Source organism: Coenobita brevimanus, chromosome 21, assembly GCF_032717465.1.
Source record: "Coenobita brevimanus isolate Jiangsu-jjx chromosome 21, ASM3271746v2, whole genome shotgun sequence".
In the NCBI taxonomy this organism is placed as follows: Eukaryota; Metazoa; Arthropoda; class Malacostraca; order Decapoda; family Coenobitidae; genus Coenobita; species Coenobita brevimanus.
In genome coordinates this window covers 24,427,882-24,499,970 of record NC_136974.1, presented here as the reverse complement: position 1 = coordinate 24,499,970, position 72,089 = coordinate 24,427,882, and positions in this window count along the sequence as shown.

Genomic DNA, 72,089 nt, shown 5'->3' with positions numbered 1-72,089 from the left:
CCATGTTAAAAGTACCCTGATATACAATACCCCGCCTAATGATGGGGTTTTACCTAATCAATAACATCGTTAACTTGCTCCGTCCTGACCGATTTTCCACCACTGACCCCCCTCCCCCCAATCCTGACCAGTTTTGTAGAGGAAGGTGTTCCGTGTATACCTACCAAAAATCACACTCGAAATATGAATATTGTGCTATTAGGAACCTTGCAATTGCTACACATTTATATACATCAACGGGAGTCACAGTGACAAAACGTGCGGACATGTATACAGTATATGTCAACAGGAGTTGGCGGGTTAACCCGGGGTATGCCTGTGTATATATATAGTGAATTACAGAATAAAGTTATTATTTAGGGTAATCTAGGTTAATTCACAGAATTGTCTGGGGTAAAGAAAAAATTTTGCTGTGGAAGCACTGCCTACACCACTATTCTCCTTTGTGTTCTACATTTACCGTTATGCATTATTTTCAGGATGTGTAACAGATGGGCCAATCAAGAAAAGTGTGTGCTGTTTATGGATGTACTTCAAACAAAAATGACAGCAGAAAGTATCACAACTTCCCCAAGCAAAAACAATACAGTGATATTTGGGTTAATAAATGTTGCAGGAAAGACTTTATTAAAGTTAAAACTGCTGTTATATGCGAAAAACATTTCAGCAGTAAACAGAGAACCAGGAGTCTTAAATATGAATTGCTGGGTTGTGAATTACCCAAAAATTATCGTGGCCTTAAACCTGATGCCATTCCTGACCTGAAGCTTCCCTCAACACAGCCGAGTAAGGATGACAAGATTCATCCACATGGTACAGGTGAGTACAGTACAGTATGATTTGTAGTATGAAATGAGACATGATATTTTCTGTGATTCCAGCTTCCTTAATCTTCAAGTAATGCATACACTTTTGTGTATGGGATGTCGTATGCAATATGTAATTGCAGTGAATTTTCTCATTATTGAAGGAAATTCAATACATTCAATACATTTTAGACTTCTGTGATATGATCCTGTGCACTGGTAAATTTCCCTTCCCCCTCTTCCCCAAATGTACAGTACCTATTTGATTTATACCTAGTATTTTCATACATCTGTGGTCATACACATCTATGACATTGACATTCTTTACCTCGCTGTCTTGTCCTAAATCAGTTATGACAGTTTTTCTGACCTTACTACACAAGGATATAAGTAGCCCACATAATTTAAAAATGCACCACAACATACTTTCAAATAATCCCTGCATTTAGGTACTGATATATATATTTTTTTTAAAGTTAACTGACACTCCTAACTTACCCCAGAGTTTCATTTTGAAAGCTGAATGGATTAAAACTGGGTACCTTTGCTCAGATTATAAATAACTACTGTATTACCAAAGTTAATAAATGTAAAAATCTTGGGTGCACCAGCAAAAGAGTTAATGAATGCGCCTCTCTTATAGGTATTATTACTAACAGAGAGCAGCGGATGGAAAAGAGGCAGCTGAAGAGACTCGCTTCTGAAATACTCACACAAGGTAAGAGTACCTTACTCACATTATAAAGTAACAAGAACTCTGTGGTTATCTGATAATATCATAATATCCATTTTTTTCCCTTGAACCCTCAAAGTTCTTTCTAGTTTATTACTTTCATGATCAGGAAGTGTTTTTGTATACAGTATTGGTACCTGTTCACGGTAGACAGTATTCATGTCTGAACAGAGGGGATGTGCCTTTAATGACTTGGGCCATGAGGTCTGAGGTGGCTGGAGTCAACTGGGAGATCATGGCTTTATTCTGGATGACCCTTTGCACCCTGCCACACCCATTCGCATACACAGTATGTATTTTGACAAGCTAATATAGCACAGTGGTTAGATGCTCACAAAATACTTGTCACATTAATATATGGTACATTTCAGAGATGACAGTGGCACCAGCCAAGCAGCCAAGAATGGACCAGTCCATCTCTGTCTGCAGAGAGGAGACAGCTGACTCTTCAAAAATACCCACATCCAGAGCTTCATGTTTCTACAGTGAACTAGACTACCTCCTGCAGAGTACTCCAGAAGTAATGGACAACACCACTAATCAAAAAGGTAGATACCTGGGTTTGGAAAGTGATGATACTGTCAGTATAACATCTTCCAGTGCCTTAATACCCTGTGCAAGTTCCAAATCATCGGTAAGGGACAATGTTGAAACTAGAGATAAGGGTATCCACTGTAAGACTGACACTGCTGTATCTGATTCTAACAACAACATGAAAAACAAAGACACTGCTGCATCTGATTCTAACAACATGAAAAACAAAGTAAAAGTCCTTCAGGAAAAAGTTCAGATGCTAAAATGTGAAGTTAATATTTGTAATAATAAATTGGATATTACAAATGACAGGATAAAGAGTTGTAAAAATGTACTGGCAAAAAGTTTCAGTAGGTCCCAGATTGAACATTTAACTTCTGGTCAGCCAGTCAAACAGTGGACAGAAGACGACATCATAAGTGCTCTTAGTATACGCAGCCTTGGTTTAAAATCCTACCGGTACATTAGAGAGCACCTTAACTTCCCACTACCAGGCGTTTCAACTCTAAATCGATGGATTAGTAACATTAATGTAGAACCAGGTATCCTAAATTAAGGATTAAGTAATGATCTCAATATTATTTTATTACAGTACAAACCTCTACTTACTGTCCACTGCTAATACCTTTTATTTTAAGAAATTACGGTATACTGTATGAAGTTGTCACATAGTCTGATGTCATTATATATTTTTGTGATATGACCAATAGCAGCTACGAGTACGGTATATTATATGGATGACCAAGTATTAGGTAATGGTCTGGATATTATTGTATTACAGTACAAGCCTGTATTTACTGTGCAGTACTTATACCCTTTATTAGTTTTAAGACATTATACTGTATGAAATATACTGAAATGTCACATAGTCTGATGTGATTGTATATTTTGTGATATTTATGCCAAATAGTGGCTACAAGTACAGTATATTATGTGAATGTCCCAGTATTTAGTAATGATTACACTCCTAACACATGTCACATACAAAGATCCCTTAGCATGGAGGAAGAACCCTCTCAATGTCAGGAGAGGCAACAGCTCCCTGAACTTCTTCCAACCACTCCTCACTCTAGCCACAGAGGTAGCTCCTACCCCAACTCCAACACATAACATGTCTCCCAAATAAAAAAGACTCTTCCACACACTCAAGAGACTCAACAGCAAGTTCAATCCTTTCACGCATGGAAATATCCACATGCTCTCCATGACACACCGCACACATGAAATCAGCATATCTCTCAGTCTGTGTTTAATGCCATTACATCTCTTATGCACCCACTTGTCACAAACACTGCACAAGATGGAATTACTTCCCACACCCGTGTGACAAATCACACATGGCCACTCTCCCTCATCTTTGACAGTACCACCCCCAGTCCTAGATACCATCACTTTTATCTGCATTTACTCTTAAGCCCTTGTGCCCCATGCCATCTCTCCACTTCCTAAGTCGTTTCTTTGCCTCCCTTTCATTTTCTGCAATCAGCACCAACACTGCATATAACATCTCCCACCACATGTGTTTAACTGTTACCAGTGTTGCATATTCCAGGCTTTGACGAAGAAGTTTATGGCCTGTCGAATGTTATACAGTATTTCATCCAGAATGCAGCAACAGTCAAAACTGCAGGAAAATAGCAGTATTGGGCCACTCCTTGCCTCTGCCCCACTTATTATGGACTAAATCTTCCCATTCATCATGATTTTTGGTCACTCGTGTACTATGTGATTCGTGCACTGTGATCACGTGTACTGTGCGAGCCCACTGTACTGTACAGTTCCCTGATTTGCTTCCTTAAATATCACATTCTTCCCTTCCACACAATTTAGGTTATCATGTAAACGTCTCTGTGATGCAGACATCGTCTTGTAAACCTCTTTTCTAGCCCTGCGCTTGGCAGCAAAATATTTCTCTTTGTTACCACTCATCTTCATCCACATACTGTACTGAATCAGTAACTCTCAAGAGGTTGGTCTTGAGGGCTCTGCACTGTTCATTAACACTTCCGTCCATGCCTCCTTGTTCAGCCACCACTCCTCATCTCGCTATTGAAGGCATCCCTTACTGCTTGGTTTTTCAACTTCCATATTTTTCGCCTAGGTGCATAGGTCCACTTTTTCATCACCCCCTCCTTAAGCACCATGTCACTTATCAATAACTTGTGTTGCTGCACGCACTCTGGATATTATTGTATTACAGTACAAACCTATACTTGCTGTACAGTACTTATATCTTTTATTAGTTTTAAGACATTATACTGCATGAAATATAATGTCACAGTCTGATGTGATCATATATATTGTGATATTTATGCCAAATAGCGGCTACAAATACAGTACAGTGTATATTGTATGGATGTCTTGGTATTTAGTAATGATCTGATATTATTCTATTACAGTACAAACCTCTACTTACTTGTAGAGCCATAATTATTATACTGAATATGCAAAGTTAGCCCGTCACGTCCCGAGGGTTTCCGCACCTATGACATCCCCCAGTCCCGAGCCTTTTTGGAAATTTTTTTTTTTTTGCTAAAACTTCCGCTTAGGTCGAGAAACGAAGGAAAATCATAAAGAAAGTGGTTCCTGCGGTCTATAAGTGGTCTGTACAGGTGTGGTTCCCCCCCGCAGGTATCGTATTCTGTAATGGGCTGGATATGCGTTTACGTTTTCTATGGTAAGGAATAATGGGAGAAACAACACACAACACCTCTACATTTATTGAATTTGAACTAATAAACAATAACAGTAACAATATAATGGATTTCAGACACATATATATGAAAAATAAGCATTGTACCATCGCGCGAGCATAGCGAGTTTGGTCCGAGTCGTAACATGCTATATGCTAAGTTTCTGGTATGAGTCAACCTATCATTTTTTCTACTTGTATACTTCTGTTTCAATGACAATTTACCAATTACAACTGTTTGTAAGTGTTTTCAGATTTTTTCATTCATTATGATAACATGCAGCATAAGTTTAGCGCACATCAGCTTAGTAAGCACACTCGCTATGACTCGTATTTCAACATACCAAATTGTTTTATCACTTTCCAATTATTTTCCCCTTTACATAGAACCTTTCCTCCACCACTGTAAAGGTTTTCAATTATTTTCATTCATTACGAGGGCATTTAGCGATATGCTAGCGCATATTCACGTAGCAACCACGATCTCAAACACTCGTGTTTCATCATCTACTTTATTTATTCACTCCAGTTATATTTTCCCACTTACATTACACACGTTTACACCCCTAGAATGCACTGTACATACTTACTGCCATTATTTATTCAAGTGAGCGTGAGAATATCGCCTGAAAATACCCTCGCAAGGAATGTTTCGTCATACATAATACTCACACACTTATATACTAATTCACTCACACACTTATATACTAATTATTCACTTTATCACTAGCTGACTTTTATTTTGACTAATACGTGCCTTATTCATTCGACTGAGCGTCAGGAAATCTTATCTTTATACACACGCTATGAATATTTGACTTAGAATATACATCATCATATACAATAATTTGAACTTATATTATACCCGTAAGAATATCACATAATAATATTAATATAATTACGGGCCGTATTTATTGCACTGAGCGACAATATCGCATCATACAACCCTCTCTATGTAAGTTTCAACTTAGGGCAGATTTATATACTTACACCCAATGTTTTCACTTATGTTCTACCCGTAGGCACTTTATACTAATATTTGGAGATCCACATGACTGATAATTTCACTGAGCGTCTGTCTGTCGCATTTACCTCATAATTTCAGCGTCCTTTCGCATTCACACCATGCTAAAATTGCATCAACGTGTGATATTCACTAAAACATGGGTGAATACAGAGACCCACGTCACACTGCACGCACTCATAGTGGGTGTCCTTCCTCTGTGTCGTGAGTCTCACCTGGGAATTACTGCACACGTGACACCTGCGCTGGGGCCTAGGTCTGTTGGGCTGGGGAGGGATAGGAGTGGGGAATGGCGGCCGGATATTCTCTGGGGAGTTTGGGTAATAGGGGCAGTGCGGGTGCGCTGTTGGGGCCTTTCAACAGCATACTTTGCAAAGATTTCTCTTGTGAGCTCCCTCACAAACCCTTCAAATGTTTCCTGAACTCCTGTGGTCATGGTGTGAAGGTGGTGGCAATTCAGAGCAGTGATATCTAGTAAGTGAAAGAACAGTTTTTTATACCACTTCATCGTTGTCCTGGCACACTCTACCGTCGATATCATGGAGTCTGACTGGTCCACGAGGCGCATGTTTATATTGTAATCCATAACACACTCAGGTTTCCAAACACGACGCCTGCTCTCGCTATGGTAATCTACAGAATCAGTATGGTGCATCAAGGGGCGGTGAACCGTGGACAAGAGGCTTACTTCTCTGTTGTGGTTCCACATTGTTGCAAGGATGTTGTTGGCTTTGAAGAAGACAACCTCACTCCTTGCAAGTTTCCGCCCTACCTTGGCCATGTGACGCCGGTTCACCTTTACGGTTCCACAGACTCCCGTTTCATGTGTGTGAAGATAACGAGCGAGAAGAGGGCTAGTGTACCAGTTGTCGAGGTAGAGAACGTGACCGCGATGAAGGTAGTCTTGTATCATCATCTTTACCACTGCTCCCGACAGTCCAATACTTCGATCTTCTATTATGTCTGTCTGTGCACCGGTGTACAAGACTATGTCTTGCACGTATCCAGTCCTACAGTCACACATAACAAAGATCTTTAACCCAAAACGGTGCCTTTTGCTGGGTATATACTGTCTGAATGAAATATTGCCTCTCCACAACACGAGACTCTCGTCTATGATGAGATCTCTATAGGGATAGAATGAGGATCGAAAGGTTTGCCTGAGGTGATCAAAGACCAACCGAATTCACCTCATTTTGTCAGTGTTGTTTGCATTTGCAGGGTCATGAGCATCATAAAAATGGAGGCGACTTAGAATTTGTTGAAACCGATTACGGCTCATCACTTGACCAAATATGGGGGTAAACATAACAGGGTCCCTAGTCCAGTAAGCAGGAATTCTATTCTTTCTTATAATACCCATCAAAAGGACAAGGGCAAAAAATTAAAACATTTCTGGAAGGGAGACAGGGTAATCATAGATCATTGAATGCCTACTCCTTGTTCCCAATCTTTCACTTTCTAGGCGCTGGGTGCTTGCAAACAGGTTTGTTTGATAAACGATCTGATCCACGAATGCCTCACTGAAAAACAGGTGGTAAAAATCCAACCTGGTGGAATTACTGTGAATACCTGGTGCAATGCAGCCAGATCGCCCTTGCTCAGTGAAGGGGTGAATGAGGGGAGAAAAATCACTCCCATCCTCCCAATCCCACGACACAAATCCCTCGTCCCCATCACCGCCTTCGTCTGGGTGGGGAGGAGATCCTGGTTGGGGAGGTGGGGGAGAAGGAGTACGGAGGGCTTCCCCACTGTCACTCCTCTTCCCTCTGCCTTTACCCTTTCCCTTTCCCTTACCCTTACGGCCTTGAGGAACATTAGGGGGCTGTGGGGATGAAATAGTAGAATATTGGGGAGCAGAAGACGTGCTGGGGAGTGGTTCCTCCCCACCTTCCCCCTCCATTACCACACCACGTGCTCTCTCACGCAACCTAGCTCGACCACGTGTTAGGGGATATTGGGGAGCATAAGACGTGCTTTGGAGTGGTTCCTCCCCACCTTCCCCCTCCCTCACAACCCCACGTGATAAGGAACGCACCCGCACTGGCCCACGTGATCCACTCTGCCACCTCACACTACGTAGGGAGAGCAATGACTCACTCACGTCACTCTCACTTTCCCTAATCCCAGGACTTTCCATTTCACTCCCCACTCCCTCCACTTGACTTCCTAGCTCCCCAAACAGAATGCTAGGCCCATACCTGCTCATACGACGTGGTGTGCACTCTGGGCCACGATGTGTTATGACCTCCCGTCCATACCACGTGGCAGCATGTCCCACGGCTCCGTCCTCGTCCTCGTCCTCATCCTCGACCTCGAATTCTTCTTCCAAATCACGCTGGGGATAGGGATAGGATATACCACGTGCCTTCTTTGCCTCCTGCCCCTCTCTAGCAGCACGGTAAGTCATGTACTGCCGCTTCCTGGGTGACGGAACTTCCTCGTCACTGCTGGTGGTTTCTTCCTCCTCTGGCTGCACATAATCTTTGTCCATCTCCTCGTCATCCAGTGGGGAATCACTGTCGCTGGTAAAGGTGTCCAGGGCGACTTGAATCTCGCTGTCTGAGAGACTTCTCTTAGCCATGTCTGAGCAGGACCGTGGCTACCAGGTGAGTGGACGAGTGGCGGGCTAGCGTGGGTCGCGCGGGGTCGCCAAGTGTCCCCGCCTGGTGGCAGGTAGAGGAAGGTCAGGCGAGGGTACGTACCGCAAATCAAGCGCGAAATTTGAAAATTGTCGAAATTATGCACATTGCAATTGCACGACGTACTGGTACGTCGCCGGGACTGGCAAATGCAAATCGTTGCAACGTACCCATACGTCGTCGGGACGGGGCGGGTTAATGGCATTTTTCATGTTTATGCCAGTACAAATATTAGTATACTTTGCAACAATCAGATATTTTGTATGGATGTCATTATCAACTATGGATGTGAATATTTTTCTATTAGCTTCAAATGTATGATTTTTTTTATTGGATGTGCAATTATTAAACAAAGTCTGACATGAATATTTTTATATTTTTATGCACAAAGCTCTTCTTGCTTCACTTTCTGTAATGTGATAGTTCAATATACTGTAAATTTATCCACTAGCATAAGAAAATATGTATTATTTTATGCTAAAAATAACGATATTAAAATATGCTTAACATGTGTTTCATTGAAGCTGCAGATGTGTAAGGTGACTTAGGATGTTTGGAGCGACTTAGGTATTTGTAGGAAATCTGGGCAATGCAGGGTAAGCTGGGGATGTGTGAGGTGACCTGGGGATGTGTGGGGTAACCTGGGGATGTGTGAGGTGACCTGCAAATATGGGGGGGGTAACCTGGGGATGTGTGGGGTGATCTGGGAATGTGTGGCATGATGGGGGTTTGCCACCTTATTTGCACTTTCCTTGTGCTGATGGTAAGTTGTATCTCTGTGGATCCCTGGGGATGCGTGGGGTGATCTGGGGATGTGTGTCATGGCCTGGGAATGTGGGGTGATGGGAGTTTGCTGCCCTATTTGCACTTTCCTTGTGCTACTGGAAAGCAATTATGATGAAAACACTAACCCTCTTACGTTTGATACAATGTCACTCTCTATTCTCTATGATGCACTGTCAATCTTCCTACTCTCCGTGATATATATATATATATTTTTTTAAGGGATTAATCCCCGAGCTAGACCTCATCAGATCATATAGCCCTGCTAGAGTTACAGGAGCGCGCTACCCCTCCCAGCACGGCAGCCACCGGGTGGGGGGCGAACTCACAACCTCACGATTACGAGCCCGTCACCCTAACACCGAGATACCGCGCTCCCTATCTCCCTGATAATGTAATACTGTATATGCATTTTCAGAATTTTACGTTGTTGCATTAAAAAAAAAAAAAATGCCCTAGCAAAACACCTCCTCAGAACGAGTGAGTTATGCCAAAATTTCATTACACCCGACTATCCTAAAGATTTTTAAGAACTGCTCACTGGTTTCTGCACAGTTGAAGCAATCAGTAACTTACACTTTGTAGCAATAAAACTTGTTTATGGTAGGGAATGGAGCTTGCTGGCTTTCCTCCGAGTGCACTTTACACTCGTTTTCATTAGAAAATAGGAATAACAGCTTTTTTTTTGCAAGTGCCCATTATGTTTAGGAATGACTTATTTATTTAGTTTATTGGTATACAACAAGCACAACTGCTCCACATTGATGTAACTGTGAGCAAACATGGAATGTCCAATTTCTTCCCTCGGTATTATCGTCTGCGTTACCCCGTGCGTGACGTCATAGCTTTTAGAAGACTCGCCGCCTCAGCCGTGCTCCTTTGAATTCAAGGATTGGTTGCTGCTACCGTGGATGACCAGGTTTACAGCAGATGTCAGACAGTAAACCCTCATCCTTTCAGTCACGAGGTATCAGGTGATGACTGAGGGGTTCTAGGCCTTTACTGTTACGAGGTATAACGCAGTCACTGCTACACTGTCATTTAAAGAGTGTGCCCATAAATATGGTGCCAAGTCACATCTGGCATCTGATCACAATCGGCCAGTGTCCCACTTTTAGGGAATTATCCCTAGATTTGGAACTTTGGGAATAATCTGGGGATTTCGAAAAATTTAGGGAATTCTAGGGATTTATTTTAAACATCAGGGATTATATAGGGAATATGTCCATATGCACTTAAACCGCGCCGGCGCCAGTATAAAATACTACACTAAAATATTAACATTTCAAATATCTCGCTTAACCAGTCAACCGTCCAATGCCCACGTAGAAGGTACTTTTTGACAGAACCCCATTCCCCGATTTGAAATCTCAGTCAATGAAAACGTAGGAGTCGCGATGGATCTGTCGCCAAATGTTGCCCATCGGCTCACTTGCACTGAGTGTCCCCAGCTGAACAGCTGGGCCTCATCGTCAGTGCTGTATGACGTGCGTGTGTGTCACGTAGTGAGCTTAGTGTATTTTCATTTTTGCATGTTTTTTTTTTTAATGAAATAAATGTTCTAGTGCCTCAGTTTTTGCAGTAAACATTTCTTATGCAACTGTACATTTTCATCAACTTTTTTCTAGCATTATGCAATGAAAAATCTGGTGAAAATTATTTGGGGAATTTTGACCAAATCTAGGGAAATCTAAGCAGCTGTCTAGGGAAATATGACAACGGTAAAGTGGGAGCCCTGCCATCGGCTGAGTGCGTATCAGGCAGCGTCAGTTATGTGCTTACCTCGATAGTGGGAAATTTACAAAGTCATTATTTAACTCTTAGTCTACTCGCCCACAGCGCACGACCTCCACTCTCGTCAAGTCCCCCTCCCCCCTGTCAGTTAGCCCAAGAAAGGAGCTTAGTGACAGCATCACAAGTCATGAACTGGACAGACTAGTCTCTGCTCTGTCTAGCCGTAAGTTGTCAGCAACAGGCGAGACAGATCATGTGGAGAACATGGAACCACCCTCCCTTCACTCCTCTTGTACGATTTCTTGCCTCCCTCTCAACCGTACTCTGGTACGATGCCATTCCTAGGCGAAAGTGATTTTTTGTCATTCCCACAGTGTATATACTGTAGTGTGTGATAGTGACGTTTGCAAATAGCTTACGACAGTGATACCAGAAAATACTGTGGACAAGTGACGTGCAAGTAGCAGGTGATGTTCAAAGAAAGTGAGCGACAGTGACATGCAATTTACGAAAGTGACATGGTAAAATAATGTGTGCGGCAATGACATGGTGAAATATGTGCCGCAGTGAGATGGTAAAATAATGTGTGTGGCAATGACTCGGTAAAATAATGTGTGCGGCACTGATATGGTAAAATATTGTGTGAGGTAATGACATAAAATAATATGCTCTGCCTTGACGGAAAAATAATGTGTGCAGCAATACTATATATACGAGTATATTTACAACAGTGATGTGTGTATATACCATTTGTAAATATTTATTGCTAGAAAAATGTCATATTATCTGGATGAGCGAATTCTTCAGTAATTAGTTTGGATAGAAAATAACTGCCTACTCATAGACTTTTTTCATAGAGTAAGAAATATGGATAAGAATTTTATTGAAAAATAAGTGCTTAGTGCAATATGTGATAAGCGCATTTAATTACAAGAAAGCAGTGCCGAGACACAGCGAACTCGTCCCCTGCAATCATTTTAGTGCTAAACACAACAGGATATCTAGTCAAAGATGTCCCCTTTTTTCTTTTTTTTATGTGTCCGACTCTTAGCAAAGGCTTCAGCGCCTGTCCCCATGGCATATCCCCAATGCCCAGTAGTCTTCCTACATCTCCACATGTTACTACAGTACTTCGGAACTAACACCCACCGTCCATATTGAATCCATGCTAGGGCTCTTTCATACATAAGGTGACCAGAGTCCTGCTTTTAGGCGGGACAGTCCCGGTTCTTGGATATCTGTCCCGCTTTTTTTTTTTATTGTAAGTAGAATGTCCCGCCTTTTTAGCAAATTATCTTAAATGTCCCGCTTTTAGAAAATCAGTATTGCATTAGATATAACACGACCTTCTTTTATGAAATTAGGATTAGAAAAATTATGCATAATCCTAACCATATGAATGCCGAATTATTAATATAAAATCTGTAATACTCACTAGCTGGTAACCTTGGTCTACCCATTAACTGTACCGTACGGTATGTTTGGAGTTCGTATGAGAAGTTTGATTAGATTAACAGTCTCAGGGTGACGTGTAGTGCAGCAGCGGTCTCTGTAACTCAATATATATATATATATATATATATATATATATATATATATATATATATATATATACACACACACACATATATATATATATATATATATATATATATATATATATACACACACACACACACACACACACACACACGCGCGCGCGCGCGCGCTCGTGTCTCACTTTTAGCTCCAATAAATCTGGTCACCTTATTCATACAGGACTATGAGCAGGGGTGTTTTTACATGTCGACAGGCCTTCTGGTACAGTAGATCAGTAAAGTCTAATTGTGACTAAATTCAAATCCATAAACTGTTCCCTATCCCAGTGCGAATTTGAACATGGGTCTGTTAGAACTCCAGGCCACCTTTCTGCCGATTGAGCCACCACCTCCCCCAGCGTATCAAATTTGGAGTAAATCGGACGAAAATTGACGATTTATGCCCATTTGAAAATTTAGGCCCAATCCACCTGACATTCACCACCCCTACTGCTAACTGGGTGGTGACCACCCTGATGTAATGAGGCATATTATAGGATGCATATTTGGAAGATGCACTTTTAGATTTCGGTTTTATGTCGATATGAAAAATTGAGAGGAGTTATGGCGAAAAAACAATTATTGTTTTTTCTTTTTTTACATTTTTTGGGCCTAATGCCTGGGATTTGGCCCAGTTAGGCCCAAAATTTAATCATGTGATCAGAGTGTCATAGCCCATCATCTCTGTAATTTTAGTCAAAATCGCACACAGACAGACAGACAGACAAACAGACAAACCATGTGAAAACAATACCTAGCCCCTAGCCCCTCTGGGGCGAGGACGGGTAATAATGCAGTAGGTGGAAAATATGATTTTTACGATAGTAACGTATATATATTTTACTGCAGTGCCTTGGATATTCTTTTTCAACAGTGGCACGTGCTGTATACAATATTTGGGAGTATATATTCATACAACTGGGTAAATGACTTAAGTAATTAGCGTGGATAGAACATACTCGTAACTGCCTGTTCATATACTGTTTTCATAGGGTAATAAGTGAAAAGAGATTTATAGAAAAAATAAATTATTAACAGTTAGTGACAAGCACACCATGTTATAATAGTGAATAAAAATATATATATATTTTAGGACTATGACGTGTACGTATTTAATGACAGTGACGTGCATGTATAGTATTTGTATAAGTATACTCATAGAAAAATTAGATTTACATGTAAGTGGATAAAACATTTTTCAGAAAATAGCATGGACAGAAATCAACTGCATGTTTATGTGTTATTTTCATACAGTAAGAAATAAGATATTTCTATATAAATACGTGTTTAACACAGTCAGTGATACATATAATATGTTAAAATAATGCAGCAAGGTGAAAAAAGTTATTTCTGAAAATGTGATTTTCATATAGGGATTATTTATTAATATTATTACCCTCTGCATACAATCGGACACAGCACCATAGAATGACTGGAAAATGATGTAACTGGTCATCAGCATATATACTGTACAGGGTGAATTAAACACCTTTTACGACTGGGGAGATGTGTGGGGAAGCAGTGTAGCAGTGTGAGGGAATGGGGCATGGCTGTCAGCCAAGGCTGCACTACCATGTCCACTGGAAAGTTGCCTCTCAGCATGGACAAAAGTTACCTATATTATTCACTTCCATGCTCCTCAGCGACTCCACCTGGCTGCTCGGAGAGAATTCCTTTGGAAAGTGTAAGGATGGTGAATATTTTGGTAGATAACTTAATGTTCTAGGTGATATGTTACTGAGATATGAGTGAATGAAAATGACCATTTTCAGAATTTTTACCAATAAGGAGAGATGGATCACTGTTTTAATCCCTCTAAGGATGTGGTTTAAGACTTAGATTATGAGACTTTCCTTTTCCAGTGGAGGCTGCCTTTTACTAACCATTGTCTTCCTGCTTATTCCTTAAATTAGTATCCCCCCCACCCCCACCCTCTCTCTCTCTCTCTCTCTCTCTCTCTCTCTCTCTCTCGTTTTATTTCATTCATTTCCTTTGAATTGTCATTCTCATTTTCCCTTCATCTCTCATCACGTATTTTCCATATCTTCCTATGTCTCCTGCTTCTCATTTCCTTTCCCCTACTCTTCTTTGACCACGATTCCACTTTGCAATTATACCCAATAAGTATCTAGTTTAGTGAAGGTTTGTAAAAGGTCTGTCCATCAATATATAGCCAGACGGCATAATCCCGCAAGGAGTGGCAGTCTGACCTTGAGTTAGATGTATTTCGGCGAGGGGGAAATAAACCTCCACCAACACACTTGTTAATTCGTGGGGACACGTATGGATTTGTTAAAGGTTACCAGCCAGCGTTATAAATGGTTTCCTGGATTACAGGAGACCATTAGGCTTGTCACTCAATGTAAAGCCACCTGAAAAGGAAAGAAGGGTAATAAAAAGTGACAGGAAAGATTAGAGGAATAGGAAAAGAGGAGGGCAGACACTGTAGAAGAGCAATAATGGTGAATGATGAAGTAGGTAGCACAACATCAAGTGAGTGGTCGATGGCCGCCTCCACCTCGAGAAATTTTCACCATTTATGTCATTTATCATTATTATTATTATTATTATTATTATTATTATTATTTACGGGAGTCTTTGTTCTGTCCCCTACCCGTCATTCTGTCTCATAAATATGCCTAATCATTGCATTTTTTTTTTTTTTTTGAATTTTACCTTTCTCACATCGTTGAACTCTTTTCTCCATGGACCTCAGCTTCGACGTTTATACTTCCCACTTTTCTTCTCTCAGTTTGTCTTTCTCTCCCCTTCTGTTTCTCTCATCACTCGATTTGTTTCGTTTTTTTTGTTTCAACGCTGCTCCTGCCTATATTTTCATCCTCTTACTTCTTCATTCGTTCATTTGACTGTCCTTTGCATGTCCTGTCCGTGTGTGTCCGGGTGCGTGCGTTTGTGTGCATGTGTCTGTAACGGTTCTCTAGGCGCGATATCTCCTAAACCCAAGGACATATTTCCCCCAAACTTTTATCAATGCTATAGTATAAGGAGATGGTGAAATTATTAGGTCAGCTAGGTCAAGGGGTCAAAGGTCAAGATCATGTAGATGTTGGCGCGATATCTCCTGTGCCCTTAGCGGATTTTGGACAAATTTTTGTCAGTGATACAGTATGAAGGGATCATGAGCTGATTAGGTCAGCAAGGTCAAGGTCAAGGACATATGGCTGTAGGCGCGATATCTCCGAAAGCCCTTGATGAATTTTGACAAAACTTATGTCAATGATACAGTATGAAAGGCCGATGAACTGATTACGACAGCAAGATCAAGGAGTCAAAGGTCAAGTTATGGGGTCGACTTATTTTACATTTAGTCTCATTTCAACCATCATTTCTTCTAACCACCTTTCTTCCCTCCACCTCTCCTACCATTCTACAAATGTGGGCCGATGCAACATCCCAGGAGTGGCAGCTTAGGAATCACCGACCTTCCCTCTTTCCTCTCATTCTCCTCTGCGTGTGTGTGTGTGTGTGTGTGTGTGTGTGTGTGTGTGTGTGTATTTACCTATTTACCTATTTGTAGTATACAGGAATTGAGCAATGCTCGTATTGTCCTGTCTCCATATCCACATTTATCAAGTCTACCTTTACACACATGAATGTTTTTCTCATGCACCACCTCAGTGTCTCAGTTACACAGAGAGTAGGCCAGCATGCTCTCCAGTACAAATTTCTCTATCTTCACCAAACTACATGCACAGTACACACTACACTTCCTATTCAAAATTCACCAAAAATGGCGTCAATTCACCCAGCCTCGGAGTCCCCAGGGGGGGGACCATAAATGCCCCCGCCATCTGCCCCTCTCCCGGTGACGACTCGAGGTGCCTGGAACCACTGACTCTCTTCTTCTACATTTCTGCAACGTTCGCGGCCTTTCATCTAACTTTCGCTCTGTTGAGCATCACCTCTCCTCCTCTAAGCCTCACCTTCTTTTTCTAACGGAGACTCAGCTGTCTGAGGCAACTGACAGCAAACCCTTTTCTGTATCCTCCTACTTTCTCTATACTCATTTCAAAGCCAAAGGTGGCTGTTGTGTATACATACGCAACGACTTATCTTGCTCTCGTGTTCCTGAACTTGATTCTTCTGAATTCTCCACACTCTGGCTTCGGCTTTCCTGTCATTCTCTGACTAAATATATCTGTGCTGTTTACTTATCCCCTAATTCTACTGACTATCAAAAATTCTTTGACTATCTTACTTCTACGATGGAACACATTCTGTCCATTTCTCCTTTCTCTGAAATCTCCATTCTTGGAGATTTCAATGTTCACCACCACCTTTGGCTCTCCTCTCCTTTCACGGATCCACCTGGTGAACAAGCCTACATCTTTTCTATCCTTAATGACCTAGAGCAGCTTGTACAGCACCCTACCCGTATCCCTGACCGCCTTGGAGAGAGCTCCAACATACTTGACCTCTTCCTCACAACTAATCCTTCTGCTTACTCTGTTAATCTTTTCTCTCCGTTGGGCTCCTCCGATCACAACCTTATTACGTTAACCTGTCCTATTACTCCGGTACGGCCTGTGGACCCTCCAGGGAAACGTCGTCTGTGGCATTTTGGAGCCGCTGACTGGGAGGCCCTCAGGCAGTACTTCTTTGATTTTCCCTGGAATGATTATTGCTTCCATGGCCGTGAGCCATCTGAGTGTGCCTTGCGCATTACGGAGGTTATTCTCTCGGGCATGGAAGCATACATTCCTTTCTCATATCCTTTGACTAACGCAAGAAAGCCTTGGTTTAATCACGCTTGTTCTAATGCTGTCCGCAACAAGGAGAAGGCCTACAAAAGGTACCGTAGCCAATCCACCCCTGAATCACATAATCTTTATGTTTCTGCCCGGAATCGTGCTAAGTCTGTCCTTCGCTCTACTAAAAATAATTTCATCCATACTAAATGCTCTCAACTCTCCAACTCGAATTCTTCCCGCTCCTTCTGGCACCTTGCCAAAAATCTTTCTAACAACTTTACCTCATCATCCTTCCCTCCTCTTTTCTACTCTGATGGTTCTGTAGCTATTTCTTCTACTGATAAAGCAGATCTCTTCGCACAGACTTTCTCCTCCAATTCCACCTTAGACGATTCCGGTGCTGTTCCTCCATCACTTCCCCCCTCTGACTTCCTCATGGCTGACATTAAAATTTCTTCAGTTGATGTATTTTCTGCCGTCACTGGCCTCAGTACTAACAAGGCATATGGGCCTGATGGGGTCCCTCCTGTTGTTCTCAAGAACTGTGCTTCTGTGCTTACACCCTGCCTAGGCAAACTGTTTCACCTTTGTCTGTCAACTTGTACCTTTCCTTCTTGCTGGAAGTTTGCTCTCATTCAGCCAGTCCCAAAGAAGGGTGACCACTCCCAACCCTCCAACTATCGTCCAATTGCTTTAACGTCCTGTATTTCAAAAGTTTTCGAGTCAATTCTTAATAGAAAAATTTTAAGGCATCTTTCCTATCACAACCTTCTTTCCGATCGTCAGTATGGGTTCCGTCAGGGACGCTCCACTGGCGATCTTCTCACCTACCTTTCAGACTCCTGGTCATCCTCATTTCGGGACTTTGGCGAAAGCTTTGCCATTGCACTTGACATCTCAAAGGCTTTCGATCGAGTCTGGCAAAAATCTTTAATTTCCAAACTGCCCTCCTACGGTTTCTATCCTTCTATCTGTGCCTTCATTGCTAGCTTCCTTTCTGGTCGTTCTATAGCCGCTGTTGTAGACGGCCATCGTTCTTCTCCTAGATCTATCAACAGTGGTGTTCCTCAGGGCTCTGTCCTATCACCAACTCTCTTCCTTTTATTCATCAATGATCTTCTAAGCTGTACATCTAACCCTATCCACTCATACGCTGATGACTCCACCCTTCACCTTTCCATTCGGTTCCCGCAACGCCCATCTCAACAGTTACTTCAAGAAACAAGGGATGAGGCTATGGCACACCTAATGTCTGACTTGGCTCATATCTCTGACTGGGGTAAAAATAATATGGTTGTCTTTAATGCATCTAAGACTCAGTTCTTACACCTATCAACCCGACAAAATCTTCCACAGGTATACCCACTAATGTTTAATAATATTCAGCTTAATCCTGTATTATCCTTGAACATGCTTGGGGTTTCATTTACTCGGGACTTATCTTGGAAAGATCATATTGCATCTCTTGTAAAATCTGCTTCCAAGAGATTGGGTGTGCTAAGCCGACTCCGCTCTTTACCCCTGCACAATTGTTGACTCTATACAGGGGTTTTATCCGCCCTTGTGTGGAGTACAACTCTCATGTGTGGGGAGGCTCCCCACATACAGCTCTTCTCAATAGGGTGAAGTCAAAGGCTTTTCGTTTCATTAACTCTCCTCCTCTTACTGACTCCCTTCAACCTCTGTCTCTTCGCCGCACTGTTGCATCTTTATCTCTTTTCTATCGCTACTTTAATGGTCACTGCTCCTCTGAACTGTCTGCTTGCATTCCTCCACCTCTACGACGGGCGCGTAGCACCCGTCTGGCAGCAAACTCTCATCCCTTTTCTGTCCAACTCTCTAATGCAAGAGTTAACCGTTACTCCCAGTCTTTCATTTATGCAACAGGTCAGCTCTGGAACTGTCTCCCTCTGTCTGTATTTCCTGCTGCCTATGATCTCCAGTCTTTCAAACGTAGTGTGTCCAGGCATCTCAAAATGATCGGATCTTGAATTTGGCTCTCTATTGTATTTTGTTTTTCTCTTGGAGGGAACTGTTACTGCGGGCTCATGGCCTTTGGTTCCTTCTTCCTCGCATAAAAAAAAAAAATATATATATTTACCTAATATACCTAATTGTGATATACACGGAATGTACTATGCTCCTGGGTTTCCGTCGCTGTTTCTCAATAAGTCAAATTTGGCTTTAAACTCGTTTAAGTTTCTAGACTGGACGATCTCTTTGTCCAGGCAATTCCACAAGTCTATACTTCTGTAAGGAAAGCTATATTTCTTGATATCCTTCAAGCAGCTTGACTTTTTCAATTTCATTCCATGTCCTCTTGTTGCTCTCTTATCCCATACAAACAGATCTTCTTTGTCAATTTTATCTACTCCAACCATGGTCCTGAACACCGCAATCATGTCTCCCCTCTTTCTCCTTTCCTCTAACGAAGGCAAATCCAGTTTTTCCAGCCTCTCTCTGTATGACAGGTCTGTCAGACTGGGGACCATCTTGGTTGCTGTTCTTTGTATTCTCTCAATCTTGTTTATATCTTTCTTTTTGTGTGGGGACCACACTACCGCTGCATATTCTAACCTGGGGCGGATCATGGCCACTGTAAATTTTTTCATCATTTCCTCATCCATATAATGAAATGCTACTCTTATGTTAGTCAAGAGTTTATAAGTCTCTCCAACTATCTTGTTAATGTGCTTTTCTGGTGACAAGCTATCTTGGACCAGCACTCCCAAATCTTTCTCTTCTCTCCTTTTTGTGATTAATTCATTACCCAAAAAATAATTTAGTGATGGTCTCCTGGTACTTTTACCCATTTCCAATATTTTACATTTCTTTACATTAAATTTCATTTCCCACGTCCGGCTCCAATTGTGTATCCTATCCAAATCTTCCTGCAGTATTTTACAATCCTCCTCAACCTCTATCTTCCTCAAGATCTTTACATCATCAGCAAACAGACTTGCATAACTGTTCACTCCAGCTACCATATGATTTACGTAAATCAGGAACATTACTGGCGCCAACACTGAGCCTTGAGGGACTCCACTTGTTACTTCCCTCCATCCAGACATCTTTTCCTTTATTACTGTCCTCATTTGTCTGTCTCTCAAAAAGTCTCTCATCCATTCCAGAAGTTTCCCCTTTAGTCCTCCTATATATTCTAGTTTCCACATTAGTCTCTTATGAGGTACCTTGTCAAAGGCCTTCTCTAAGTCTAAGTACACACAATCCACCCAACCATCTCTCTCCTGTACCACATCAATCGCTCTTGAGTAAAAGCTCAACAAGTTAGAAACACATGACCTTCCACTTCTGAATCCAAACTGACATTCAGCCAAGATATTCATCTCTTCCAGATATTTTATCCATCTGTCTTTCAGGATTCTCTCACACAATTTTGCGGCCATGCTGGTTAGAGACACTGGTCTATAATTCAGGGGTTCTTCCCTGTTTCCTCCCTTGTAAATTGGTACCACATTTGCCCTCTTCCATTCTTGTGGCACTTTCCCCTCTTCCAGTGAGCATACAATTAAGCTGTGAATTTTATCCGCCAGTTGTTCTCTGCATTCCTTCAGTACCCAGTTAGAAATTCCATCAGGTCCTGGGGCTTTCCTTACATCTTGAGCTTCCAGTAATTTATACACTTCCTGTACCTCCACTTTTATATCTTTCATCACCGGAACATTTCTAATCACTCCCTCCCCTTCCACAAGCTCCTTTTCTTTAGTGAAAACTGACTGGAAACGTTTGTTCATTATTTCTGCTTGCATTGCCGCATCCTTAAAGACCTCTCCTTCTACTTTCAGCTTGGTGATTCCTTCCTTTTGTTTCAGTTTGCCATTAACAAATCTATAAAACAGTTTGGGTTCATCCTTGCATTTGTGTGTGTGTGTGTGTGTGTGTGTGTGTGTGTGTGTGTGTGTGTGTGTGTGTGTGGCATTTCTTCTCATTTGTTTAGGGACTCAGTAACACTTCTCTATTTTTTTTTTTTTTTTTTTGCATACTACACCTATATAAGGCTTAAGTGTTAATATTTGTAAATAATGAGGTAAGGGAGAGGTGGTAGTGAGTGAGTGTCCTTAACCAATGAGAACTTGAACAATAATGTGCAGAGGTGGTGGGGGAAGGGAAAGAGCTGGGAGGAGAGGAGGTCAGGGGTGGGCAAGGGTTTGGAAAGGGCCAGCTTATCCTTCCCCGGTCGGGATTTTCGAGTTTGGCCTGCAAGTAGGGCAATCTATTTCCCCACCTCGTCCCCAACTCAGGGTTTCTCTTTCCCCCTCCCAGATTTTTGCCTTTGTCTTCCTTCTCCTTACCACCTCAACTGGTTTCCCACCCAACCCAAAACCACCGTCAGGGGTGATGTGATTTAGTCTCTCACTCACGCCAAGATGGTGGTAGTGGGATCAACTGATTAGGTCAGCAAAGTTATGGAGGTTTTATGGCAAGTCCGTGTGCAAGGCTTGGCGGAGGCACATCGAGCAACGCTTTGCGTCGACAGCTTGGGGTCCGTGTTTTCGGTGCTTCATTTCATATACATCTGTCGTTAATATTCTCATTCCCGTCTTTTCTCTCCTTTGCATTCCTCTGTCCACTTTTTCTGTTCCTCTCTTCCCTCTCCCAACTTCCCTTCCACTCTGTACTTACCGCTTCCGTTCCATAGTTGCTAAAATTTTCGTACCAATTCCTTGTTTTCCTTTTATTATTCACTCTGGCGCTTAACCCTTCATTACGTATCATTCTGTTACCCTGAATAATGTCGCCTTCCGGTAGTGATAGTACTGTTAGATGTCTTCGAAGAGAGTGGGTTTATGGAGATACTTCATAAACCCATCGATATTAGGGGACTCAACCTTTTCCTTACAATGGTGTCTTGCTGCATTTTTTATTACCGTTTAGTCAAGATCATTCAGCTTTGAAATGATCTCACGTTTTGAAGGGCTTTATGAATCATGTGTCTAACCCATCCAGTTTTTAAAAGTCTCTGGTTAGTCGTGGTGGAAAGAAAAAAAGATGAAGTGTAGGGCGTGATCGAAGTGAAGGGATTTTTTTTTACAAATTAAGTGGCCTACCTGCAATATGACTAAAGTAGAAAAGAGGCTGTTGTACTCTTTATCTACCTCCTTTCGTATTCTCCTCTTCATTCTTCATCTATCGCCATTCCCTTCTTCGCTTCCTTTCCATTCCTGTCTTAAATCGAGCCCGTTCTGCTTCCCCCAGTCTTCCACTCCTTTTTTCCACTCTCTTCCTTTCCTCCCAACCAATGTTTTTTTTTTTTTCTTTCTTTCTTACCACGGTTTAACTTTCAGTGTTCCTAATCTGCCTTCTACTTTATTCTAATACATATTTTTTCAGTCATCCGGTAGGTTCATCACGGTCTGTCTGTTCTCATGCCTTGTTACCTTATTTCTCTTAATACTCGCATCTGCTTTTTTATCTTTGTTTTTGCTTAACCTCTCCAACCTCTTTCCAATTAGCTCATTCTTTCCTCTTCCCCCTTATTCTCCTCCTTCTCTTATCTTCTCTCTTCCTCTCCCCTTCCATCTTTCCTCTCATCTTTGTTTCTTTCGTTTCCCTCTACGATTTCCATCCTCTCTCCTTCGTTTCTTCTTTTCCCTTGCTTCTTTCGGTCACCTTCCTCTCACCAGCAAGATAAAGTAAGATAAAAGAATTAAAATAAAAGTAATTAAATAAATGAAGCCATAATGACCAAAATAAACTATAGTTTGTAATGCAGAGAACCAATTAGTTCTCCCTTCCAAAACACATTCATTCTTCTTCTCTCCCCTCTTTACTTCCCTCCATCCATCAGTCTTTCGTGCCTCTCTAGGCCATCCCATTTATTTCCATTTTCATTCTTCCCTGCGTCTCCTCCCATCCTCTCTCTTTCCTTTTCTTTCCTCTCTCATTATCCCTTTTCATTTCTCATTCACTCCCCTTCTCCCTTTTACCCCTCTGTCCTCTTTCTCTCTCCCTCCTAGTCCCCTTTCACTTCCCACCACTCCTTGCCTTCCATTTTCATCGTCCTTTATGCACTGTTTCAAATAATACAGATAACTGAATAATCCAAGCCAAAATGATATTGAGACTGTGGTATGGAAGGGATTTGTGCCACCTTCCCATAAACTTCCTTTCTTCCTTCCTTTTCTTCCCCTCCTATCCCATTCTCTCTCTCTCTCTCTCTCTCTCTCTCTCTCTCTCTCTCTCTCTCCTCCTTTTCCTTCCTCTCCCGTCCTTCCTTTCTTACATTATTCCCATAACCTTCCTTTCTGCCCCCTCAGTAGATATAGACACTGTTCTGTAAATACTACATTACAGAAGCCATTTCCATCCTAATGAGCCCAGGCTTAAATAATGCCGAAGGTAAACAGTTTATAACAGAATATACGCTGCCCTCCTATGCAGTCGTTACCTTCTCACTTCATCGCAAACATTGAACTAGTCTTATCCTCCAGACAACCGTTCTCTCGCTTCCCAAAGTACGGTATAATTTTATTCTTTCCAATCTCTGTTTTGCTTCCCTCCCTCCTTTCTTTGCTTTCCACGCTCTCCCCTACTTTTTTCTTCGCATTTCTGTTATTCCCATCCTCACCGCCCTTCGCTACCTTCCTCTCCCTTCCCATACACTTCGGTATTATTTCTTCTCTCATTATTCCCCTAGCCTTACAACCTTCATCCATTTTCTTCTTCTTCCTTTCCTTCATTGCGTCTTCTACCCCTCTCTTTCCTTCTTCCATTCCCCTGGCTCCCTTCCTCACCCCTCTCCGTTGTTTCCTACTTCTCCTTTGTCCCTCTTTCCTTCCTCCTCTTATCTCCCTGACTGCTACCTCCCACTTTCATTTCCCTCTCCTTTCATTCTCCTTGTCTCCTTTTCCCCTTACCCTCGTTTCCTTTTTTACTTCGACTCTCTTTTCCTTCCCGTCCTCTACACAGTTATGACTAAGTAATAAAATGATAATGAAGTAAATGAATCCACTTTTGCCCTAATTAAATCTGGTTTATAATGATTACAATGTTGAGAGTTTTATAAGCGATATATATATCCGCTAATTAATATGGATTTTTTTTATTCATTTGCCGGATTAATGATCTTTGCAGTTACACTCTGGTGTGATTAACCTAGTGTAATACGGGTTAATGGATGTTCACCAGTCAATTGTAAACTCGAAGATAATTGTGTGGGATAATAGCGGTGGTGTTATGAACTAAGTGTGATCAAAATACTGTAATAATAAATGGAAAGTTTTAATTAACTCTCTCTCTCTCTCTCTCACACACACACACACACACACACACACACATTCAGATCAGCATGGTAACGAATACTGCACGGCTTGCTGTGTTGTCCTGGTGAAACAGACACCACCATCCTGCCTCACAGTGTCTCTGTGTTGCTGCATGATGCAAACGTTATAAAAATTCGAAGCGAAATGCATCGTTTACAATACCTTAAATTACATAAGCAGAATTCCTTGCTTGTCAAAAAGGGTGAACAGCATGACCTTTGTTTATAGGCTATATTATGATTGATGATTTACAGGCACGGACCCCAAGCACCTGTAAGAAATAGATGGCTGCCACGGCATATTGACATAATATTTGCGCCGTTGTAGGGTGCAGTGGCACTCGGTGTTATATGGCAACTACTTGTAGAAGAGTGACAAATATACGACAACCAGTGTTTTAGTCAATAACCACTGATTTTAAACTGATATGACCATTATCAGATGTCTGTCAAACCAAAGATGTATTGTAGAGAGTAGACTGTAGCACCAGTCAAACAGGGCGGTACTCCCAAAGTGGAGGGCAGGCTGGTGACAAGGAGAGCTGAGGCTCTCGTTTCCCCAGCCCTCAGGACCTGTTCCTGACCATCTCCCTTTGCTGAACACTTTCAGTGTTTTCATTAATACTGAGAGTAGGTCAGCATACTCTCATAATACCTCTACCTTATACTGTCTACACCACACTACATGCACATTAGATATCACACCTATTTCCATCCCCTCATAGTAGTAGCCGTTGCAGTATTATCAGCAAATTTGGTGGTACCTCGGATTACCACCACTGGCAGGGTAGGACTGGCAGCACAAGGGCTCTGCTGGTCGCAGTAAAGCTACTAGGTACAGGAGAAATTGCAGGTTCAGCCTTAAATTTTGCTAACATCCGTGGTCGGTCTTAGTACGAATCTAAATTCTGTACACTTTTTTTCACCAATCTGTAACCCCTATTTCTCAGAGAAACCCAAATCTCTCCATCTACTGTCATATCCCCATTTAGTTTTCCTGGCTACTGTCTCCACAAACTTCCATATTGAAAGAAAAGCATTTGGGATCCGAATGCTAATACCCTGCCAGAATATGCTATTGGCCAAGTCCAAGATTTTTGCCATGTCTTGATACCCTGAAGATTTCATGGTGATAGCTCATAGCTCAAGCAGTTCATGAGATGGTGCTAAAGGTGGGCGATAAAAAGTAGTTGACTTTTGGCAGCCACTTTGATGACCCTGACCTTGACCCCGAGTGCCCATTTTCGAACTTGGCCAAGATTTTGGCAATATTTGATACCAAGAAGGTTTCATGCTGATAGCTCAAGCTGTTCATGAGATATAGTGGGAATACACACACACACACACACACACACACCAAGGCACCAAGAGAGAGCAGACACACGTCGACACCGCTCTATACCTGGCCAACTTGGCCAGCGGCATTAACTAAATAAGTATCTTTGTATGAGTCAAGCTCTGTACAAGGTTAGACTAAATGGTGTTCTAATATAAAAAAGAAGTTTTAATTAAGACTTGGTCAAACAGAAAAGTAAACAAGCAGCGCAAGAATGTGCACAATCAGCTGATCGTTGTTTAGTCTACAATCTGTCCCAGGGAATGTAAGTACTATATGCGCTTTTAGTATTGCAAAATGACCACATGCTTTAGTAAAGTAAATTTGGAAAAGAAAAGGGATAAAGGTAGAAAGCAGAATGATGATTTCTACCAAGAATTGGTTGAAATGGAGACTCACAACAAGCTGGGTGAACGAGTACACAGGTCAGAGACGGCTTTTCAAAATGAGATTGATGAAATTAAGAAACAGATGCACTTGCAAAAGGAAGAAATAGAAAAATTAGGAAAGGAAGTCAACAAGAAAGACACAGCCATAGATGAGTTAACAATTGAAGTGGGTACACTTAGGAGGAAAATTAGTGAAATGGCAAGTACAGCAGTCAACCACGAAAGTATTATGGAAGAGTTCAAAAATGATACAGAGACAATTACGCAAGTAAGCAGTCTGATAGATCAGAGCAGTGATATTGAGGAGAAGATAACACAGGCGAATGAAGTTGTGCAAAGCTACAAAAATGATGCGGAAACCACTTATGCTGAAATGGTGAAAGTAAAGAAAGACTTGGAAACAAGGGTGGAAGAAATAAGCATTAAAAAGGAAGTGAAAAGAATCATCCAAAACAATCCTAAGTTAGTCAGAGATTCAGTAGATATCAACAAATCTATAGTAATCACTGCTATAGAAGAGGAAGAAGTAAAAAACAAGATCTCAAGAGACAAAAAGGAGATGGCAAAAGTAATGGGCATATTGAAAGATGTATCAGAGGAAATCTGTAGTAAAGACATAGAGGAACACAAAAGGTTAGGGAAATACGAGAAAAGCAAGTCAAGACCCCTAAAGGTAACCTTCCAGAGTGTAAGCACCGTGGAGGAGATCCTAAAAAATCCAAAGAATCTTATGGAAAAAGAGGAGTTCAAAATTGTATGGATAAAAAGATACCTAACACAAGAGGAACTGGAATTACTGAAAGAGAAGAGAGAGGAAGCAAAAACAAAAAATGAGGGAAGATCAGAGGAGGAGAAGAATACATTTTTTTTTTACAAAGTAATTGGATTGCAGGTACGAAGGTGGTACATAAACAGGAGGGAATAAAAAGGAGGCAGTTGGTAGAACCAAATCATGACAAGTATATAAACAAGATGATTAAGTTGATGTATGCAAATGTGGATGGAATGGTATCTAAATTATTAGAGATGAATGATTATGTCAGAGAATATGAACCACATATAATATGCCTAACTGAAACAAAATTAACACCAAGGATATCGAATGACATCCTAAACTTAGAGGAATATAATATACGGAGAAGAGATAGGAACTTAAAAGAAGGAGAAGGAATTATAATATTAACTAAGAAAAATCTAAAAGTCAAAGAAATATAATTAGATATACCCTCACAAGTAGAACTGATTGCAGTAGTGATAAATACATCTGAAGGGAAAGTAATTGTAGCCAATTTGTTCATGCCACCCAGGTCAAACACATGGGAAAAAGAGACAAATATGAGGACCTGGCGGAGAGTACAATTCAGAGTTCAAGAGCATTACTACAGGAAATGGAAGAGAAATCGAAAAGAATTATACTAACTGGAGATTTTAATACAAATATAAATTGGAATACTCTAGATATAATAAGTCAAGAAAGCTGTTGGAACCAAAAGTTCCTGGATCTTGTGCAAGAGTTTTTCCTAACGGAACATATAAGGGAAAGCACCAGAAAAAGAGGACTCGATGTGCCCTCAATGCTAGATCTCATATTTACTAGGCAAGAAAACGATATTGACAATTTAATATATCACCCTCCATTCGGCAAATGCGACCATGCAGTACTAAATTGCAATTTCAGGATTGCATATGACATAGATAACAACAATGAAAGTTACAAAAAGAGCCCAAACTATAAAAAGGGAAAGTATCATGACCTAAAGAAGTATTTCTTAGAAATTGCTTGGGAAAAGGAGCTTAGAGGACAAGATTTAAATGCTATATATGAAAAATTCTGTGAACTTTATGAAATAGGAGTCCAGAAGTACATCCCACAGCACAAAGAAGCAGAAAAGAAAAGAAAGAAATGGTTCAATACAGAATGTAAAAAATGAAAAAAAAAAAAAGAGATTTGTTGTGGGATACTGTAGATACAGAAGACACAGTAGTGAAAGGCATATAATAATTACAAACAGGCAAGAAACGATTTTACAAGAATAAGGAGGGAAGCCCAAAAACAGTTTGAGGAGGATATCATAAATAAAAGTAGTGATCAACCAAAGCTATTTTACAGCTACATCAGAAGCAAAACCAAAGTAAAAGATAAAATACAATCCATTACGGACGATGGAATCACCTATACACAAGAGAGGGATATTTGTGAAGCACTAAACAAGAATTTCCAATCAGTTTTTACAGAGGAAAAAAAATTGAAAGGGATTATGTGGAACATGCAAGCCCACACATACTACCAGATATACAAACATCAGAAAAAGAAATACAGGAGGAGCTAAGTAAATTAGACAAAGGAAAAGCAAATGGTCCTGATGAAATTTCATGTTGGGTGCTACGTGAATGTGCAAAGGAGTTAAGTAAACCATTATTTTTACGGTAATTTTCAAGAAATCCTTGTGTGAAGGTAAACTACCTGATATTTGGAAAAAAGCAAACATTGTTCCCTCATTCAAGAAAGGGAATAGACAAAATCCACTTAACTACCGACCAGTATCACTAACCAGTGTTGTAAGCAAGGTATTAGAAAAGCTTATAAGAAAAGCTTGGGTAAATCACCTAGGACATAGTATGATAACAGAAAGACAGTTTGGTTTCAGAAAAGGAAAATCATGTGTTACTAATCTGTTGAGCTACTATGACAGAGTAACAGACACATTACAGGAAAGAGAAGGATGGGTGGACAGTATCTATTTAGATTTCAAGAAAGCATTTGACACAGTACCACACCAAAGACTTTTATGGAAACTGTACCATCAAGGAGGAATTCGAGGCAAACTGTATTGTTGGATGCAAGATTTTCTATCTATCTATCTATCTATTGCCAGACACCTCAATCCCGTTTGGGGTGGCCACAAACAAATCGCCTCCAAGTCGCCCTGTCCCCCGCCATTTCACTGCCCTGCTCCCAACTCACACCCCCCTCTCTCATATACCTCTCCACCCCATCCCTCCATCTCATCCTCGGCCTCCCCCTCCCTCTTCCCCCCTCCACCTCACTCACATACACTCTCTTCGTCAGTCTTTCACCCTCCATCCTCTCCACATGGCCAAACCACCTCAGTGTGTTCCTCATAACGCTTCCTATCACATCCACATCCACACCACAACGCTCCTTTATATCCTCATTCGTCAGCCTGTCCCTCCACGTGACTCCACAGGCTCCTCTTAAATAACTCATTTCCACTGCTCTCACTCTTGACTTGTGTCCTTCCAACAATGTCCAAGCTTCACTTCCGTACGTTAGAGTTGGTATCACAATACTGTCATGTAGTAACTTTTTCACTTCCATGCTCACTTCCCTGTTTCTTATCACTGCTTTCAAGGAACCAGCAACCTTTCTTCCCTGCTGTACCCTTTCAAGCACTTCACCCTCCAAACCTCCATCCTTACTCATCACACTACCCAAATACTTAAACGTACTCACATTTTCCAATTCATCACCATCCAACCTCGCTGTACATTCACTAACTTCACCTCTCTCAAAGACCATCACTTTACTCTTCCCTACATTCACCTTTAGGTTCCGTTTCTTACACACTCTCTCAAACTCATCCACCAAGCCTTGCAGCTCCCCTTCGTCTTCACTCAACAACACAGTATCATCTGCAAACAACAGTACAGGGAGTTTCCAAACACTATCCTCTCTCACCAGGGCCACTCCAACATCCACTACCCTACCTTGTACCTCTTTTATTACCCCATCCATGTACAGATTGAACAAGCATGGAGACATGACACATCCCTGTTTCAAACCAACTTTCAAAGAGAAAAATTCACTCAGTTCACCATCCACACGCACTGCAGCCTTCGCACCATCGTACATACTCTTCACAGCATTCAACAACTTCCCATCTACTCCATATATTCTTAACACTTTCGACAATCCTTGTCTATCCACCCTGTCAAATGCTTTCTCCAAATCCATGAAAGCCGCATACAACTTCTTTCCCTTCTCTAGAAACTTTTCCACTAGAGATCTAAGAATGAATATCTGATCTACACAACCTCTTCCCTTCCTAAAGCCTCCCTGTTCTTCTCCAACTAATTTCTCTGTTCTTTCTCTAACTCTGTCTATAAGTATCCTACCATACACTTTTCCTATTATACTAAGAAGACAAATGCCCCTATGATTACCACACACTTCTTTTTCCCCTTTTCCTTTGTACAAGGGAATAATTATACCTGACTTCCAATCCTCCGGGACTCTACCTTCCTCCCAGGCCAATCTGCACATCTTCCACATCCATTCTACTACTATCTCTCCCCCATGCTTCAGCATTTCACCACACACTCCATCAATTCCTGGGGCTTTCCCCGATTTAACTTTCTTCATTGCTTCCACAACTTCTATCCTACTGATTTCTTCCTGTCTTCTCACCTCCCTCCTTCTCCCAGCCATTCCCCAGCCACTTATACTCGCATTACTTCCATCCTCTACGTTCAACAATTCCTTAAAGTGTTCTCTCCATCTGCTCACTTTTTCTCCCTTCTCCACTAGTAATCTACCATTTTTATCTTTCACTCCCCTGCTAACTTCACTTCCACCCTGTCTTACTCTTTTCACTTCTCTCCAGAAAATTTTCTTACAGTCCCTCCACTTTACACTCAAATTCCTTCCAAATTCCTCATCCACTCACTTCTTACTCTCTCTTACTAATCTTTTCACCTCTCTCTTCCTTTCCACATATAACTCTCTCTTCTCATGAAAAGAAAAATGAGAACAGTACTAAGGGGAAATTATGGTACTCATATGGAAAGAAGTGACTAATGGAGTACCACAGGGCTCAGTGCTGGCACCAATCATGTTTTTAGTGTATATAAATGATATAGACAGTAACACTGGAAATGAAAGCTATCTAAACATGTTTGCAGATGATGCAAAAATACAAAGAATTACTAACACAGACTCTTGTAAAGAACTACAAGAAGAATTAAATAAACTTCACGAATGGAGCAATACATGGCAAATGGAATTCAGCGTGGACAATTGCCATGTAATCAAGTTTGGTAAAAGTGGAAAAAGACCTGATTGGGATTATACATTAGGAAACCCTACCACATCAGAAAGAGAGAAGGACGTAGGTGTGATTGTCAATAACAGACTATCTCCGGCTGACCACATCAGTCAGAAGGTATGGAACATGTATTCACTGCTTGCCAATATGAGACTAGCGTTAACATACATAAATGAAGACATGCTAAGAAAGATAATAACATAATTCATCAGACCAACCCTGGAGTATGCATCAGTAGTCTGGAGTTCTCATCTCAAAAAACACATAGACAAGATTGAAAAAGTTCAAAGGGCCGCTACAAGATGGGTACCAAGCTTAAGGGATCTAAGCTACGAAGAAAGACTAAATAAACTGAATGTACCAACACAACAGGAGAGAAGGAAAAGAGGTGACATGATTATGCTATATAAATGCATATCAGGGAAGGAGAAAATAGACATAAATGATTACTTAACGTATGGGGAAGCATCAGCAAGAGGACACTGCAAGAAACTGCATAAAAAGAGAGGTGATAAAGACGTAAGGAAATTTAGTTTCCCAATTAGAGCAACTGATCAGTGGAATGCACTACCGAATGAAATAGTGTGTGCCAAAACAATTCACAAATTTAAGGATATGTACGATAAATATTGTTTAAGACACGGGACAGTACGAGCTTGACTCATTCCTGTAAAGATACAATTAGGTAAGAATTAGATAAGAACACACACACACACACACACACACACACACACACACACACACACACACACACACACATGCGGGCAATAGCATTATCACCCCGCCTTGCAAAGGAAGGCGATAACAAGAGTGGCAACTGTTGTTATATAAAATCAGAAAATGCAGTTGGCACTGTCTTGAACTACACTTCAGCTAAGTTTGATTATTCATTATACAGACAAGATTATCTAAATGTTACCAATTTGCCTATATCTGCATTGTTCATCACTTCCCCAATGCTTCTTCAGAACCCAACATATCTGACTCCATTACCACACAGCTTGCCAACCTTAACCCCATTCGTACCACTGAAGTTAGCAATTTTGCTGACTGATTATAATATCCATAATGCAGAGTGGTTAAATGCATTCTGCCAAAACTGACAATTCTGGTCTAGGATGCGAGGCAGAATCATTTAATCTCATGCAATTGGTGAAACAACCAACCAAATTACCAGATCTTCTGACCATCGTCCCTATCTCTTGGACTTTTTCCTGACAAATACCGGTAACCCAGATCAGTACATGATAGAGGTACTGTCACTACTTGGATCCTTCCACCACAATCTCATCAAAGTCTCATTAGTCAGTATCCCCCAAACTGTCCGTTCTGAACCACTCAGGGCGACCAGATGGCACTTTGATGGGGGAGACAGGGATGGATCAAGAAATTATCTTGCAGATATTCCATGACAGTCTTTCTTCTCTACTGACATCAATTCTGCCCAGTCCTACTTTAATGACTTAATGCAAGCGCTAATATGGAACTGTTCATCTCGGACTCCCTAAAATGGCCTGACAGCAATTGTGCCAGAGCAGTTACCCAAAAGTCTTTAGCATATAGCTTTTACTTAAAATCAGATTCATTTGATTGGCTCAGTCAATTAAAAATTCCGAAAAACCATGCAAAGGCAGAAATAAATCTCGCTAAATCAAATTTTCTTCACAACCGAGCATCCAGACTAATAAGTAATCCTAATGACAGCAGAATATTCCGGTCAAATCTCAAATGTTTTTATTCAGCTTTAACAAGTCATCACCCATTCTTTCACTAAAATCTTTGGAAGGAAACGTTATAAATGACCCACGTGGAAAAGCGAACACCCTTGCTAGTAAGTGTGCCACAATTTCTACCTAAAAGGAAGTTAGTTAAAACGTTTCTGTACTAGAACTCGACTCTCCCGAAATTGCCCCACTTACAATACAAACTTGATACGTAAATCCATTCTAGATAATTTACCAACCAACAAAGTTCCAGGTCCAGATGGAATTCCTCCAATCGTTTTGAAAAGTGTTAACCAGAGCTTGCTTTTGTTCTAGTTAAATTATTCAGATTATGCATCGGTACTTTTTCATTCCCTAATTCTTGTAAGAAACCAATATCCACCCAGTCCCAAAGAAAGAAAGTCCTTTTGACCCCTCTGAATACAGACCAATAGCAATCACATCTTCACTTGGTAAAGTATTTGAGATTGTATTTAATAAGCATATTGTTAAACATCTTGAATCCATCAAATTGATTAATGGCAGTCAGTATAGTTTCAGACACGAAAGATCCAATGTTGATATACGCAATCTCTTGATACATATCATCCATCGGTCAACTGACCAACACCGAGAAACCCAAGCAGTAGCCCTTGATATTTCTCTCCGACAAGAAGAGTATGTTTTTACCTCTGTTTGTTTGTTAAAAGGATTATTCGAGAACTAAAAGATAGATTTGGAAAAAATTTGGTGGGTAGACAGCCCATGTCCCAGGGAACAATCGATAAACTTTTTGTACTGATGTTTGTTAGTCTGTCTGTTAGCAAGATTACTCAAAAACTACGGGAGAGATTTGGACCAAATTTGGTGGGTAGATAACCCATGTCCCAGGGAATATTCGATTAACATTTGGGACCGATCCGAATCGTATTACAGACTGTGGCTCCGGAAAACATTTTTTGCGAAACCCTAATCAGTGAAGAGCAAACGTAATCTATTACGAATAGTTTGGAAATTACGTTGCCCTTGTCGGAGAGATACACTCCACTGAGTACTCCTGTAGTTTCTAAAGCTTTGACAGAGTCTAGCACCGTACCCTGCTATCCAAACTTCCTTGCTATGGCCTATTATCTTTTGTTCCACTGATAAGAGAAAATGATGTATTTTCCAATTTCCACTAGATTAATGCTGATGTGCCACAAGAATCAGTCCTGGCTCCAACCTTATTCCTAATTCATATGTGTCACCCAATCCATTCACTCAATCCATTCACACTTACTTCACACTTAAACACGCGTTCACAAAGCTTAATACCTCTAATTCGCAGCTCAGTACAGCAGTCTCCAAAAAATCAAGACTTATCTAAGTTCACTGAATGGGGACAAGATAACATTATCTCTGTTAATACCGGTATTAAGAAAACCTATCTATCTATCTATTACCAGACGCCTTAATTCCTTATACGGGGTGGCCACAAACAAATCGCCTCCACGTCACCCTGTCCCCGGCCATTTCCCTGCCCTGCTCCCAATTCACACACCCCTCTCTCATATACCTCTCCACTCCATCCCTCCATCTCATCCTTGGTCGTCCCTTCCCTCTCTCCCCCTCCATCTCACTCACATACACTCTCTTCGTCAGTCTCTCACTCTCCATCCTCTCCACATGTCCAAACCACCTCAGTGTGTTTCTCCTAACGCTTCCTATCACATCCACACCACAACGCTCCTTCACATCCTCATTTGTCAGTCTGTCTCTCCATGTGACTCCACAGGCTCCTCTCAAATAATTCATTTCCACTGCTCTCACTCATGACATGTGTCCCTCCAACAACGTCCAAGCTTCACTTCCACACGTTAGAGTTGGTATCACAGTACTGTCATGTAATAACTTTTTCACTTCCATGCTCACTTCCGTCTCGAACCAGCAACTTTCTTCCTTGTTGTACCCTTTCAAGCACTTCACCCTTCAAACTTCCATCCTTATTCATCACACTACCCAAGTACTTAAACGTACTCACATTTTCCATTTCCTCCACATCCAACCTCACTGTACATTCACTGACTTCACCTCCCTCAAAGACCATGACTTTACTCTTCCCTACATTCATCTTTAGATTCCTTTTCTTACACACTCCCCCAGACTCATCCACCAAGCCTTGCAGCTCCCCTTCGTCTTCACTTAATAACACAGTATCATCTGCAAACAACAGTACAGGGAGTTTCCAAACACTGCCCTCTCTCATTAGGGCCACTGCAACATCCACTGCCCTATCTTGTATCTCTTTTATAACCCCATCCATATACTGATTGAACAACCATGGAGACATGAAACATCCCTGTTTCAATCTAACCTTCAAATAGAAAAACTCACTCAATTCACTATCCACACACACTGCAGCCTTAGGACCCTCATACTTTACAGCATTCAGCGACTTCCCATCTACTCCATATATTCTTAATACTTTCCAAAATCCTTGTCTATCCATCCTGTCATATACTCTCTCCAAATCCTTGAGGGCCACATACAACTTCTTTCCCTTCTCTAGAAACTTTTATACTAAAGATCTAAGAATGAATATCTGATCTACACAACCACTTCCCTTCCTAAAGCCTCCCTGTTCGTCTCCAACTAATTCCTCTGTTATTTCCCTAACCCTGCCAATAAGTATCCTATTGTATACTTTTTCTATTACACTAAGAAGACAAATGCCCCTATGATTACCACACACTTCTTTTTCCCCTTTCCCTTTTTACAAGGGAATAAGTATACCAAACTTCCAATCCTCTGGGACACTACCTTCCTGCCAGGCCAATCTGCACATCTTCCACATCCATTCTACTACTATCTCTCCCCCATGCTTCAGCATTTCACAACACACCATCAATTCCTGGGGCTTTCCCCATTTTGACTTTCATCATTGCTTCCATAACTTCCATCCTACTGATTTCTTCCTGTCTTATCACCTCCCTCCTCCTCCCAGCCATTCCCCAGCCACTTATAGTCGCATTTCTTTCATTCTCTACGTTCAACAATTCATTAAAGTGTTCTCTCCATCTGCTCATTATTTCTCCTTTCTCAGCTAGTAATCTACAGTTTTTATCTTTCACCCCCCTACTAACTTCACTGCTACCCTGTCTGACTCTCTTTACCTCTTTCCAGAAAATTTTTTACATTCCCTCCACTTGACACTCAAATTCCTTCCAAAGTCCTCATCCACTCTCTTCTTAGTCTCTCTTACTAAGCTTTTCACCTCTTTCTTCCTTTCTACATATAACACTGTCTTCCATCTCTCAACTTATTCCACGCCTGTATTTCTCATCCATTCATTATATGCTTTTTTTCTTTTGTGCCACAGCCTGACTCACCTCTTCATTCCACCATGCTGTTCCTTGCACCCCCTTTCGTCTTCTCATCACCCCACACACCACCTTACATGCTGCACATAGTTCTTTTGTGAATATCTTGCACAAACCTTCCACATCCCCCATCTGCTCCAATTCATATTTACCCAATCGTTCCTCCACGTCTCTCTTATATTCTGCCTTTTTCTCATCCTCTTGTAACCTTTCCACTCTCCCTGCATATACTGCTTCCTCCTGTCCTTCCCTTCTTCTATTTCTCCATTTTACTTGGACCTTGATTCTGACCACAACTAAGTGGTGGTCAGAAAGTCCACTCCCCCAACCTCTATATGCTCTTGCATCTTCGCCTCCTTTCATCCACACACACATAATCAATCATTGCCTTCCTTTCATACAGTTCGCCATCCACCCTTCTCATCACTTGAAATGTATACCTGTGGATCATTTTGTGCCTGAAGAGAGTATTGGCTATTACCAACCCCCTCCCGGCACAAATGTCCACTAAAGCACCGCTATTCTCATCAATCTCAGCAGGCACACCCCACTCACCAATTACTCCATCCACCTTCACATTCCCTACTTTACCAATCATACCAATCAAAAACACTCTTTCATTCCTTTCAAACTTTTCCATCCACACCCACATTTATCCAAAACTCTTCTCTCACTCTGCTTCCACGATCTTGCGTTGGTGCATACACACACACAATCTCCCACATTTGTAGTCCAACTTTCAGTCTTACCCACACAATCCTTGAGCCAACTGATCCATACTCTCCTATATTCTCCTTCCATCTGTTACCGACAACAATAGACACTCCTTCTTTTGCCCTCTCATTCTCACGTACTCCTGCACATATACCCCATCCATACTCCCATTCTCTCACACTCTCACCTCTCCATTTCTGTTAATTCACTTACATCCACTTTGGCACCCTCAAGCACCAGGACAATCTCTCTCTCTTTCACCTCATGATTTGAACCCCTTACAATCCACGTCGCCATCGGTATCATGTCCTTTGTTCGGTCCTTAGTCGTCATCTTTTAGTCAGTCCTGGTCCAAGGCTTCTAGTTCGTATTTTTAGTTAGTTGTTTTCCGGGGAGGGGAACTAACCTTCCGCCAACTCACTTGCTATCAGGTAGGGAATACGTGTCGGTTGGTTATAAGGTTACCACCCCGCGTTGTAAATGATTTCCTGGTTTACAGGAAATCATTTGGCTTGCCACTCGGTGTAGAGCTACCCTAAAAACAGCGTACCACTTCACTAAGTGGGTGGATGATGAGCGCCCCCACCTACCACACTAAGAAAACCAAACACACATAATTTACTAATAGGCAGATTTTGCCTGATTTCTGTATTACCTTCTTCACTACTAAAATTCCTGTCACTAAAAGTATTGACATCCTTGGTGTTTAATTTAATTAACAGTACTCTCAGTTCGACCTCTCACGTTAGATTGCTTGCTAATACCGCTTCAGAGAAACTTGGGTTATTGTATAGAATTCGAAACTACTTCACTGACGAGCAGTTAGCTATAATTTACAATAGTTATTTGCACTCTCAGCTGGACTACTTCTCACCCTTGTGGAGCGGATGTGGTGAGGTTGCACTAAAACAACTGGACAAAATTCGGAACAAAGCTGTAAGAATTAGATAACTTTGCAACTACAAATGAACTACCTCCCCTACAAGTAAGAAGAAATGTTGCCTTCCTTGGATTATTTTACAGATATTTTTTGGCAAATGTTCAGACGAAGTTGCATCCATTGTGCCTCCTCTCCACGACTTCCGTGCTACACGGGCATCTGGTGGCGCTCATGACTGGACTGTCACACTGCCATACTGCCGAATTTCTGCCTATCAAAATTCTTCTTTCTCTGAACTGCATTTCTTTGGTACTCGCATTCCCTGAATAGTTTCCTCCCCAAACTTCAGCCTACAATTGTTCAAGTCCAACTGTTACAGATTTTTTTTTTTTTTTTTTTAATGAATGGAGGGCACCTGTAATCTGGTGTATGGATTATATATATATATATATATATATATATATATATATATATATATATATATATATATATATATATATATATATATATATATATATTTCCTTCCTCTATTCATCTTCTTTGAAAAAAAAAGCATCCTACACGGACAGGCTTGATATAGTTAGTGTGCTCTATTATAAACACTCAACCATTGCTTTATGGGTCTTGAAGGTCAGCTAATATGTAGGGTCGAGGAACATCAATTTCTGTTTATGGAGAAGTGACTCACCCATAGCCTACTCAGTGTTCCAGGCGTGGGTGTAGGTGGCTTTTAGAGTGTAGTGTGAAAAGTACATAGGAAAATTAGCATTCCTTGAGTGAGTGTGAGTGAGAGAATAGGCTACGTCATCGTTGGTGTTTCGACAGGATTCGAACATTTTAGAGGTAGGCCTAGACGCACGTGCTTCCAGTCAGACAAAAATGAGGCTCCAGCGGTGATGACTTAGGTCGTTCATGGGCGACAGTAATGGTGTTACTGGTGGTGATAATATTAGGCAGATTGGCAATTTGGTGGGCACAGAGAGAGAGAGAGAGAGAGAGAGAGAAAGAGAGAATTATATACACGTTATATACAGGCAAGAAGTAACATTATTCAGACGTTAATACAAGTACACCCTTGTCGAATATCTTGCGTGTTTACCAGTCAGTATTTTTCCTCATTATTATTATTTTTTTCTTTTTTCAGCGAAAAATGGGTGTTATCCCCCACTCCACCTCACACACACTTTTAAACGCCTTTTTTGAAACACGTTTTTATTTAAATGGAGCAACAGTTTTCAGTACTACCATGGGGAAAATTTGTGAGTATTCTGTCTTTCAACCGCCTATTATTTTTTTTTCAAAGACTTCTTTTCACCAACATTTCGTTCTCGCTATACTTTAAATAATTATTTTCTCCCATGATCAACGTGACCCTTTCACGTTGATGAAATCAATATAGCCGTTTGACGAAAAAAAAAAAATCGTTATTTGGTTTTCCTGTTTTTTTTTTCTAGGTTACTGTATGTACAGTAGACTGGGATGGTGACGCTAGTACAGGTAGATCTGTTTTGAAGCTGGAATCTGAAGGAGCCTTAGCGACCTGGATTTATTATTCGGTGTGATTTTTATAATGCCCATTCAGTTACATGATATATCTTCATAACAATATTAATAATGCCGGCAACAATGACCTCGAACGGTGCTTTTTTAATGTGAGTTTGTAATAAGGAATGGCTCTGTAACACTTCAACCGGATTGGATCTTGTATAGTGCTTATATAACGTGGAACTGATAAAGGAAGACTTGTAACGCTGCCTCTGTAATATGATGGACACCTATAACGACCTCTGTAATGCCTATATGCACTTCTTCATTGTGTTGTGTCACGATACAGCCCAAAATGAGATGAAGAATGATGATATCTAACGAGCAGAGGTGTTCATAAGTAGACATCAGCATTTACATACGGTGCTTCATTGCAGTTTCATATAATCGAGTATAATAATATGACCGTTGATCGTAGTACAGTATTTTGAAATGAATACGAGAAGGGGTAGGCAAATACCCTTGTATATTGTTAAAAATACAATATTTACGGAGATAGAAATTGGTTACACTGGACTCCATTCCACCTAACGAAATTAAGAACATATAGAGACCAAATATCTTCTTTCTATGATGTATTCCCTCAAAAAAAAAGAAAAAAGAAAAGAAAAAATAAGTACAATTAGTGGTCTGCGTTTCCCTTCTCGATCATACGTTTAAATTTCGGCACCGGATGTCGTGCTTTCCTCAGTTTTCGAGCTCTCTAGTTGCTCATCTTAACAGTCTCTTGGTCTGCGACATGCAACAATATATGAATGTGCCTGAAAATGATATAAACTGGTAAAGGAGCGGTGCTAATAAGTTTCATTGATCATCGAAAATACGAGCTATAAATGGTGATCATGCAAGACTATTTACAATACTTAAGAGTTACAGATTAATGTTAATCCTGAAAATTTATTGCTGTAAATGGGCATTAGGGAGAAATGAAAGGCGAGTATTTCTCTTTCACGAAGACGAGAAGATTATCCCTTACATTTGCATTCTCACTGAAATTTTAACTTCCTTGTACAGTTTCGTGTCCTATCCTATAACCTATTTAACTTCTAACTTGCTCATAGCCCACTGTACCACATATGAGGATAGTAAGACTCTCTGGACCCACAAAGACAAAATACATCTTTCTCTCTCTCTCTCTCTCTCTCTCTCTGTATGATATATATATATATATATATATATATATATATATATATATATATATATATATATATATATATATATATATACAACACATATTATTATTCCAAACTGATTTCAACATTCCAACAGCTCGCCAAGCCTGTCTAATCCTCTCCTCAATTTCATTGTTTAATGATCCATTAGATGATACAATCGTTCCCAGATATTTAAAGTTTTCTACATTCTTCACCACATTATTCCCAGTTACACAATCGATTTGGTTCTCCACGTTCATATTAATAATTTCAGTCTTTCCACAATTTATTACCAATCCCACTTTTTCTCCTTCCTCCACCAGACAATCGAGCACCCTCTGCATCTCGTAAATACTTTCGCAAATCAGTACAATATCATCAGCATAGTCCAAATCCATCAGCTTCTTATTTTCTGTCCAGTTAATTCCTGCACCTGTTCTCCTTACAACCTTTTTCATAACATAATCCATAACCAAAACAAACAACAATGGCGAAAGAACTCCTCCTTGAATCACTCCTGACCTAACTTGAAATGGATCACTCAAAGAACCACCCACCATTACCTTACAAAAAGTACCTTCATGCAGGCTTCTAATAATATTTACAAACTTTTCTGGTATACCATAGAATCTCATAATTTTCAACATAGCTCCACGTGAAACACTATCAAACTATATATATATATATATATATATATATATATATATATATATATATATATATATATACAGTATATATGGGTCTGGTTAGTACTTGGATGGGTGACTGCCTGGGAACACCAGATGCTGTTGGCATAACGGTCTCCCTACGTGTCGAGTGGGGTTGGTGGAGGATTAGTGCCCCTCCCTGTAAAACAATTAACTCTAAGCCCTTGGCCACCCCGTTTGGGATACATGGGGTCTGGCAATGAATGAATGAATATATATATATATATATATATATATATATATATATATATATATATATATATATATATATATATATATATATATATATAATTATCATCAGCCATTGATTTTCCACTGCAGGACCGGCCTATCCCTACCGAAGAAGGGACGATACAGCCAATGTATCTCTGCCCAGTGGCTTAGGCTGTCTGGTAGAGACTGTATGTAGGGTGAGAAGTGCTTGTGAGTGTGATTGTAATATTGGAGTGGCTTTGGATGTGTGTGTAGTCTGTGAACCAAGTGTAATCGGCTCGCCTTAAGCCTACTGGGTGCAAGCATACTAGTATGCAACACTGGTTCAACCACACCACACCTTATGTCTGCCAAAGCACTAAGTGCCTCAGTGAACGTTTCCCATATATATATATATATATATATATATATATATATATATATATATATATATATATGTATATATATACATATCTATCTATCTATCTATGTATCTATCTATATATATATATATACATATATATACATATATATATATATATATATATATATATATATATATATATATATATATATATATATATATATATACATCTTTTACCTCCCTAAAAAAAATGAAACTTTAATAATTCTCGTACAGATAGCGATGTAGTTCCTCTGTCCGGCAAGAAGTCAAACTACTTCTTAACCCGCCCCGTCCCGACCACTTTTCGACCACTGGTACCCCTCAATCCCGACCATTTTTCGACCCTTTTTTTTTTTGCTTAAACTTTCGCTTTTGGTCAGAAACAATGGTCAATGGCAAAGAAATTGATCCCTGGGGTCCCTAATTACCTTAACCAGGTATGCCTTGGTCCCACCTGGCCCTGTGTTCTCCGTAGGCGGTCTGAGCCTCTAACGTTTTCTATAGTATTATAAGTCTGGGATACCAATGAAAGTAAGTAGAAATGTATTTATTACAAACATAAAAACATGTGATAAAAGAGTATATTGGATTTTATACAAAAATAGAGCAGAAATAAGCATTGTACCATCGTGCGAAACGAGCAAAATCGGCCAACTTGGTCACGATGAATCGCTAACATTCTAAAATCATGATACATATAATTTTTTTTACTTACATAATACTTCTACAATAACATTATACCATTTTACATTTTATTAAACTGTTCTTACGTATTCACAGGCCTTTTGATAACATTTAGCGTAATGTTAGCGCTTATTTACGTAGTGAGTGAACTCGCTGTGACTGTTGTTTCAACTCGTATTGTGTTTTTTCTACTTACATAATACTTTTCTAATATTATTATACACTTTTCAACTTTATAGAACTGTTCTGAGATTATTTCAGGCCTTACGTAAATATATAGCGTAATAATAGCGCATAATAACACACACGGTGAAGTCGCTATGACAACTATTTCAACTTACAACCTATTTTTGTACTTATATAATAATTCTCCACTAACATTGCGCATGTTTACACTTGATATAATTGATATCACATAATTTCTGAACTTACGATGGAACTGATCGTCATATTTGCTCGTACTTACACAGGGAGTGTTATCGCGATATCATTTGTTTCATCTTACACTAGTATTCAACTTATAAAATACCTTACTACTAACATTACAACAAATTCCACTGTATATAATTCCTATCACATACTGACCAGAATGTGGGTGTACTCATGACATCAATTATTATAACTTACACTATTGTTCAACTTATACGTTTTATTCATGCTAACATTATACCCGTTTCCACTTTATTTCCTTGCTATCACATATTTACTGACCAGATTTACACAGTGGGTGTAGTTTTGATATCAATTATTTCCACTTACACTAATTCTCAACTTATACATTACTTTTCTGAAAAAATAACACCCGTTTCAACTTTATATTTGACTTAGCATCTACTGACTGGCCTTACCATTAAATGAGCGTCATTTCGCCTTCCCAAACAGTTTCAGTAGTGTAGGAAATTATGATACTCCTTGAAACAAGGCTGAAGGCACAACGCAACATTGCACTCGACACACTCGTATCTTGTGTCTTTTCTCTGAGTGGATGGTCTGACTGTTGAGTGCTTACATACATGGCAGCGACGCTGGGGTTTACGACGGTTTGGGTCGGAAGGGATTGCGCTGGGATAGTGGCGTCCTGCAAGACGTAGGGGAGTCTGAGCAGCCATGGGGTGCGGGGTGTGTGTGTGGGTCTGTCCTGGACATGCTTGGCGATTATTTCACGTGCCAGCTCCCTCACAAACCCCTCAAAGGTCTCGGATACTCCGGTGGTCATTGCGTGCAGGTAGTGGGCGTTCAGGACCGTGATGTCGAGCAAGTGGAAAAAGAGTTTCTTGTACCACTTCATCGTGGTCCTGGCACAGTCAACACTTGAAATAATCGAGTCTGACTGATCAACTTGCCTCATGTTCAGATTATAGGCAAGTACAGACTCTGGTTTCCATATGTTGCTCCTCCTCTCGCTACGGTGATCCACGGAGTCTGTGCGGTGCATCAGGGGCTGTGAACAGTTGATAGGGAGGCAAACTTCCCTGTTGTGGTTCCACAGGGTTGCAAGGATGTTATTGGCCTGGAAGAAAACCACCTCGTTCTTGTCAAGTTTCCTCCCTATCTTGATCATATGGCGACGGTTTCTCTTGACTGTACCACAGACTCCGGTGTCGTGTTGGTGGAGGAACCTAGCGAGAAGAGGGCTAGTGTACCAGTTGTCCAGGCACAACACATGACCACGATGAAGGTACTCTTCTATCATTGTCTTCACCACGGCCCCAGAGAGTCCTACACTCCGATCTTCTATTATATCTGTCTGTGCGCCCGTGTACAAGACTATGTCTTGCACATAACCAGTCTTACAGTCACACATAACAAAGATCTTGAACCCGAAACGGTGTCTCTTGCTGGGTATGTACTGCCTAAAGGAAATATTGCCTCTCCACAACACAAGACTCTCGTCTATGACGAGGTCTCTGTAGGGATAAGGTGAGGAGCGGAACATTTGCCGTAAATGATCAAATACCAGCTTAATTCTCCTCATTTTATCGGTGTTATTTGCATTTGGCTGGATCTTCTGCATCAAAAAAGTGGAGGCAGCCGAGAATATACTGAAATCGGTTACGACTCATCACCTTTCCAAAGAAAGGTGTGAGGATGATTGGGTCAGTTGTCCAGTAGGCAGGAATTTGGTTTTTCCTTACCACACCCATCAAGATAACCAGGGCCAAAAATAGGAACATCTCTGAAATAGTCACGGGATAGTCATACCGTTGGGAATGCCTGCTCGTGGTTCCCAAACGTTCACTTTCACGGTGCTGTGATTGTGAAAAAATATTAGTTTGTTCAACTATGCGCCCCACAAACGCCTCACCAAAGAACAAGTTGAAAAAATCCAGCCGTGATGAACCTGCATTTACACCTGGAGCCGTGCAACCTGACCGCCACTCCTCAGTGAAAGGGTGAATGATGGGAGTAAAATTATTCCCATCTTCCCAGTTCCACGTGACACCACCGTCTCCAGCCACGTCACCATCGTCCCCTTCGTCAGGGTGGGGAGGTGAGGGTGGTGGGGGAGGTTGGGGAGGTGGAGAGCAGCGCCTCTCATCACTCGCACTTCTCTTCCCTCTCCCTTTTCCTTTACCCTTTCCCTTCCCTTTCCTTCCTTTCCCCACATCCTGGGGCGAAACAAGTGCTGGGGAGTGACTCCACCTCCTCTCCCCTAGGCCTACGAGCACCACGTGCTCGTGCTGCCTCCCTCACACCACTTGCCCCTTCACCCCGCACTACCCCCACACCACTCTCACTTTCACCCCACGCTGCCGCCACAACACTTTCCCTTTCTCCCAGCAATCCCACCACACCACTTGCCACTTAACCAGACAAAGTACTTTCACCATACCTTATGTGTCGTCTCGCCCCACCTTCTGATCCTCGTGGTGATATTTTCTCTTTTCCCAACCATGCGGCGATATCACGTCCAAAACCTCCGTCATCCTCATCGTCCTCATCCTCGTCCTCATCAGATTCGGGATGGAGAGATAGCTGTGCAAGTGGCTGGGGAGCAGGCTGGCCTTCCCTTGCCTTACGGTATGTCACATACCGCGTTTTTCGGGGTGAAGGGACCTCATCACTGCTACTTATTTCTTCCTCTGGCTGGACGTAATCGCGATCCACCACATCATCGTCGAGTGGAGAATCACTGTCTCCAGTGAAGGCTTCCAGGACGGATGCGATTTCCTCGTCTGAGAGACCTTTCCGTGCCATGTCTGACCTGGGTCACTGCTAGCAGGTGAGTGACCGAGACAAGGGCGAGCGCGGGTCACGCGGGGTCTAGGACGCTGCCCGCCTGGCAGCAGGTAGGGGAGGCTTGGGTACGTGGGCGAATCGAAAATCTCGCGCGAATTTTGAAAATTGTGGAAATTATGAACCTTGCAATTGCAGGACGTTGAAGTACGTCGACTGGATTAGCTGTGACATAACGTGAGGACGTGGAAGTACGTCGATGGGACGCCGCGGGTTAAGCTCACTCTCGCCCTAGCCAAATATTCCAAAACAATGAACACGTTCATTGTATGATGCAACAGCTCCAGGTCTCTTAGTTTACGTCGTTTCTAGTCAATTACCCTTGCCTTTGTGGAAGTTCATTGTCATACTTTTCAACCGGTCGTCTGCTATAGTGCCATTCTTCAGTACTTCATTAAAAAGTATTGTTAACTATTTCATATGAGCAGTACTTCATTAAAAAGAACTGTTTACTATTTCATATTAATATGTAATTTTCTGAGTGTTATCAACACACTAGTCACCACTGCAGATCAGAGTACTGCCTCTTCTATTGTACTAAGATAACCAATCATTGTTCAATTAATTCGTGAGGACGCAATAATGATTTACTTACACTATAACCCTTCTTGTTCTAATAATTTTTTCATCCAACATGTGGCTGTACTGTTCATAACATAATTGTCTGAATTACCCCTACTGAAAAGATCAGAACATTCGTATTTCTCGAACCAATTTTTACCTACGATAATGTTTCTTCATATATATATATATATATATATATATATAATATATATATATATATATATATATATTTACCTACGATAATCATTCTTCATAGAGAGAGAGAGAGAGAGAGAGAGAAATCAAATTTTTCCCAAATTTTCAATACTCTAGCTTCGTGCCCTTACTGGTTACATATCGCAGCTAGTATGTATGGGTTAGTTTAGGTTAGGTTAGGTATAAAAATGTGCATATGTATGTATATACTGCACGTATATACATAAATATAAAAATACCGGTATACGTATATATTTATATACATACGTATGTATATATGTACCGTTTATACATATAGGTACTGTCCAGGGAGATACTGTCCAAAAAGGACATTGTACATGGAAGGATACTGTCTGGGGGGGATTTGTCCTCGGGGGATATTGTGCACAGGGGGATATTTTCCTCCTGGGGATATTGTCCTAGAATCGAGTCTTGGTCGTTTTGTCAGAAACTGTCTTCATTTTCTTGGTGTAATTTCGTAGTTACCTTCATGAGCCATTAGTGTAAGACAAGACACCATCTGCGAGGTGAGTTATTTTCATTCTTTTACAAAGAATCTTCGTTTGTATACACTTTTTTCCGAACATAAACAAATAAGTGTGTGTGCTTTCATCCAAGTCCAGTTTTTAAAGAAATCACCTTATGATCATGAAACGCACTAATATATATATATATATATATATATATATATATATATATATATATATATATATATATATATATATATATATATATATGTACTGTAAAAGATCTGCTTTAGGATTCATGATTTGTTGATGATTAATAGTTTACAGTTGTAGCATTGCATTCTAACTGACTCAGAAGAGTTTATTCAGTTGAATAAGTGAGAACACCAGTGTCTTCGAGCTTTAGTACTGTTAATAATGACTCTTTCATTGCTGATAGAAATTTATATTTTTGCTGCAGTGGATGCCAGATAGTATTCTTCACCAGCAAGTCAATCGAAGGAGCCTAGCAGTGATATCTGGTACTTCAATCCTACCGTACCCATAAACCCGTCAAGTGATTCAGGTTTGATAGATGTGGTGAACAATTCATAACAGGCTTGATCCTAACAATGACGATTTTCACACACACACACACACACACACACACACACACACACACACACACACACACACACACACGCCCGCACCCGCGCACGAGAGAGAGAGAGAGAGAGAGAGAGAGAGAGAGAGAGAGAGAGAGAGAGAGAGAATAATTTCATTTCTTTATAAAGTTTATCTTAAAAACTTGAAGGCTTGCAAAGGAAAACAGAAAATACTTGTACAGCAGGCGATATCCTGGCGAAATGGAACTAAAGAAATTATTTTTGACGTTCCAGTTATTGTACTGTTGGTGAACGGGGATAGTCTGTCATACACTGGCCATCAGAATAAAACTGGAAATTGTTCGAGAGGCTTTTTTGGAAAAATACGATTAAATATCGTGAGGAGGGCATAATTCCCAATAAGTTCTCTGTTTTCAGGTTCAAGAATTTCCTGAGAGGCTTCCCAGATGTTGATATAAACTCCTTGGGTTAACCAGAAAAATGCAGATTATGTAGTCAGCTGAAGGAGTTCATGATGCAGACATATGTTTTACTCTGAAATTAAAAAAAGAGAATTATATAACTGTGAGTATTGACAAACTAACAACTGCAAAAGTTAGAGCATATAACCTATTTGGGTCTTCTATTAGACTGTGTGTGTGTGTGTGTGTGTGTGTGTGTGTGTGTGTGTGTGTAAGCTACCCTAAGTCTAATAAGGATAGGAGGTCAGCCAGCGTCTCTGGCACCGCTATATGTGATAGGGAGGGTTATTTCTTAAACGCATAACCACATTCAGCCTTTGAATTAAGAGTTCTAAAACCAAACTAAAATCGCATGTGTGACTAGTTCAGTTCATGCTTGTTGTTCATACAGAAAGGTAAACCTATAACAAAACATTTTAAGCATCTGGTTCTGCATAAGCACTTAAGATGTATATTGAAAATGGTAATATACTTAGATGATACAGTGACATTATTTCAGGGGTGCGTTTTTAAAATCTGTGTTTGAATTATACGTTACATCAGCGAACAGGTTTGACTGCATTGATTATGGAAATATAAGCGGAAAATGTATGAATATGCGTGACAGGTTTGAAGTGGTAAATTTTGCTCCAGATTTAGTGCTGTGTTAGGTTCGTACCTAGTTCTGTATGGCAATACTTGTATACTTGTTAATACGCATATGTTCCTTCTTCTGTCAGGGGATTTTATTGAGCTTAGAAAAGCTCTTTTCTCGGCAGAGGGTTAACGAAGGCTAAGGCTACCCTTCCTGTTCAAAAAGTCTCCTCCATTTCATGTAAAACAGTTTGGAGATAATCCTACGGCTTTATGAGTGGATGAAAGGAAAAGTACCTGATCGATGTACTGGGTAGAATGGACAGCCAGACAGATTCGTAAACAGAGATGTAAACGGATATTGCAGAGATTGAAAGTGATGACAATAGATATAAAGTAGACTGTATAGTGGATGGATGGATAAATTGATAGGTAGGTAACTGATATACTCGTATAGTTAGATTAAGTGACAGTTAGGGACAGATAGGCCCTACATACGTGTATATATATATATATCCCACTGGAGCCCAGTGTCCACAGTATTGGACAGAACTGGGAATTTTCAAACCTTAATAAAGTAGGGAACCCCCAGCTAGGGGCCTATGAGCTTCGCGACTATGAGCCGATAGGCGGAGGGCAGCACGCTTAGGACCCTTCCGGAACAGTGTCTCGCCCAGCAACTCTGGGATCCAATGGGTTATATAAATATATATATATATATATATATATATATATATATATATACTGTATATATATATATATCAGAAGATTACAAACTTCATAACCTGATGACTGAACTGGAAAATATTAGTTGGGATATTGTAGGTTTGAGTGAGATCCGCAGAAAAGAAGAAAATGTAATTCAGCTCGAAGACAGCAAACACCTATTTTACTACAGAGGAAAGGAAAATGAAAGAGTTAGTGATGTAGGATTTCTAATTAACAGAAATCTTGCAGACAACATTGTTAAATTCAGCAGTGTATCTGACAGAGCAGCATTGTTGTCATTAGACTGTGCAAAAAATATACTATGAAAGTCATACAAGTATATGCACCAACTTCTCAATGCCCAGATGAAGAAATAGAAACATTCTATGACGACATCTCCCAGATTATGGAAGAAGAAAAGACAACATATACTATACTCATGGGAGACTTCAATGCAAAAGTTGGGAAGTCGAAAAATGGAGAAGCATGTATGGGAAAATTTGGAGTGGGAGAAAGGAATGAAAGAGGAGAAATGCTGGTAAATTTTGCTGAAATGTTTAACATGAGAATAATGAACACATTCTTCCACAAAAGAACAGGGAGAAAGTGGACCTGGAGAAGCCCAAATGGAGAAACAAAAAATGAAATCGACTTCACTATAGCAGATAAGAATAACAATAACAAATGTCACAGTTATTAACAAAGTAAATATAGGTAGTGATCATAGAACGATGGCTTGCATAGCCAGATGCAATTTCAGAAATGAAAGAAAGAAGATGATTAAAGATAAAAAGATATGCCCAATAGCAGTAAATGAAAACAAAGCCCCCTCGGTTGGAAATAAGGAACAAATTTCAGGCTCTAAGTAATGCTGAAGGTGACATTGATGAGCTGAATGACAGACTAACAAAAGTGCTAAGAGAATCAGCAGAGGTAGTAGGAAAACATAATACAACCAAAGCCAAGAAGTATTCAGAAAAGACACTCGAGCTTATGAAAAAACGAAAGGAAATGAAAGTAAAGACAAAGAAAGATGAAATAGAGCGAGCAGAATTAAATAAGGTTATCAAAAAAAGACAAAGAGAAGAAAAAAGAAAGAGAAACATGGATCAGATCGAAAAACCATCAAAAATGGAAAAAGTGTGAAACAGGTCCGAAGTAAAATGGCACTAGGAAAGCAACAAATGATATCACTGAAAGAAAAAACGGTGAAATCATTAAATGCAGATAAGATGGTGAAGGGAGTTGAAGAATTTTACAAAGAACTGTATGCATCAAAGACAATAGTACCAACAGCTAACTTTTCAGTTGACACAAGTGAAATACCTGAGGTAACACCAGACGAAGTAAATATTTGTCTTAAAAATATGAAAAGAGGGAAGGCTCCGGGAGAAGATGGAATAGTAACAGATTTACTGTTGGATGCCGGAGTAGAAGTACAAAATAGGCTTGCTCACTTATTTACCCACTGTATAAAACAGAAGAAAATTCCCAAAACATGGTGTAATGCAATAGTTATTTTACTCTACAAAAAAGGTGACTCAAAAGATCTTAGTAACTATCGACCCATTAGCTTATTATCAGTCATTTACAAACTCTTCACTAAAGTCCTTACGAATAGAATAACAACAATTTTGGAGGAAAACCAACCTCGTGAACAGGCAAGATTCCGAAGCGAGTATTCGACCATTGATCACCTACATACAATGAACCAGCTAATTGAGAAAACTCTAGAGTATAATAAACCACTGTGCTTAGGTTTTGTTGATTACGATAAGGCTTTCGACTCAGTGGAGCACATAGCAATTATAAATTCACTGCGAGAACAAAGAGTGAGTGAAAACATCGTAAACCTGCTCGAAAACATATATAAAGAGGGAACTGCTACAGTTAAATTACATAAGGACTCAGAAAAATTAAGATTGAGAAGGGCGTGCGTCAGGGAGATACAATTTCACCAAAATTATTTACAGCATGCCTAGAAAGTATTTTCAGAAAGCTAGACTGGGAAAACAAAGGCGTGAACATTGATGGAGAAAAGCTAAACCATTTAAGATTTGCAGATGACATTGTCCTTATCTCAGAAACAACAGAGGCATTGCAAGAAATGTTAAATGACCTGAACAGAGAAAGTCTGAAAGTAGGACTGAAGATGAACCGAAGTAAAACTAAAGTAATGTTTAATTCACAAACTCCAAAGAGCGTCATCAGAATAAGCGATGAAATTCTTGAAGAAGTTGAGGAGTACAACTACTTGGGACAAATACTAAAATTAACCAAAGATCATGATAGGGAATTAAAAAGACGCATTACAATTGGATGGAAAGCTTTCGGTAAACATAGAGTCATTATGAAAAGTAGCTTGCCAGTTTCTATGAAACGAAAAGTATATAACGAATGTAATATTCCAGCTATGACGTATGGTTGTGAGACCTGGAAGTTGACAAAATCAATGGAAAATAAATTAATCCATTCTCAGAGACTAATGGAAAGGTCAATGTTGGGAATATAAAAAAAGACAGAAAAGGTCAACTTGGGTGAGAAAGCAGACTAATGTCAAAGATATTATATTGCAGTTCACAGTGTAGTTCACAGTATAGGGTGTTACAGTTCAGGAACACTGGCTCCGGGTTACATGAGAGTCCGTAAGTCCAACCTCGTGATGATCACTGGGGGGGAGGACACTGACTTGACTTTGTTGCATTAAGCACACAGAGGCGGATGGGGGGGAGAATCTAGGTTGGTACAAGTGCAAGGGGGGGAGGGAGAGAGTTTGTTGAATCTTAATATCACTACTTCGGGTACGGAAGCCTTGCTTCTATCACACTGCACTTTAAGTCACTGTCTGATCACGGTCACTTAATGATTTCACCGTTGGCACTTTCACTATGTATCTTCGTACTGTTACATACCTGAATCATTTTACAGTCCGGGCAGGTTGACGTTGTCCCCCGTGGGCGTGATGAAAGGCCCCGGGTGCTGGGGGCCGGGGACAGAGGTCTGGCCTGTGGGGTAGGGGCCAAACAACTCCTCCAGACGTCTTCTGAGCCGCTGGGTGGAGGATCCACGTCGCCTCATCCGGGAGTGGGGTGGTTTGTGCCCCGGGGAGCCGGGAACGCCGTCGGGGACCCCGGGGCTATGGTCTGCTCCGAGGTGCTTTGCCGTCAGGAGGGGGCTGCAGCGTCATTCCGGGGAGGGGTCCGTCAGGGGCAGGTCCTCCTCAGGGGCCAGCTGCAAGGAGAGTAGCCCCGGTGACACTACAGGGCCCTGTCACCAGGATGTCAGTGGTGGGGTCCCTGGGTGGAGGCTGGTACTACGGCAGGTGGACGCGGGAGGACGACATGCGGGTTTAGAGCGGCTAGAGGCCGTCTCTCGTCTGCAGGAGCGGCTGCAGGCCGTCGTCGGTGTCTTCTCCTTAGGACCGCTACCAACTCTGTGGGTAGTCCTTGTGGAGTGGTTTGAGGCCGTCTCAATAGTCAAGCGGCTTGAGGACGTCTCGTATGTGGAGGAGCGGCTTGAGGCCATCTCGTTAGTGGAGCGGCTGGAGGCCATCTTGTATGTGGAGCGGTTGAGGCTGTCTCTAAAGTGGAGCAGCTTGAGGCCATCTCCGTGGGGCAATAAGGAGTGTAGGATTCAGCTCCACCCTGATCCTGACACAGGCTGGGCTGGTGAGAAGGTAGTGCACCCGGGCTGAGGTGTACGGGTTGGGTCGGTTTCAGAGAGTAGGGGTGCGTGGCTACGCGGGACTTGTGCCCATATGGTACGGACATCCCGTATGCTGCATCTACCCCTCTGTTGTCGCCTCCTGGGGGTGTCGTGTTGTCTTCCGCTGTTATCATGTCTTCTGCTGTTATCATTACAATTCTTTATGAAAAATATTTGCATAACAGTCTGTGCATGCTTCTGTGCATTTGTGAGTGCCTGTGAATTTGTGTGTTCGTGAATTTTATTGTACATGTACGTTTCAATACGCTACGTACTGTATATCATTGAAATATTAATTTAGATAAGCATTATTATTTTAACCTCGTGATGATGACGATCATTATTATTATTATTATTATTAGCAACAGCAGCAGCAGCAGCAGCAGTACTTGTAGAGGTTTTAGTAATAGTAGTAGTAGTAGTAGGCTAGTAGTAGCAGTAGTTTTGCTCATTCATCTTTTACCACCTCAACCTTTCCAGTTTGTCATCACTGTTACAACTCATGGAAAAGAAAATACCCTCCCCCCCTCGACCACCACTCCCACACGATTGTGTTTAGTCCTCGGGGAACTCTCTCTCTCTCTCTCTCTCTCTCTCTCACTCCTAACATTAATCCATTTTTCCCCAGTGTGAATCAAAGTTCATTTTTTCTTGCAAGTGAGTGGGCTCTTTTACCGATTGGAGTGCCTAGTTCCGGTTTAAATATGGAGTTTTATGGAAATATGTATACGTGGATTTTTTTTTTAACATCTGAAAATGCTGTTTCCTTTTATTTACTCTTGTTGCCGCCTAGTGCTACCTTCCAGCATAGTAGAGATCCCTTTATAATGAAATGGAGAGGTAATGTATCCGCTGCCTCTACATTTGTGTGTGTGTGTGTGCGTGCGTGCGTGCGTGTGTGTGTGTGTGTGTGTGTGTGTGTGTGTGTGTGTGTGTGTGTGTGTGTGTGTGTGTGTGTGTGTGTGTGTGTGTGTGTGTGTGTATGTGTGTGTGTGTGTGTATTCGGTATGGTCAGATTTGGTTCAGCTTAAGGTAGACTACTCACAGCTAAAGAACAAATGATTGTGACTGATCTGGAGTATGAGTGAACCACTTCAACCAGAAGACGTGTTTTATATCATTCAGCTACCTCCAAGGGATTTTATTCAGAATATAAAAGACCTTTTCAACTGGAGGTGTTATAGACATTATGTGCTTCACATTTTTGACCCTGTCTGCATAGAATAATATATTACAGTAAAAGAAAAAAAGAGGGTGTCACTGTATAAAATAACAAAAAAATTCTTCCTGTTTGTCTCCCCCTCCCTCGCTTGTTTTCATTCCATCACTAGAATAGGGACCCGAGAATGGGTTACTCCTTCCCGATATTAAGGCATGGATGATCATCCTCTCATCCCCTGAGTAGCCTAGTGTGAACAATAAATACCAACCATCACTTCGATGGAAAATCTTATGGGTTCTGTCCCGTTGGAATGCCTTGAGCCCATTATACCTCCAGAATGTCTGTTAAGTAATAATGTTACCATCCAGCTGAGTAAATGGTTGCATGGATTTCAGAAAAAAAAAAAAAGAAATTCACTTGTCACGCAGTGCAAAGCCATCTGAAGGCTGGATTACTTCAGGCAAGTGGGTGGTGAGCGTCACCACCTACTAGCCTTTCATTGACAGTGATTTTTTACTACCTATGAATTTCATTAGTCCCCAGCTTGATCCATTTTCATGTATTTTAGAGGGACTTTCTCCTTTAATTTCCAGTGGCCTTCAATCTTTAGTTAATTTGAAACTTTATCCTACTGTGTGTGATTAGGAATGTTAGAATGCATGGTTAAGTAAAAACTGAGTGTTCAAATACGAGCATATCTGTGTGTAGGTTAGGGATTATTTATTTTAAACCATGCATCATCGAGTCCTTTTTTTCGTCCGACCTGCAGCGTAGAAGCCACTGGCTGGGCTACTTAGTACTGACACTCAAGGCAAAAGTGATCAACCTCAATGCCCCCTGAGTGGCATAATGTAAACAATAAACTCTAACTATCCCACGTATGTGATCCCATTCAGTTGGAGCGCCCCAGCACACTAAGGTAGGCAACCACACATCATTTGGTTATAAAGTAGGCACCCAACTTAGTAATGATTTCTGGGTTAAGGGAAACCGTTTGTCTTGTAACTCAGTGTAGAGTCATTTGAAGGCAGCACTAAATCGAGTTCTGGGTTAATGAAGAAGCGTGCATAGAAAGGTTTGAGAGGAGTGAGAGAGTGCTTTTGACTGGAGATATGAATGGGTAAGTAGGGAATGTGAAGGTGGATGGAGTAGTTGGTATGTGAGGTGTATCAGCAGAAGTGGATGAGAATGGTAGAGCTCTAGCGCACATTTGTGCTGCGAGGGGGTTGGTGAAAGCCAGTACCCTCAGCAAGCACAAAATGATCCACAGGTATACGTGGTGAGTGGAGAGAGGGGTGTGTAGTTATGGATAAAAGGGAGTGTAAGGCAGGAGGAAGTAGTCCATACAAGGATGTTGGGAAGGTTGCAAGAGCATGAAAAAAAAGCAGAATATAAGAGGAAATTGGCAGAGCGATTGGATAAATATGATTTGGAGCAGATGGGGAAGTTGGAAGATGTGTGCAAGATTTTCGCAGATGAATCTATTCAGCGTGTGAGATGGTGTGTGGGGTAAAGAGAAGACGACAGGGGTAGCAAGGAACAGAATGGTGAAATAAAGAGGTGAGACAAGCTGTGGTGAAAAAAAAAAAAAATATTGAGTGGATGGGAAGCAGGGGCATGGAGGAAGCTCTAAGACGGAATGAAAAATTACATGTAGAGAGGATGAGAGAGGTGATAAGAGTAGTAAAAGGGAGTAAGAAGAGAGTGGATGAGGAAGGAATTTGAAAGTAAAGTAGTGGGAATGTAAGTAATGTTCTGAAAGGAGGTAACAAGAGTTAGACAGGGTGATAAAGATAGTAATAGTGGAGTGAAAGATAAAAATAATATGGTGATATTGGAGAAGGGAGAAAAAGTGAGCAGCTGGAAAGAACATTTTAACACGCCGCATCCCAACTACTTTGGCACAAAAAACCACCCCAATCCCGGCAACTTTTCGATCTTGGGTTTCTTGTCAAAAAAGTTGGTTTTGATAAGAAACCATGGAAAACAACCATTAAAGTTCTCATCTGGATCTAGAAATGCCATTTTGGGGGTTCCTCCCTGTCGCCGTGTACTCTCTTGCAGTCCACAGCTCGTCCTCATTTTCGTCTTTTATGCAAGGGCCAGCTATACCAGAGTTGGCCAAAACGCTAAGGGAAGATATAAAGAGGTTCATTACGTAGGAATTAGTAGGTCATACAAGAACAGAACATTTTTCACACACTAATATAGGATATATAAGCATAGTTTTACTCACAGAACACATCAAACTCGCCAAATTCTTGCACACTGTACTCTTTTCCACTAACACTATACCATTTCTCACCATACACTACTGTTCTAACATATTTACAAAGGCTTACAATTATATATAGCATCATATATCAGAAGTGCACACATTCTTACTAGTTCTGTAGGGTGTGGTATTCTTTGAAACATGGATGTAAGCACAGTCCTACGTTGTACTTAACACAATGATGTCTTGTGTCCTTCGTCTGAGTTGTTGGCTTGACTTTCGAGTACTTGCATACTTGGCACTTGCACTGGGGATTCGCATGGGTTCGTATTGGAGGGATGGGTTCGGGGAAGTGGCGTGCAGAGAGTTGCAGAGGAGTTTGTGCGGCGCCAGCGGTACGGGGATGATGGTGGGGCCGGTTCTCCACATACTTTCCGATCATCTCCCGGACCAGTTCCCTCACAAACCCCTCGAAGGTCTCCGACCTATCCGTGGTCAGTCTGTGGAGATACTGAGCACTAAGTATGGTGATATTGTGAAGGTGAAAGAAGAGTTTTTTGTACCACTTCATCGTGGTCCTGGCACAATTCACACACGAAATCATGGAGTCAGATTGGCCTACCTGGCATATGTTGATGTTGTATGCCATGACTGACTCCGGTTTCCAAACGTGGTGCCTCCCCTCGTTGCGGTAGTCCATGAACTCTATGCGTTGCACCAAGGGGCAGTGTACCGTGGAACGGAGGAAGACTTCTCGGTTGTGGTACCAGGCAGTGGCGAGGATGTTGTTTGCCTTGAAAAACACCACTTCGTTCTTATCAAGCTTCCTTTCTAACTTCGGCATGTGCCGACGGTTTCTCTTGACGGTGCCGCAGAGTCCTGTCTCCTGAAGGTTGAGGTACCGAGTGAGAAGGCTAGTGTACCACTTGTCCAGGTACAAGACGTGACCACGATGAAGGTACTCCTCAATCATGGTTTTCACTACGGCCGCTGAGAGTCCTATACTCCGATCTTCTGTTATGTCTGTCTGTACGCCTGTGCACAAAACTATGTCATGCACATAACTAATCTTATAGTCACACATCACGAGGATCTTGAACCCGAGACGTTGTCTTTTGTTGGGTATATATTGTTTAAAGAAAACGTTGCCTCTCCACAACACGAGACTTTCGTCTATGATAGGGTCTGTGAATGGATAGAATAAGGAGTGGAACTTTTCCCGCAGATGAACAAATACCATCCGTATTGTTACGTCCCCAGCTGTCCTCACTCCTCAAGCACGCTGCAATAGTTAGGTACAGCAAGAAATTCGTTCGGCCTGCAACTCCTCATTCCCGGGCCAGCTGGATAGCAACATGAAATATCTCCACCACAAATACTGTATCATCCATCACACCATCAATGATAATGAAATAGTCTACTACACTATTTACATATATTTACAAATAAACACACTGATACTCAAATAAAGAATATGCTTAGATCACTTATGCTATATCCCCACAGTGATCTTAACAACACCAAATGACACTCAATAATAACCATAATATCTCAAAATGATTAACCGTTCTCCCTCACATGTTACTCTATAATATTAACCACATAAATACTCCACAATGGTTCACACAATAATAATCTCCACTATCACAAGTACACCACCACGTGCACCATAGGCTATCTTGTGGCCACCCACACCACGCTCTCTCTCTCCATCACCTGTATATTCTCCTCCCACAAATAATACTCATCAATATATTCACATAATTATCTCACCACTTCCCTTGTATAACACCTCACACTGTGTGACCACACTGCTCTCCCAAAATCACCACGTGTCTCCAACACGCCCACCCGAGCAGAAACCCAGATCAGCTCCTCACACGCCGCCAGCCACCAAGAGAGAGAGAAGCCACGCACTCTCCCCTCGTACATACATATCTCTCACTAACGGGATCACAATACAACAACATAACCTTACATGTTAACCCTTAACAACTTCACAAATATTAATTCATTTCTACATTCTCCAAAGATAAACTCCAACACAATATACAATCACATTATACAATAATAAACATAATATTCATTACATTCATGATACACAACAAAAGAAAACGTACTGTATGAAATAAGGGATAACTCCTCGTAACACCCCCCTTCCAGTAAAGATGTGAATTCTCCCTTTAAGAGGATTCACATCTCTCAGGAACGCGAGAGAGAGCGTCTGCTATCACATTCTCTCTTCCCTTTACATGAGTCACAACCAAATTATATTCTTGCAACAGCAGACACCATCTCATTAACCTCTGGTTAGAGTTCTTCATCCTATTTACAAATACAAGAGGATTATGATCAGTGAAAATTTGCACGGGCCTCATGGTACCCTTCACATTCACTTCAAAATGATTCAAACACATAATCAATGCCAAAGCCTCCTTCTCCACAGTACTGTTATTCATCTGATATGGTAACAACTTCTTAGAAAAATACCCAATAGGATGGTCAACCTGCTCCACTTCCTGCATTAATACTCCTCCAATTCCCTCACCACTGGCATCCACATACAATTTAAATGGCTTATCATAATCAGGAGTGACCAATATGGGTGCATTTACTAGCATATCCTTAATTTTCTTAAAAGCCTCCACACAGTGCTCACTCCACATAAATTTCACCTTCTTTAACAACAACCTGGTCAATGGCAATGCAACGGCTGAAAAGTTCTTACAAAATCTTCTGTAATACCCACTCATTCCCAAAAACCTCAACAATTCTTTCCTATTTGTTGGAGAAGGAAAGTTCAGAATATCTCTCACCTTAGCATCCAATGGCCTCACTTGTCCTTGTCCCACTTTGAATCCTAAATAGTCCACATAAGCCTTCACAAAATCACTCTTTGCTAAATTCACTGTGAGATTTGCATCATCTAACTTTCTAAATACTTCATCCAAAAACTTCAAATGCTCCTCCCATGTATCAGAATACAGTACTATATCATCAATGTATACAGTACAACACTTCACTCCACTCAACACTGCATTAACCAATCTCTGAAAACAACTGCTACTGTTCTTCATTCCAAACGGCAAAACTTTATACTGATACAACCCATCCATGGTAACAAATGCTGACAATTCCTTAGCCCTTTCAGTTAATCCAACTTGCCAGAAACCCTTAAGCAAATCTAATTTTGTCACATACTTAGCATTTCCTAACTGATCAATACAGTCATCAATCCTGGGAATAGGGTATGAGTCAGTCTTAGTTACAGTATTCACTTTTCTAAAGTCAGTACAAAATCTTTAACTATTCCCTCCAGCCTTAGGTACAAGTACACAGGGTGAACTCCATGGACTATTACTTGGCTCAATTAAATCATTTTTCAACATGTACTCTACTTCCTTCCTCATAATTTCTCTCTTTTGTGGAGTCACTCTGTATGCACGTTGCTTAATTGGCCTTACATCCTCTACTTCCACATCATGCACAATAACATGGGTTCTTCTAGGAGCATCAGGAAACAAAGATCTAAACTTGTTAACAATTCTTTTTACCTCTCCTTTCTTATCCTTATCTAAATGCTTCAACCTCTCATCCAAATTAATTAATATGACTGAATTTTCCAAACTCTGACCTTCACAATTCATCAAGTCATTATCTTCACCATCACTCTTCTCCACCTTCACAACATTACCACAATTTACTTCATCATTTACATCCAATACTTCTTCCCTACCATAGTATGGCTTGATCATATTTACATGACACAATTGAGTTCCCTTCCTTCTCCCTGGGGTTCTGACTATGTAATTTACATCACTGACTTTCTCCTTAATAGCCCAAGGCCCACAATATTTTGCTTTCAAAGGATTATTCTGCAATGGAAACAACACCAGCACCTTATCACCAGGCTGAAAACTTCTATCTCGTGCCTTCTTATCATACCAGGTTTTCATATTAGTCTGTGACTCCTTTAAATTCTCACATGCAATCTCTCTAGCTCTCAACAATCTCTCCTTAAACATAGTAACATAATCCAGCATATTTGGCACATCATGATTTCCCAACCACTTCTCCTTCAACATACGCAGAGGTCCCCTGACCTCATGTCCATAAACAAGTTCAAATGGACTGAAGCCAGTGGACTCCTGTACAGCATCTCTTATGGCAAACAAAGCTAGTGGCACTGCCTCATCCCAATCCTTATCCATTTCAGTACAGTATATTTTTAAAGTCTTCTTTAGAGTTTGGTGAAACCTTTCCACACATCCCTGCGACTGCGGGTGATAGGCACTCGATAACTGCTGCTTAATCCTCAACTCTTTCAACACCTGACCAAACAACCTTGAAGTGAAATTACTGCCCTGATCTGACTGAATTACTCTCGGGAGTCCAACCCATGAGAAAAATTTCACCAACTCCCTCACAATCACAAAGGCATGGATACTTCTCAAAGGAATTGCCTCTGGAAACCTTGTTGACATACACATAATAGTTAGCAAATATTGATTGCCTCGCTTAGAACGAGGAAGAGGACCTACAACATCAATACATATCCTGCTGAATGGTTCATCTACAACAGGAATAGGGTGCAATGGTGCCTTTACAATATTCTGGTTAGGTTTACCAACAACCTGACATGTATGACAAGTCTTACAATGCTTAGTTACACTCATCTTTACACCTGGCCAATAAAAATGTGCTGTCACTCTACTCAAAGTCTTTCTTACACCAAAATGTCCTGACCAACTATCTTCATGAGCCAACTCCAAAATCTTACTTCTGTACTTCTTAGGGACAACAATTTGGGTCTTCATCATCCAATGATCAGATACTGGGCTATCAGCAGGTCTCCATTTCCTCATTAAAATTTGGTCTTGCACATAATATCCCACATCTCCATCAAGAATTCCTCTCTCAGCCTCACTCCACAACGCCTTCAGACTTTCATCATTCCTTTGTGCATCAATTAAGTCCTCCTTTTTCACAACAAAGTCTCTACTTCCTTCCCTTTCACCTGCTCTGCTTCATCTCCAGGTTCACAAAGCCAGGATGAGCTTAGGTCTAACTCACACTCCTCATCTTCCTCCGCTCTTTTAGCACTAGCCCTTGTCATTACACATGCTGGATAAATCATACTCTCCTCAAGTCTCTCACCATCCTCACATACTTCTGGGTCTACGGTTTCACTTTCCTGGTCAACCTCAGGATTCTCCACAATTTCAGGCTCAGGGACAACTTTATTGCCTGCCAAATCATTCCCTAATAGCATGTCCACTCCTGACACAGGCAATCCTTCACTTACTCCAACTTTCACATTTCCTTTGACAAATCCACTCTCAAGCCGCATACAATGTACTGGTACTTCAAGCTCTGAAGAACTCACACCCCTAACAACAACATTTTCACCAGTAAAGGACTCATCACTCCACTCTGCAATACCTTAATGTACAAGACTCAGGTTAGCTCCTGTGTCTCTCAGTATCACAATCTCCTTTCCTTGTCCCTCACCCACCTTCATCCGACCTTTGGTGATAAATGGCTTAAACTCTACTGCAGGTAACACCTTGGATCCTGTACATACATTTGCCAACAATTGTTCTACATGTTCCTTCCCAGTTACAGTCAATCCAGCTTCCTTGGAATTCTTCAAACTATAACATTGATACTTCCTGTGACCTACTTTACCACAATGCAGACACTTGGGTTGCACCTGATTTTTCTTACAACTTATACTTAAGTGTCCAAAATCACCACACTTATATGATTCCTGACTTATTTTGATGTGAAGCATTACTAACCTTATCACTCCTAAACAAAGGTGACTCTACAGCCTGACTTTGAACATGTCCAACATTAGATTTCAGAAAATTATTTGAGTTCTTGAAACTGTTTTGGTTAGCTGTACCTTGTTTACCACCCCAAGAGTTGGTGTACTTGTTAACCCAGCTCTGGTTAAATTTACCTTTACCAGCACCTTTGCTCATCTCATACGCAACAGCAAGCTGATCCGCTTTACGTCCAGCCTCAATCACATTTCTAATGTCTAGTTTCATTATTTCATACCTCAGTGCTGGTTTTAAAGTATTTCTAAAATGTTCTAACATCAATAACTGTATCACATCTTCCTTGCTTGTCACATCCTCAGATTTCAACCATTTACCACACTTCAGCACAATCTCTCTGGCAACTTCCAAATAGGTGTTACTATGTGTCTTTCCAACGTCTCTGAAACGCTGTCTATAAATTTCTGGATCCACCTTCACAGTCTGTAAAATTGCCTCTTTAACAACATCATAATCACTGCACTCATCAATACCCAAACCAGCATAAGCCTCTCTTGCCTTGCCCTTTAATCTAGCTTGCACCAACAAAGCCCACTCTTCCTTTGGCCAACTTCTCAATTCAGCAATTTTCTCAAATTGTATAAAGAAATCCTCAGCCTCTTCCTCTACAAATTCTGGCATAAGTTTCATCTTTATATCTGCTGAATTTATTCTGTGTTCCCCTTTTTCTACTTCCAACTTTTTTATCTCCACCTGAATCAAAGCCTCTTGTCTTTTCCCTCTGTAACATTATCTCCATCTCTATTAACTTCACTTTCCATTCCATCATCTCACTACCAGTCATTTCTTTGTTTCTTTCTACATACTTTTCATCCTTTTCCATATTTTCTTCTTCACACTCACTCTGCTCTCTACCCAAAATGCCAGATTCCATCAAACCCTTTATCAGTTCTCTCTGCATATCCTCCTTAAGATTAGTTTTTAACTCAATGCCATAAATGCATGCTAACTCCCTCAGCTCTTCTCTTCTGCACTGGTATAGAAAATGTACATCCCTACTGCTCACAAAGTTTTGCACATTACTCTCTGCCATGATTACAAATAATTTCAAGGCTCACCACAACACAGTAGTCCAGAGGGGAGGGCTGGCAAGGAAGGCAGATTCTCCTGGTCACACACACTGGGCTCATGGACAAGTGGCACACAATCACAAAGATATCCCGGACAGGCCCCCAATTTTCTGTTACGTCCCCAGCTGTCCTCACTCCTCAAGCACGCTGCAATAGTTAGGTACAGCAAGAAATTCGTTCGGCCTGCAACTCCTCATTCCCGGGCCAGCTGGATAGCAACATGAAATATCTCCACCACAAATACTGTATCATCCATCACACCATCAATGATAATGAAATAGTCTACTACACTATTTACATATATTTACAAATAAACACACTGACACTCAAATAAAGAATATGCTTAGATCACTTATGCTATATCCCCACAGTGATCTTAACAACACCAAATGACACTCAATAATAACCATAATATCTCAAAATGATTAACCGTTCTCCCTCACATGTTACTCTATAATATTAACCACATAAATACTCCACAATGGTTCACACAATAATAATCTCCACTATCACAAGTACACCACCACGTGCACCATAGGCTATCTTGTGGCCACCCACACCACGCTCTCTCTCTCCATCACCTGTATAGTCTCCTCCCACAAATAATACTCATCAATATATTCACATAATTATCTCACCACTTCCCTTGTATAACACCTCACACTGCTCTCCCAAAATCACCACGTGTCTCCAACACGCCCACCCGAGCAGAAACCCAGATCAGCTCCTCACACGCCGCCAGCCACCAAGAGAGAGAGAAGCCACGCACTCTCCCCTCGTACATACATATCTCTCACTAACGGGATCACAATACAACAACATAACCTTACATGTTAACCCTTAACAACTTCACAAATATTAATTCATTTCTACATTCTCCAAAGATAAACTCCAACACAATATACAATCACATTATACAATAATAAACATAATATTCATTACATTCATGATACACAACAAAAGAAAACGTACTGTATGAAATAAGGGATAACTCCTCGTAACAGTATCCTCCTCGTTTTATCAGTGTTATTTACTTTAGCAGGGTTCTCGGCATCATAGAAGTGGAGACGGCTCATAATTTGTTGAAACCGGTTACGACCCATTACCTTGTCAAAGAAAGGTGTGTTGAGTAATGGGTCCGTAGACCAGTATGCCGGGAATTTTTTTTTTTTTTTTTTTTATACAATACTCATCAAAAGAATCTGGCCCCAAAATAGTTACCTCTCACTTGTGGTTACAGCATAATCATACTGTTTGCTGTGCTTGTCCTGGGTCCCTTCATGCTGGCTGGCTTGACGCTGGCTTCTTGCGAAAGTGTTTGTCTGTTCAACAATCTGCTCCACAAACTCCAGGCTGAAGAAAGTCTGGAAAAAATCCAGCCTAGAGGAGCCTGCATTCAGCCACGGTACGCTGCAGCCAGACCGACACTCCTCCGTTAAGGGGTGAATGATGGGAGTGTAGTCGTTGTGGTGGGGAGAAGGCTGGGGAGGAGAGGGGGTGATGGGGTTTGGAGAGATGGAGAGCAGCGCACTTCCCCACTCGCGCTCCTCCTCCCTCTCCCTTTTTCCTTCCCCTTCCCCTTCCCTTTGCTTCCCTTACCCACCACAAGGGGCTGTGGGGAGGATATGAAATACCGGAAAGAAAGAAGTAACAGGAAAGAAACAAACTAAGAAATGAATGGCAGGGTAAGAAAGGAATGACATGAATGGTGGAAAATATAATAACGGGAACCGGAGGTGGACTGGAATAAGAAAATGGGGAAAATAAGAACAAGAAAAAGCAGGACGGAGGAAGAGAAACTGAAAAAATATCACTTTTTTAAAGGACATAATGGAGAGAGAGAGAGAGAGAGAGAGAGAGAGAGAGAGAGAGAGAGAGAGAGAGACTGGAGTAGATCAGGTGGCTATGGAAATGAGGGAGAATGCAGATAATTACGAGAGGGAGCACACGTGGGAGAAATGCTGAAGAGAGAGAATACGAACGATGCAGAGCAAGGAATGTGAAATCAGACAGAAGGGGAAAAAAAAGCTGTACAAATACATTATAAGAAAGGCACAATAAAAATGCTAAAGGAATTACGGACCCGGATTTGGAAGAAGAAATTAATAATTGATATGACAAAGTCATCGCAGCATTACACATTTAATCTTGGATCAGAGCGTAAATGACTGGGGCTATGCTACTCATTTGACACATTTATGGCAGGTATTATCAGTCGTTTTCCTTGCCTGAGCGGCATTATATCAGCAATGCGCCTGCATCTTTCCCTGTACTTAAATTTTTTGAAGTGCACATCAGTTTGGAGCACTTTATCCCGATAGGGTAAACCACTATGCATCTGTTTGCTAGATAAATGGTTGGTTTTATCGTTTCTTGAGGTTAAACGAGACCGTATGACTTTCCACTGAATACGGTCAGTTTGAGGCATCACAGCACAGTAAACAGGTGGGGAAGAACTAAATGAAAACATTGAAAATATAATCAGTGATTGAAAGATGATGGTAATAAATTCAAAAATAGGTATCACTGACACAAATGAAAGGCAATAAGGGAATAATTGAAATTATCAGCGTCATCATCATCATCATCATTACCATCATAATGCTGTCCCTGTGTCCAATATTTACAGAGGCACAGTTAATACGGGTCCAGATATTATTATTTTAATTTCGGGTGAAGAGGCAGAGGAGTAAAGAAATATCAGTAAGCATCCATTATGTAGCAACTACGTCCAATTATCATTAGTACCTGAATGATTAAATATACATACACGCACATTATTAATGTCTACCACCTTGTTCAGCTTACTCTAATAGAAAGGAAAGGACCCGGTCCCTCTCCCCTCCCTCTTGGCTGCGTCCAAGGGAAGGGACTAAAGATATTCCTTAGGTGAGCAAAAATCGTTTGGTGGTAACAAAAATACATCATTAAATTTACTGAGTTAAGAGGTTGAAACTCTTCTCAATCCAGACATGCGAGGGACGTCTCTTAACCTGGAAAAAATCGTCTGCAGATAATAAGAATAAATACAAAGCATCCTCGTACAGTTTCTGTTCGCTGACCTTTGTTTTCCTCGCTATTACCATGTTGGTCAATTTTATTTTGTTTAAGAGAACCCTTAGCAGAACAGAAAATGATGGTAGATCTATCGAAACCCTTCAGCTCTAGAGGTGTAACAGACGTTGGGAAAATAATTGTTAATAGCAAGAATATTTTTCAAAAATACATCACCGGTTTGAAGGGGTAAAGATAAAGACAGGGTAATTTCATTCCCACTGTCCCTCGTAACCCTTGGACTACGAGAGATTGTCACTGAGGTGTTAATTAATGCCTGATAATTACAAGAATAAATAAAACGATTAGAAATCTTAGTGAAAGTAATAATGGATTTTATAATGTTATCAAGTGTTTTCTGTTTTGATTTAAAAAAAATGTACTGGGAGTGCTAATTTATTATATATGTTGTCATCGTAGAAATGGGATATTAGAGGTTTTCACTAAGCTGAAATGGTCTGGTGGTAAAGAGAAAATAAATTAAGAGTCGTGTTTCTTCTTATGGCCAAATAGAAACCTGTTCTAACTTCTTTTTATGATACGGCTGGAATAAAATGTTCTATATTTGTCCCTATATATTTCATATGATACGTGCGTAAGTCTTTCTCCTGTCCTCCCAGGAAGTGCATGGAAATAATAATTCTCTCTGCCGATGTATGGTTTTTTAGACTAAAAAACCATACATCGGCAGTAATCAGTTGTCCCCGCTGAGGAAGGATGTATCCTTTCTCACTCACCAGTTTTTACACGATTTGAGTGAATTTGAGTGATTATTCCATGCGCAAATAGTGCATCTGTGTTTACAAGTGTCTTGGAAGTATTATTCCAGTGAAAGGTGTGAAAGTCCAGCGTATGCTAGAGTTTTTACTGTGTTTTATGAGTGATAAGCTCTGCCTTTTCGTGTGTTTGTTTATCCACATTTGGCGCCAAATAGGGTGACTGCGGGGAGTGTTTATTGTTCTCGTGGAAGTGAATTGTATTAGCCTGTGTAAATTTAGAGCTACGATTGGGTGAGTGTTAACTGTATGTTGTTTCGCCAGTAAGAACAGTTTATAACCATTCGGAACTAAGTGGAACTTTGTTTTGTTTTGATTTCTTTGTTCGAGCTGATGTTGTAGGCTGAGTGGAATTTTGTAATGTTTTGACTTGTCTTTGAACTGAACTTTATTTTCGGGTGATACAGCAGTTCAGTGTAATTGTTGTGTATTAACTAGTGTGGGAACGAGTTTTGTGACGATTTAAGCAGTTTGTGGCATTCCGCTGTGACTGTGGTTGGCGCCATTGTGTTGGTAGATGTAAACAGCTGCAGTCTGGTATAGTATACTTGGTGTATTTAGTGTTAAGCATTCCTATGTGCACAGTGTTGTGAGTCAGTACTATTCCCTTAGTTTTTTTTTTTTTTTTTTTTTTCACGTGAAAACAGTTTATATCCCAGGTTTACAGTTATCCTTATAGGTAAGATATAATTGTATTTTCATATGTAACTTTTCAGGTGATAATAAACTTATCTGTGTATTGTAAGACTCTATTGTGACTTCACTGTTGCTGTATTTCAGGTTGTATCATTTTAGTTCTTCATTCCAGGTAACGGTTAGCTTTCCATTCTTTGTAACAGGTATATTACTAACCAGTAAGGTAGCTATTCCTGTACAGTTCTAAACAGCATCAAGACTCCACCAGTAAAACCTGTAACCATTGCAGAAATTGTCTGTTCTAGCAGGCTTTGTATGTAACTTATTCTTGTTCCAATATCTCTTCCAGGTACTAATCAGTATTATCGGATTTTTTTCTCTGATAAATCCTCGCAGTTACCTTGCATTTCAGAATGCCGTGGAACATTATTTGCGTAACCTGCTCCGGTAGTTTCACCGGATCCTTTTATATGGACTGCACCTTTTTTTGCAGGATGTGCAAACTAGGTCAGTGCTTAGAAGACAAGCTGACTGAGGCTACAAACAAAATTAACAGCCTGACCCGAAAAGTTTATGTGCTGGAGGAATTCTTTGCGAGTAATGTCGGACACACTGCAGAAGATAATGTCACTACTAGGCTAACTGCAGTCCAGGTTGACCATCCTCCTCCTGTTGTAGTTCCTTCTCCCCCCACCGTACAGAATGAGTTCCAGCCAGTGCGGAATGGTGCAAGGCTTGTAAGGAAATGGAGCATCATTCCAGTAACAACATACAACAAGTTTCAGATTCTCGCAGAAGTAGAGGAAGAGCCCCATGAGGCACGGGTTGTGGGGGACTCCATCATCCGTGATTAGTTGGTTGAATTTTGCGCGGGCACCCCCTAAACGAAAGCGTTTTTGTATCCCAGGTGCAGGAGTAGACGAAGTAACGGAGGCTGTGGATGATGTTTTTGGGAAAGCAGAAAAAAACAGCTTAGTTATCATCCATACAGGTACAAATGATGTCATACGGACCTGATCGGAGGAGGAGGATTTGACGCTACAAGAAGAAAACTAACAATATCTTAATTTCAGGAGTACTCCCAAGGATTGGTACAGGGAATGCCTTTTTCGGTAAAGTATTTAGTATAAATAATAGGGTCAGGTCACTTTGCCTGCAGGAGGGAGTTGAGTTCATTGACACATGGAACCAGTTTTATGAGCAGCAAACACTATTTGCGAATGATGGAATACACTTGAATGCCATTGGTTCTGCCCATCTCGGTCGTTTGCTAAGTGATGCAATAAGTTTTTTCTAGAGAAAAAACAAGCATCAAGGGGGGCAAACGTAAATGTCATACGATCTGATGAATCAATAAGTAATGGAAGCATCACACATCGAAAACACATTAAAGCTCTTCTTGCAAATGCACGTAGTCTGCGTAATAAATTTTCTGATTTAGAGGCCGTTGTCCTTACTGAAGATTATGATGTAATTGGTATAACAGAATCGTGGCTAAATACTGAGCAGAGAGATTTTCTAGCAGAGTTTAATTTACCAGGCTATCACATTTTCAGTAGTGAAAGGAAGAATCGAGCTGGGGGTGGTGTGTTGTTATAATCAAATCAGGATTTCATTCAGTTGTAATTACCAAGCCATGTATTAAAAACATTGACACTATTAATATTCAGCTTAGGAATGAATCTCGTCATAAAATCACACTTGGCTTAATTTATCGTCCACCCGGTCAGCCACTCAACATCGATGATGAAATATACAATCAAATTGCCGAAATATCTTGTATGCAATGCACTGTAATATTTGGTGATTTTAATTTGCCAGTTCCAAAATGGGGAGAAGAGCTATCCTCACACATTGGGTTAGACATATATACAAACTTCCAGGAAAGTTCTCTGTATCAGTTTGTGAATTATCCGACATGTGGATCTAACATCCTAGATCTTGTCTAGCCACATAAGAAAACGTAGTGAGTAATGTTATTGTAGGAGAAGAATTTAGTACAAGTGATCATCGCATAGTTACATTTAACATTAAAAACAGTGAAGACACTGTCAGGGCCAGTTGTGAGAAAGTGCCTGACTTTAAGAGGGCAAATTTTAAGAAATTAAAGTCAATTGTTGGTGCAGGTAACTGGCATCCTATTGCCGAAACTTTAGATATCAATGACGCGTGGCATTATTTTACAGAAACCTCAACAGTGCTGTTGGGTTATTTATTCCAATGCCCAAAAGAAGACCTGCCAAAAATTCTAAACCCAAATGGTGGAACTCCGACATTAAACATTGTCTGAAAGCAAAAAATCTTGCATATAAAAATTATAATACCACAAAGAGTCAAAGTGATAAAAATAAACACAAAGCACTTCGACGGAATGCAAAAACATGAATTAAATGCAGTAAGAAAAACCTTGAGGCACATATTGCAAGTATCAGTAAATCAAATCCCAAAGAATTTTTCAGTAACATAAGAAACAAAAAGGTAGTAACTCCAACAATCAGTCCCTTAATCACACACTGATGATGAAACTATGCTGGCAAAAATTCTCAATACTCTCTTTGCGTCAGTATTTACTATAGAAAATATACATACGATTCCTGCTGTTTCCCCCATTCCTATAGAAGAGGAAACATTACAGTTAGTGATCATGACGTACTACTCGCAATTAGCATATTAAAAGAGAATAAAACACCGGGACCAGACAAAATATCTCCACGTGTTTTGAAGAAATTACAGAATGAAGTTGCAAAGCCTTTATCTGAACTTTTTAACTTATCACTTAAAAACAGTAAGCTGCCACATGAATGGAAACTTGCCAACATAAACCCAATATTCAAAAAAAGCAACAGAGCACAGCCAGAAAACTACCGCCCAAATAGTTTAACATCGGTGATTTGCAAATTGCATGAAACTATTATCAGAAATAAGTTTGTAAAACACTTAGAATCAAACAATCTCATCAAAGATTCTCAACATGGTTTTCGTAATAATCGCTCTTGCCTCACGAATCTGCTGGACTTTTTCAATGATATACTGAGCATATATGACGACACTAAATCTGTTGATGTTGTGTCCCTCGATTTTCAAATGGCTTTTGACAAAGTTCCACACAAAAGACTCCTCCAGAAGCTAAAGGCACATGGTTTCAGCAGCAGTGTTCTCGGGTGGGTAGAAGATTGGCTCACCAGACGAAAGCAAAGAGTTGTAATTGATAAACGTTACAAGTGGAGTGCTCCAGGGTTCAGTGTTAGGTCCTATTCTTTTCTTAATATATATCAGTGATATTGATGAAGGATTATGTTGTAAAATTTCAAAATTTGCTGACGATACTAAAATAGGTAACAGAGCAGATACAGCACTGCAAAGGCAGGCAATTCAGAGAGATCTTGATCGCCTGTTTAACTGGGCCCAAGTTTGGCAAATGGATTTCAGTATTAATAAATGCAAAGTGCTAAACATTGACAGTAAAAATGTAAGAGCTAGTTATAGCATGAATAATGTCCAACTTGACAGGATAAACCATGAAAAAGACTTAGGAGTTATAATAACAAACGATTTGAAACCAAGCAAAGAATGCACAGAAGCTGTGAAAAAAGCCAATAAATTGATCGGATTCATAGGTAGAGCATTAGAATATAAATCCGATAATATTGTCCTCACTTTGTATAATTCCTTAGTATCCCCGCACTTGGAGTATTGCGTTCAGTTTTGGTCACCGTATTATAAAAAGGATATGGAAAAGCTTGAAAGAGTGCAGCGAAGGATGACAAACCTGATACCTAGGTTGAGAAATAAACCGTACGAGGAACGTTTAGAAGCCCTGAATTTATCTACCCTAACTAAACGGAGGTTACGAGGTGATCAAATTTAAATATCCAAAATAGTCAAAGACATGATAACATGGCTGTTGATAAATACTTCACAGTTGATCACTCGAATTATACTAGAGGCAATGGGCAAACGATTCCAGTCGCATGAAGCTAAGCGTTTCGTTTTCAATAGAGTTGTAAATATATGGAATAAATTGCCCTCTAATGTAGTAAATTCTAATACAGTACGGACCTTTAAAGGTCACCTGGATAAGTATTTGTCGTCTAACCCCCAGCTCCATATGTTTACTCCTGAATAAAACACTTGTGTATATCTCATTTTTTATTTTATTTA